The sequence below is a fragment of the Dendrobium catenatum genome, unplaced genomic scaffold, assembly GCF_001605985.2.
Source record: "Dendrobium catenatum unplaced genomic scaffold, ASM160598v2 fragScaff_scaffold_830, whole genome shotgun sequence".
Lineage (NCBI taxonomy): Eukaryota > Viridiplantae > Streptophyta > Magnoliopsida > Asparagales > Orchidaceae > Dendrobium > Dendrobium catenatum.
Genome location: NW_021319292.1, coordinates 63,598 through 135,686, shown reverse-complemented (window position 1 = coordinate 135,686; position 72,089 = coordinate 63,598). Strand labels below are relative to the sequence as shown.

General features: G+C 34.5%; 2 protein-coding genes and 1 long non-coding RNA gene across 4 annotated transcripts in view; 1 reads left to right on the top strand and 2 right to left on the bottom strand.

Moving 5' to 3' along the window:
• LOC110111630 (kinesin-like protein KIN-14F) overlaps positions 1 to 2,330 on the bottom strand; it is a 56,334-nt gene extending 54,004 nt beyond the window's left edge. The window contains exons 1-4 of the mRNA XM_020843583.2: positions 2,018 to 2,330; positions 1,745 to 1,908; positions 1,360 to 1,503; positions 38 to 394 (exon numbers count right to left, since the gene is read on the bottom strand). Of these exons, the coding sequence (XP_020699242.1) occupies positions 38 to 394; positions 1,360 to 1,503; positions 1,745 to 1,908; positions 2,018 to 2,138 (786 nt within the window). The 5' untranslated portion in view covers positions 2,139 to 2,330. The remainder of the gene's footprint in view (positions 1 to 37; positions 395 to 1,359; positions 1,504 to 1,744; positions 1,909 to 2,017) is intronic.
• A 16,903-nt stretch (positions 2,331 to 19,233) lies between these two features.
• On the top strand, positions 19,234 to 48,466 carry LOC110111637 (uncharacterized membrane protein At3g27390). 2 transcript variants are annotated; one of them, XM_020843592.2, is made up of 10 exons: positions 19,234 to 19,432; positions 30,509 to 30,617; positions 30,704 to 30,896; positions 33,186 to 33,322; positions 34,121 to 34,409; positions 34,501 to 34,607; positions 34,728 to 34,884; positions 34,961 to 35,156; positions 35,289 to 35,526; positions 48,002 to 48,466. In XM_020843592.2, exons 1-10 carry the CDS (start codon positions 19,339 to 19,341, stop codon positions 48,237 to 48,239), a joined length of 1,758 nt encoding a protein of 585 aa, XP_020699251.1. In that variant the 5' UTR covers positions 19,234 to 19,338; the 3' UTR covers positions 48,240 to 48,466. The 2 variants fall into 2 exon arrangements, with proteins under 2 accessions (XP_020699251.1, XP_028552568.1); XM_028696735.1 differs by lacking the exon at positions 48,002 to 48,466 and having other exon boundaries at positions 35,268 to 35,424.
• On the bottom strand, positions 31,899 to 33,172 carry LOC114580147. The gene is made up of 2 exons (XR_003701438.1): positions 32,491 to 33,172; positions 31,899 to 32,420 (listed from the first exon to the last, which is right to left on the bottom strand). It is a non-coding gene; the product is annotated as an uncharacterized LOC114580147 (long non-coding RNA).
• Positions 48,467 to 72,089: the final 23,623 nt, after the last annotated feature.

Below are 72,089 nucleotides of genomic sequence, written 5' to 3'. Positions count from 1 at the left end.
GTACTTCAAAAAAATAAAGTCACAGAATCTTACCCACCGTGTCATTCAAGGAAAATTCCCCAGCATCAGCACATTCTATGAGAAGTGTCTCTAGAAGCCTCACACCAAAATGATCAAAAGAACTGAGGAAGTTGGTTACTTTAAAATCTTTAAGGAACACCTCAGAAAGAAGATGCAGAACATCCAATAGTTGATGGTCATGTATCATATCAGATTTATCAGAGGACTCATCAGCAGTTGCACCATTAAATAAACTGGAAGGAAAGCCTCTATGTGAAGATGAGATCTTCACAATACCACCATACCTCCAAATGCCAATTTCACCAGCAAGTTTCCATTCATGGTACGCTTTGAGACAAAGAATACAATCTACTACCTTAAAAGACGATCCTCCCTGAGAAAAAGAACCAACACTGCATATAAATTATTCCTTAACAAGATAAATTAACTAATCATCAAATCATAGTTTTCTTTATCCTGAAAAGGCTTTAGAAGCATTTCATGAGCTAAAGAATTGGTGTACTCAAATGAACCATTTCATTGGATTTGCCTTATAAATTCTTTTTTTAATCAACATTAATGGATTCAGTTACTCTCCACATATCATAAGCACACATAACATTGCTTTTTAGGGCTTGTTTGTCATGTAGATAGAAAACATTTTTTAAAAAATGATTCTATTTTCAATCATTCTAAAAATTGGTGTACTCAAGTGAATCATTGAATTTGCCTTATAAATTCTTTTGTTAATCAATATTGATGTATTCAGTTAGTCTCTATATATTATAAGCTCACATTGCTTAAGGGAGTATTTGGCTTGTAGCTAAAAAACATGTTTTTTTAAAAAACGATTCCATTTTCAATCATTTTGAGTGAAAATTAAATCATTACGACTGAGATAATTTTGAGAAGGTATGTGAAATTTGATGTCAATATTAATTTTTAATTTCATCCAACGAATAAATCGATTTAACAAATTTCACAAAATTTTGAAATTTTTTTCTTAAACATCAACCAAATGGTTCCTTAGATTAAATGAAGAAGTATCATTTAAAGTATATACATACCCTAACTAGTATGAACCTTCTTACAGGGACACCGGATTTCATATAATGCGATTTCTTAAAAGGAAATTTATCACCATAACAGAAGCCTAAAAACGTTCTTTCACTTTCGATTGATAGCAAATTGTCATGCTTATCGTTCTCGAATACGCAATAATTTCTGTTATAGCATTTTAAAATGCATGACACAAGCAAAGAAGGCCAATAAGCATTTCTCTCTAGAAAAACACAGGGTTTTCTAACTTTCATAACTAAAATTTTTGTTTAAAGCTAGTCTTGAATAGAAGATAACTACCTTTTCTATATCGGATGCTTCAAATGTAAGAAGTTTCATTTCATTGACAGCAACAAGGAAGTTCCTCATGTTTTCAAAATACTGAATCGCTGATTGAGCTGTTCCATCAGCCAACTGAACGGCGACAACAGGGTTCTCTACAACCTACTCGGTGATATCCCATTGCGAGATCCATCGACGTTATCATAAACAATTTGAATCATAATTTGCAGTCAAACAAAATAAATACACCAAATAAGAGAAGTTGGCCAAATTTTCGATGAACAAAAAAATAAATAAATAAAAAAATTCAAACCTTTAAAATAGGTAATGAGTAAATTCAAAGTAGTGGCCACAGAGCAAAAAAAAGGTTAGCTCGATTATCACACTGAACGCGCTTAAATACCTTGGGAATAGCTCCAGGATTAACCTTATTCAAAACATTACACAGGATCAACCCATTACGCAACGCAAGGCAAAACTCTTCCTCGGACGGCTCTCCCAACGGGATATCCACTGCTCCACGATCCATTTTCCTTAACCACTCCACCGCCTCGAACCTCCTCGAAGCTTAACAGATTCAAATATAATAATAATTAAAAAAAACAGAACGTCCAGCTGATATTCAAAGAATATCATCATCTAAAAATACGATCGCCAGCTTCCAATGAATCCGTACCTGCTTCTTCAGCCTTCCTCATGGCCATTTCTTCGCCAATCGCTTCTTCGGCTGTGAGCTTTGTGGCCTTAGGCCCTCCAACACCCCCATTTCTCAAGGCAATGCGTAAGGTTGACGCCATTGTGAGGTAGAGTAACAGGTCCGATTACTTCTCAGTTCCTATTCCATCCTAAACCGCCGCCGACCGTCAAGCTCTTGCTCACTGTTTGACTCTCGGAATCTACAGAAGATAGCAAGCGAGCGAGCGAGAGAGAGAAAGTTAGAAAATCAGCGGAGTTCTCGTGGCGAGTGCGGGAGAGGATTTGAAAAGAGATCGGTGGGATTATTAATGCAGAGCAGGAGCCAAGGAGTAGTTGAATTCTTAAATTTAATCCAAGGTAAGAAGAATCGTAAAGTGAATCAGGTGCAATGATCTTTGTTCCAAACAGGAAACCCACCAACGCTTTCTTGCCACGTTTGCTTCTCATTTCTCCATTTTAAAAGAAATCAGAGAATAATTTACTTACTAAATAATTATGTATAATATTTTATCCATTAAAAATTAACAAGTAAATTAATGTGCAAAAAATCAATAATCTAATTTTTGCATATAAAGATTTTTCAAAAAAAATTTAAATGTTTTTTAACATAATGAGTAAAATTTGATTTTAAGCTGATCCAATTTTAGCATAAAATTAATTTAAAATCATTCAATTTGATTTAGAATTAATTTAAATATGATTACAAGTTTGCTCTATTTAATTTTAAAGCAATATTAATAATTAAATCTTATTTTGTAGAGTAAACTAACAAATTCATATAAACTTTATTAATCTAATAAAGTTTAAAAATAAATGGATTATAAAATTATATTAAAATATTTTTAGTTTAATCATATTAAAAGTTGAAATAATTGGGAATTAATCATTTAGCAAAATAATATTTGCTTATATTTATTTTTAATTTTTTTATAATTAGGATAATTTGTTAAATTGAATTTTAGTATAAACTAAGTAAAATCTTTGTTCACAGTAATGTTCTCTCAATGCAAATAATAATATGCATGTAGATTTAAATTTCTTAAATATGTAATACATTATGATTTGGTGTTTATTCTTTATGAGTAAACTAGTTTTATATATTAGTGAATGAGATATTATAAAATCTTTATGATATTATTAACTAATAACTATGTTAAGAAGGGAAACTTGATTTTGTGTATTATAATAGTAAAAATTTGAAAAATATGCTTGTTGTTTATTTTATTGAAAAAATCTACTTGAAAATTCCTTTTGGATGAAGTTACCCTACTTTGATTCACAAATTGTTTGTTGAAGCTCATCCTGAGATAAATTGACTTGAACTTATTTGAATTTAAACTTTAAATCAAACATTAAACCGAATTCAAACCTGGTTCAAAGCAAATTTCTCGATGGGAGCTTGTTGGGGCCTCAACGATGGGGACTAGGAGCATGTGAAAAGAAAATGATTTCATGATGTGAGCTCATGTAGTGCTTGTTGATCCGAACGACAACATGTGAGGAGAAGATATTTCGGATATGTGCATGGATCTCGAATATCACCGTCACCATAATTTTTAATGGTGATCGTCCATCATGTTAAGGAGAGATTATTAAATACAGAGTCCGGACCGGAGAACCTTTCCAGATTTTATGAGGATATACAGTAAACCAATAGCAAATATACAATTTTATTTTTTGTTGTGTATTTGTTAGAAAATATTAGAAATTATATTTCTTTATTAGATTTAAATGAGAATTTGAATTTTAACTGAACACAATTGCAAAAAAGGATTCATGTAGCCGACCCCACATAGTGAGGCAAAGGCTTGAAGTTGTTGTTGTTGTGTATCTGTTATTTATTTGTTGTGTACCCAGACAGAATCCGAACGGCTCTTTCGTCGGGAGTTCGAACGAAATAATTTATCTATGTTAAGGCCTGGTATGTCGTTAATGGCAAAAAAAGTTTTCAAAATTAGCCAATTCCTGGAAGCTATGCGGTGTGATCAAATGTTGGTCGACTGTCGAGGCCATGGGATCCGAGGTGGACATTGGCTGGTGATGTAGCCGTCCAGTGAAGATCAAAAGGGTAATGATGAAGAGTGAAATGGATTTCTTATGGTACAGCTTAAATGGCTAGAAGCCTAAGCACCGTTCACATTTTTTGAAATTATTGCCTTGGGCTAATTTCCAATTCGATCGTTGCAAACAGAGATTGACAGAATTAAAAGAGCACGCCGAGCTTCCTTTTTGTTTCATTAGAACTCGAGTATGTGTTTGAGGATGTCAGCCATTAAGGGAGACAAAATAAAGGAGAATTTTCTTCTATTTTTCTTTCATCAAGCTGGAATGATTTCCTGATAGAAATTTGGGCTAGAAATTCGCAAACTTGCTGCTATGCACTTTTAAATTCCAAGAGATATATGATTGAAAATCTTGAATTGGAAATGTTACACCTCCATTAAGGATTGCTTCGGATAACTATATTGGCACTTTTGGTTTTCTGCTCCTTTGTTTTGTGGCTTCCTACTGCAGGAGTTTATTTGGCTATTTCTAGTTAAATTGGACAATGATGAATAGTTATTCCCTTGCTTTTAGTCATCCCTGGAAGCTCGTTGGAGTGTCCTGGCAACCGGGGTGACCCTGTTTTGTTTGGCAGCTCCTTTGCTGAATTCGGGAATTTTTGTCCTTTTTTGGGTAGTTTTATTATGTTTGTCTATTGGTATTTTGAACTTAATTTGGTTCCATAGTTTTGTTTGAAGCTCTACTTTTTCACTTTTGTTTTACATGAATTGTAATTGAGCTTATCTTTTGTATTTTCGCTATAGTAATGAACGGGCTTCAACCTTAATTCTCCACAAAAAAATGCGGGTATGACAAAGGGTTAATAATTCATGCCTTTAATTAGAATCCTGATTCAATTAATCCCCTCAAATCTCATCTCATATTCATTTTGTTATATTTTTTCTTTTTAATATGAGTTTTTGATTTCAATCAATAAAAATTTTCAGATACATTAGAACTCAGCGTAAGGAGACATTACTTATAACATTGTGGAATTCAAAATTTGGGAAAAGAAGGTCAAGCCCTACTCATAGAACTAGATAATTAGAATTGGCCATGTCTCATAATCTTCGAATTAGATTGTTATGAAGAAGTCGATTTGACTCTTCACAAAGATGGACAAATTGAATAGAGCAAAATATATGAAGTTTGAGCTAAATAAGTACAAGTTTGGTTGGGAATGCCTAATATCTCAATGATTATATGATCCATTCGTTTGATTGAGTTCGGTTCTAACCTAGGTTTATGACTAATTAAGCTTAGGTTTGTCATAAATTTGACGATCAGGGTTTAGGTTGACTCAGGGGCGGATCCAGCTTCTTTTTTCAGGGTGGGCAAAAAAAAAATTTTTGGCGGGGGATGGGCAAAGATGATTAGGATTGATAAAATTAGGACAAAAATTTTTTTTGAGAGGGGGCAAAATACCCAAAATATACAAAATATTTCAAAATCCTCTCTAAAACTTAAAAAAATTAAATTTTGTAGGTGGGCATTTGCCCCCCCCCCCCCCCCCCCTCACTACCATGGGGATCCGCCCATGGGTTGACTAGGGGTTAGCCAATTGGGTACAATGGCTTGGCTTTGGCTAGCTTAATTAACTTAAGATGTGTGTAGAGTTCAATCAATCTATTAATTAAATCTATGTTTGAGTATAAAATCACTTAATGCTTCAAGGTTCATTAGATTGACACGCAGCTAAAGATCAAGGCGAGGGTCCAATTTATAGATTTCGAAAGTTATTGGATTCACATTATAAGGTTTAGTAACACTTAATAATTATAAACTTAGGCTATGACTTTGAAGGCTAGCTAGGGTGTAGGGTGCACTTATTAACCCTATGAGAGTGAATTTGAATTAAATATTTTAATGATCGCAAATATAATATAGTATGAAATAATATCATTAAGTAATATTTGTGCGAGTATAAGAGTACACATTTCAGATGAAGCATGAAAGAAGAAATCATGAATAATATACACCCTGATGCACATATATGACTTAAAGAAGTTGATATTCCAAATAACTCAGGCTAGCATATGAGAATTAAAATCCTATGCCTTAAGATACAAAATATGGTATTTATTTATTTATAAGTCTAGTATTATTATATTTTAGGGGTTGAGATTGGCAACATAACCAAAAAAAAAAACGCAAATAAAAAGCTTTAAAAAATTATAATCTTAATTGATCATACTATATGATCATGAATTATGATGTACAATCATGAATTATTCTGTGCAATCAATTGGAACTAAAATTATCTAGATCTAATCATACTAAATGATTTGAATCGTAATGAATAATCACGTCTTATTTCAAAAATACAATTGTGCCCTTTTTGTTAAGATTAAAGGATATATTAATTAGAAATTTATCTTAATGTCATATTATATAATATACATCAATGGTACTTTGATAAAAAAAAATTAAATTGTCAATTTATATTAATTAACATAATTCAAAATTTAAATTAATTATAATGCACGATGAATATCATACTCTACAATCAGCATGATAATCTAATCAAATTCATAGTTTAAATAGTACTAATTGTGATCTTTTAAAATTTGTACTAATTATATTTTTGTAATTTAGGTTTCATTTGAGACGACTTTATTATTGCTTCTTAAAGTAGCTTTTGAGTACATAAATTTTAATTTTTGTACTAATTTTTTTTTAAAGAAACAATAAGAAAGCCATCCAAAAAGAAGCCTTAATATTAGAGAAAATATGTTGATTTTTCAAAATCATTATTAAAATAATATCGATTCAAACTATTTTTTAGGCCTACCTTAATGCAACTTTTTGGTCTCAAAGTGTACTAGGGCCATCTATTATAAGGTGCAATCAATCAACTTTGAAAGACATTCACTGAGGATTTAGAGCTGAAGACTAGAATATTATGTTTGATATATAACATGTCACAAATGGAGGTCAACATGTCACTATCGGGTTCAGGAAGAAAAGAGCTAATAGGTACCATATTTATCCAAGTTCCAAAAACTTGATTCAACAAATCATAAAGATAATGTTCTAGATGAAAGGACTCCGAACCTAATATTAATTTGAGCTATAGTAGAAAGCATGTAAAACCATAAATATTTAAAAGATTTTAATTGAATGCTAATTGGTATTTTTTTAACATAAAGATGTTAAATAATGTTAGTTCTACGTGAAATTTGATTGTGTTGATCAATCGGGTTGTACTTTTTCCTTCGACCTTCATTCAACTTGTTAAGCTCAATATGGCGTTGAAGGGGTCGTCCCCTTGATTAGGCCTACACTTTGCACTAGAAATTATTTTTTTCCCCATATGGTGTCAGACATTGCATGTCAGACATTGCATAGTTTAGTGGAAAAAGATTGAGAAGCTGAGTGTTGCAGCGCTACAAGCCTCGACGTTGCAGCGCTCATGACCCAAAGCTAAGGCGTTGTCATGTAGGTTGAAATTAAAGAGTGGGAGAGGAGCGGCCTTCCAATTTGGCACTGCAACATTACGATGCTAGTTGTGCAATTTTCTTTTTCATTTTTCATTAATGGTTGTGTCCCTTGGAGGTTTTGATTATATCTCTTTGTATGTTCTATTGTGAGAATTGTGCAAATGTGAAGAGAAGCAAAGAGAGAATGTGAGAGAAGATAGAACTATACTATTTTCTCCCATTTTCATAGTTGATTTCTTGGTGTGGTGTAGCTCATTGGTTTGTTTCGAGTTTCATATTTTTTTTCACATTAAATCATGTTGTTTTTTTTTCCTTTTCTATTGCATCTTTTTTATTTCTTTCGTTGCATGGTTTTACCCTCCCCCCCCCCCCCCACAAGCCCCCCCCCCCCCCCCAACAAGTGATCTTTTGTCGGGGTCGGTGAAAAGATTTCGTAAGGGTTTCTCTGCCTTGCTGTGGGAGCAAAAGAAAAGTCACTAAATGTTTAGTGCAATACTTGAAGATGATGTCTCCAAGGAGTGGACGTAAGTCAAGTTGATCAAACCACTATAAAATCTGATGTGTACTTTCTGATTATTTTTTGCATTATATTTTTACTATGATTAACTGCTTGGGAAAAATCTCTTATTAACCATTTTATATTGATTTAATTTGTTTTCGTTGCAAGATATAAAAAGATTTTTTTTAGTTAAAGAAATTTTTAAATATCCAATTCACCCCCTCTTGGTTAGCTCGGGACTAGTTCTTTAGGGTTTAACTCCCCTCACAAACTTTTAAGTGGTATCATAGCGTGACTCATAAAATCAAGTTTTAGATAACTTTTGAATTTTGATCTATGGCTAACTTTGGTAACTGGAACACAGCTGAAGGGTATTATATTACTCGACCACCCTTATTTGATAACATACTGTTTGATTTTTAGAAAACTCACATGTCCACCTTTTTACAATCAATTGGTTATCGCATGTGGATGCTTATTAAGGATGGATATTCTGCACCATTTAGACTTGTTGATGGGAAAAACTAAACTTTCCTTTACTGATTGGACTTTGAAATATATATTTATTTTATCTTCCTACAAGCATATATCTCATATGAATAGTGTTTCAAATCATTGAATTACGTTCGTGTTTTCTTAATCTGGTGATTGCGTTTATCATATGAGTATGATTCTATTTTGTGATTTAATCTTCCTTATACAAGAAAGTGAGTTTCTTCCTCTATTATATCTAGAAGATAATCTCATAATTGAGAGTTTTTAAAGGTTGTGAAAGGCTGCAAACATGCAAAAGAAATGAAAAGAGGTAAAAAAAATGAGCTCAACACTAAAAAGATATGCAATGTTCGCCAATTAATCATATAGATACATAAAGTATATTAAAAATTAAAAAATGCACAAAGTGCGTCAAGTAACTGCAAAAAAAAGCCACAAAATGAGCCCAGAAAAAGGAGCTTTCTTCCCTTTCAAACCTTTAAAAATCTTAGAAGAATCTATGCACCACTTAATATTTTTAAACACTTGAGATTGAAAATCATGTTTCTTGATTCTTTACTTTGTAATACTATTTTCTCGGATTTTTTTCTGGAAAAAAATTTAAAAGGATCACTTTTCTTAATAAATCTCTTCTTTTTTTTAATTTGATTTTCATTTTAAAGGAACTTAAATCTGTAAGGTGTATGAGTTAGGGTTTACAAGATTGATTTTTCTTAACTTTTATGGATATCAGCATCATCAATTTCTTCTTATTAGCTTTTGAATTTAAAATTAGGAGAAAAAATTCTCATTTACAAGAGTTGATCGTTTCAAAAAAAAAAAAAAAACTTTGCCTCTTTTCATTTTTTTATTTATTTTGTTGTTATTTTTTCTTGATATTTTGATTTGAATTTTTCTATTTTGGAATTGTATGATCATTCCTCTCCATTATTAATTTTTCCAAACTTTGTTCTTATCGTCCTAGATAATATACATCATCCTACATGATATGATCAAATCACCACTCATCACACTTCCAACGGCTGATCTAAACCAATTATTGGTAATCATCTTGGATGATCCACTTGTTCATGCTGGACGATCCACATTAAAAATGTGCTGGATGATTTAAATTATGTTGGTTCAATTTATTAATGTTAATTATCATGGAAGATCCACCTAATTGTCTTGGACGATATTTTTTATCAACGGTCATCCAGAATGACTCCTCGAGACAATAGCTTGTGTCTAATTGTCCTTGATGATATCTAATCATCCTGGATGATATGACTGCCTTTTTGATCAATTGTTTTGGACGATAATAGTTGAGCTGATAATCCTAGACGATCCCACGATCATCCTAGACGATATTCTCAAATCTATTTGAAAAGCCATTTGAAACCTTATTCTTTACCAAACCCTTCAGCCCTTCTCTCACTCGAGCTTTCCACTTCTTGATATGGCTGGCGGCAAAAGATCACGTGCACTTGCAGGCAACTCTTCTAGGAGCGCTGTCGATACTCGATTCACTGAAGCAACATATGCCCACTTCAAATCAATTGGCTTCAACCCCTCAAAAATCATAAATCAATCAACCCTCAATTTTCAAGTATTACACCTTTTCACCAACACAACCTTGGGTTTCATTCTCACTCTGGCTATCCCTTTTAATTATGAACTCCTATTTGAGTTTTTTGCCAATCTCCTCTTCAATTTTGATTTCACCAACCCTTCAGTCATACATTAATCAACATCCTATCGAAATATCGTATTAAGATTTCTATGAATTTTTTCGACTGTCCACCACTGGAGACAAGCTCCATCTTCTAGCTTTTGATCCTAACTTTAACTGGACCCATGTCAATAATACGCTTAGGAATAACAATGCTTACTTTCATGACTCCTTTTTCAATTCCCTAATCAATGATGCATGAATAATCCAGCGCATCATCCACAACTTAGTTATTCCAAAAGCTGGAAACATGATTTACATCACTCCCATCCTTTCACTCACCACCTACTATATCATGACCAACCTCCAATTTAATATTGTTGATCTTTTTATCTAATACATCGAGCACTTAACATGCATCAAGGATCTATAACACAAAAGGAAGCCAAACATAGCCCTTGGACACCTAATTGCATTCATTCTTGAATCAAAATATAACCTTCAATTCTATGCTCCACCTGATCACCTCCCGATCTTCTACTCAAAAAGCTCCTTCCACACCCTCCACAGTACTCGTCGTCCCTGTGCTCACGAGAAGCCTGGGGAGTAGTGTTAGAGTTGTATCGTTTGCTTATTTTAACAAAATTTGCTTTGCTTTGTTTATATTGTTCTTCTTATTTTATGTTTAATTTTTTTGATAAAAAATGTGTGATTTTGATGATATTTGTCATCATAAAAAAGTGTGAGATTGTTACAAATCTAGACCCAAGTACTATGATTTTGATGATAACAAATATTATTATTTTTACTACTATTATTCTTGTATATCTATTTTATTTGCCAAGCTCACTAACCTTTTAGGTCCACAAGTTCACTTGAAATATCAATCAGTTCAAGATCTGGTAGACTAGGATTGAGTCAGTATGTAATTTCTATTTGAATGCATCTTTTTTCTTTTATTGAGTCAAATGCAGGGTTATGGATCTTAAAATTTTCCAACAATAATATTTGTCATCATCAAAAAGTGTGAGATTGTTACAAATCTAGACCCAAGTACTATGATTTTGATGATAACAAATATTATTATTTTTACTACTATTATTCTTGTATATCTATTTTATTTGTCAAGCTCACTAACCTTTTAGGTCCACAAGTTCACTTGAAATATCAATTAGTTCAAGATCTGGTAGACTAGGATTGAATCAGTATGTAATTTCTATTTGAATGCATCTTTTTTCTTTTATTGAGTCAAATGCAGGGTTATGGATCTTAAAGTTAAGTAATCTTGCACACACACACACTTAAGGGGAGAAATTTAGTGAGTTAGAGTTTTTTTTATTTTTGATCATATCATATAAGACAATTTTAAATCATCCTAGATGATGAGTTATAAATAGAAATCATAATTAAGGCATCTGGGTCATGTAAAAATGATTAAGGAGATCTTCGTGATGATACTCCCATCATCTTAGATGATATGTCAAATAAAAAAACTAGTCGCCAAACTCTTTTAAGCAAGAGTTTTAATCCCTCAAAAGTATACTAATCGTATAGGACGATCCTAATTATCCTAGACGATTTGCACCAATCATGACTAAATTAATTAGGTGATTAAAAAAAGTAATTAAGGTCAAATTGATTGATCATATCGTATGAGATTATCATAAAATCATCATGGACGATCTGTGAGAAAAACCTTAGTCTTCTCCTAGATTTCCTAGACGTCCCGACCTATCTGTTGGACTATAGTGTCTGATTTTGAACTAATCGTATAAGAGAATCTCATCATTGTCTTGGATGATCAGTTATATTTCTACTATCTCCTGTACATCCCGAACTATCTACTTGATGATAGTGTTTGATTTTGAACTAATTGTATAGGATGATATGTCGAGCATCCTGGACGATTTTTTACGGCAAGTCAAAAATTAGGGCTATTTTTATGACCTTCTATGTAAACTCTCTCAATTACTGATGATATATCTTTTGATGTTGTCCTCACCAGAGAGAGCTTAAAGAAGGAGAAGGAGAGCTTGGGAGAGAGAGAGAGAGAATCTTGTTAGGGGAAGTGTGTGAGGTATTCACAAAGGTTGCTCTAAGCAAAGATTCATGCCATCTTCTCCAATCACCGTCCTTAGTTCCTTGGTGTTTTTAGGGAGGTCTTCATTAGCATTAGATCAAGATTCTTTGCTTGCTTCAGGAGGAAGTAAAAGGAGTTAGGGTTATCTGCTTATTTCAGGAGGAAGCAAAAGGAGTTTATTCTTTACCTCATCATGGTCGATAAATAGATTTTATAAGGACTTCTCTGTCTTGTTGTGGGAGCAAAAGGAGAATCACTTAAGATTTAGTGCAATAATTAAAGTGGGTGTCTCCAAGGAGTGGACGTAGGTCAAGTTGACCAAACCACTATAAAATTTGGTGCGTTCTTTCTAATTATTTTATGCACTGTATTTTTACTACGATTAACTGCTATGGTGAAATCTCTGATTAATTATTTTATTATTGATTTAATTTGTTTCCACTACAAGATATAAAAATATTTTCTTTTAAAGAAAATTTTAAATATCCAATTCACCCTGCCTTTTAGTTAGCCTGTTGACTAGCTCTTTAGGGTTTAACACCCCTCACAAACTTTCATATCTACTAATTTATAAAGGATCAGGTTTATAGGCTTTATATATTTGTTGATAAATTTATTTTGTCATAGATCTTAAAGGCATTATATGAATGTATAAAATTGATATTCCGGTCGACACCTTGGTTGTATATACGTTTAATAATTTGAGCTGTGTTGATTCCTATCTATCCATACAAAAGAATCGAGCTCAAACTATGGTTCATTTATTGACTCACGCAGTATCCCTATACGACATGTGTGTACTCATACCACATTCACTAGACTCATGCGGGTATATAATTGCACATGCATTTTTATGTATTTATGTATACAAATCATAGTGCATGTTGTGGGGGCATTTTAAAATATTTGCATGCGATGCAGAGGGGTGTTTGACTGTATTAGTGATTATCACTTCCAAGTGTATAGGGACTTTATTTTAAGCCTTGCTGACTACCGATTCCTAGCTTTTGCTTATAGGTCAATCGTATCGTTGTCACCCGAATGCCATAAGATATCTCATTATTTTGACGTAGACTCCCATTTCTCATTCATTAGAATATTTGATCTACGAAATCAACTGACTCTTGTTTGGATTGGAAGAACACATCTATACAACATAAGTAACGGTGTCAATATTAGACCCGGCCCAAACCAGACCCAAAATGGGTCAGGTTTGGGTTCAACAATTTGACCCATTTCAAAAATCAGGTTGGGTTTGGGTTGACTCTTTGACCAAAATTGATCCGTTTTTTACCCGAAAACCCATTTTGACCCGGTAACCCGAGATTGACATGTTTTTTTTACCCTTTTTTGACCCCAAAATGGAGATTAACCCATTTTTAGACCTGAAAACTAGCCATTATTTATTGGCATCAGGTCATTCGGGTCAGGTCGGGTTGACCTAGACTCGAAGCGGGTCGAGTTTGGGTCCATAAAACTGACCCATTTGTAAAAATGGGTCGGGTTCAAGTTGGTCTGAATAGTGCTGGGTCAGTTTCGGGTTCGACCGGAACCCAACCCATGACCCAAAATTGACACCCCTATACATGAGGTTATTTTATGATAGATGATATATCATGAGCTTATAAGACCTAAGGCTCGGTTAGTACACCGTCATATGGCTTTGTCCCCAACTCATCATGAGGATAGGATATTGAGCTGAATGGGCTTGATCTCTGGGTCTTCACTTGAATGACGTGGCATAATTTTGGGAGCCTCGATACTTCTGAATGGTTGATAGAACGAGATACTTTTATTCCCTTCTTTCTTTTCCTTTAAGTGCTCAGTCTTTGACTAATGTTTTGCAGACACTTGTAGTTGTTAGAAGTCTTTGGAATCTCTGTAGAGATAATAAGATGAAATATCTCTTCAATTGATCATTCTTTGACTCTACCGAATCATTCAATTATATATGCTTCCTGCCACAGTCGTGGTCTTTCTTTGATGATGTATCGATTAGTTTTCTCCATGCACTGAGTTGCTTTCATATCCTAGCATTAGGCTCTTTAAAGTCATTACCTAGAGGGCTTTTAATTACACTTGATCAATAAAGCTTTCAGCCTCGATGAGGTAAATGCACTTCTACACTTGTACGGGGCCGATCAGGCTTGCAGCTTCTCAATCACCGCTGTTGTAGATATATGTAAGGGAAATGTTATATGCATTCATCAATGGTAATTAGTTACTTTATTATAGCAAGATTCATATATTCATCCACGTACTGACACCGACTGGTGCATGTTATTGATTACTAGTACAAATCTCTAACAATTGTTGGTAGGTATCGTATGTACTTGTTTCCACATTGGATTCATTGTACTTGCGATATACCCATTGTTGTTATCCAAAAGTATCATATAAACTGTCCTTTCTTGTAGGAGATCAACACACTTATTCGTCCTCTTATCATTGTCAACTACAAAGGTGGCCTGAAACCTCTTGCAAGTTGCTCGTTATTGTTCATAGATATACCACTATAGCTTGACAAACTTTCTATAGTTGCTTGCAGGTGTTCACTTTTACAATAGACTGTTGATACTGGCTTACATATCAATCATTATTTCACAAATTCCCTGATAGATGTATTCAGAGCATTCTGCAACAAGGTGTTGGTGTCATCTAAAAGGCATTATTTTATTCGGTTCTTATTGTCTTGATATGATTTATTGAATGCATGATATGTTTTCATTGTTAATTTTAGGTGCCTCCATTTCAATCTATCGGATGACTTTTGTTTGCATAATAGGTCATTATTTCATCAATTGTTAATGTGGTAATCCCAATCTACATGATGAGTCTTGTATTGTGGATTATATTCGTGTATATGTAAGAAGACGGTGCATTATGCAACCATCTATTATTGCTTGTAAGTGTAGTGCTTTCAGCCTCGTAGGGAATATTATAAGAGTCCACTACATCTATCATTTATCAAACAACATCATTCATTGTGTGACATGCATTCAAACATTGATGGTTAATATTTGTTTTATAATTGTTATGAATTGATTAACATTCATTATCTGTATGCATCGAGGTCTTGTTTGTCAATTGATAGTGTCACCATTTCAATCCATAGGTGGACTGTTTCTTACATAAGTACATGTAGAAAGTAGTTATACATTTCATAGTTCACTGATGTCTAAGTCAATCACATTTGAAAGTCCTCCACCATTAGTCCCATGTTTATTTGCATGTACTCATTTGAATGAATTAAATTTTTATTTTACATTTGTACTTTGATTTTGATTATGCATTTTTGGATTTAGAGTTCAATTTCTTATAGTTCAGTTCAAGTCATAATCCATATTGCTCATGTTCTATGCATTTTAGTTCAAGTGCAGGCCCTTTATTATTTTAATTTGATCTCATGCTCTTTATACAGGTTCTATGTATATTGCCCAGGTTTATTGTACTTGTATTCAAATACAAGTCCTCTGTTTGCTATAAATTTTGGCAGCATCTAGACATATCCCCTATTTGGGGGGAATATAGGAAGCTGGGCCTTCCCACCATGACACTAGAGCATGTATGGAAAGTGTCCTGAGACGCCACGATTGTAGTCTTCAATCCCATCATGCTATATGAGCATGAATGGGGTCTTTGTGCCTATCTATTAAGTTTGAGTCTGGTTTCCTACTTTTCATTCAAGTTTCCTGTGCATTTATTTAAGTTATGCATTTGTGCTCAACTACTGGTCCTCTGTTTATTGTAAAATTCATAAGCATCTTGGCATATCCCTCATTTAGGGGAAATATAGGAAGCTAGGCCTTCCCACCATGCTACAAGAGCTCGTATTTTAGGTGTCCTGATACATCATGGCCATATTCTTCAATTTCATCACATTATAAGAGCGTGTATGGGGTCTCCAATGCATATGTTTAAAATGCATAATTTCCTTTCCCCATAAGCACTTAGGCACGTACGGGTACTTAAGGTTATCCCCACCACGCAAGAAGAGTGTGTATAGGGCCTACCCGCCTCGTCACATGTGTGGCACTGGATTCTCCCCCACCGTGCTACAACAATGTGTATATGGGGTCCACCGGTACATCACACACACCTAGGATGGGATTTGGAACATTATACATGCACAGGAGTCATCAACGATTGTGTCGAATGCACAAGAGTCATCGATGACTATGTTGATAGTGTTGGCTCATGAATCGAGGTAAGTGCAATAGTCTCTTTTTTTTCTTTTCTTTTTTTAAATAAATCATACTTAATAGAAATTAATTATAATTAACATTAACTAATTATTAAAATTATAATTTAAATAAATTAATTATAATTAAAATAATGAATTATGATTAATAATAATTAATTCTTATAAAAATAATTAATCACAATTAATTATAATTAAGATTAACTAATTATTAAATTATATTTAATTATAATTAAAAAATTATTAATTATGATTAAATAATTAATTATAATTAATGATAATTGATCATAATTAATTAATAATAATAGTAGTAATTACTATTAATTGTAAATAATATTAACTAATTATAAAAAATATAATTAAGTATAATTATATTAAGAAAAATAAGATTTGATTCGAATTTAATCAGGATTAAGCTAATTTGAACATAATTTGTGCTAATTTGGTCGTTGGGTTGCAAGATTCAAACAGAATTTTTGGAACCAGTAAATTTTATAGCTAATTAAAGCCTCCATTTCCCTCTATTTATCACAAATCCTAAATTTACTAATCATAGTTGGGTGATAGAGGTTGGAGGGATCATAGTTGGGTGATAGAGGTTGGAGGGACTGTAGTAGGGCAAAGGAGTGGAGGGATCGTAGTCGGGTGAAGGAGATCATTTAATCTCACAATTAATGTTTGAAGATTTGAAATATTCTTTAGGCCCACTAGGTCTCGGATTTGACCAATTCTTCTGTCATTTGATTTGTTTCGTTGAGAGGCTTAGTTTGACTCTAAATTTGTTTAAATCGGAGTTCATATGATCCCAAATATAATTCCAAAAAAGTTCCCAATTCAAATATGCATTAATATTCGTGCTCGATCAAATTGATTTTTGACAACATATCAATTATAAATAATTAAAATCTGATTGCATAAATAAATAAATAAATAAATATATATTCTCTTAAAGATTAGTAGGATTAACATTATTTTATTATGAAAACGTATGTGCATTTTTAATTTGAATAGGTAAATTCAAACAATGAAGCCTTGCACTGTTCTTTAATAGCATATCCAATAAAAACAATAACGCATCCACTTAAAGCAGTGCATACACAATCAATAGCCTCTTTGTAGGTACAAAAGTAGACATTTTGGTATTCAGATGTTGTGTACAAAACTCTCATATTCAACATAATGGTGTTATTGGCCTTAAATGGTTTAAATTACCAAACAATTTTCTCCATCACCTCATGGTTTCTATATGTGACTCGTATATATAGCAAGACAATTCTAATGAGCGTACAAACAGTAAATTCATACATTGTTCAAAGATTTATCAAATAAAAATGAAACATTAGACCATTGTTCAAAACTTGATTGAAACTCCTTTGAATATTGTTTAAAACTTGTTTTCATCTTGATCAAATCATATTCAACAGATGATCAAAGCTTCTTCAGCTATTATTCAATCATGGTTCTAAAATACAAACCTTTTTTGAGTAAGCTTTGAAGCATATTCAATCATGTGTTCAACATGTATTGATCACAATTGAAATAAATTCTGAGTAATGCTCAGCTAATAATCTCATATAAAAAATTCTTCTAAGTTTAGAATTTTTGCTATTAATGTATGACTTTGATTTCTAACCTTCAAAGACAATCTATGAATAGTTAAAAGATGGAGATGGAGATCAATTTGAAAAATATTACAATAGAATTTTGTCTTTAAGAATCATTTGACTATTTGAGACAAATTTCTTATTGTTTTATAAAACAATTTTCTATAATAATTTTTTTTGGAAGTAATAAAAAAGTTACAAGCAAAAGCTGCCTTAAATAAAGCTTGTGAATGAGAATCGAAGACTCTAAGGGGCTGTTTGGTAGTAGGATTTAGGCCGGATTTGTGGTGAATTGAGCGAAATCTAGTCAAACGACCTAAATGCAAAACCAAATCTCACGGCAAATGAAAGCCGCTGTAGACGAAAAATTCCATCTTTTCATGCTAAGTCCTGGATTTTTGTAATCCTGTTTTTTGCCAGATTTACGAAATCCTCTGGCTCTATTGGCGAGGGAAAGAAGAAACTCTGCTCAAAATTTTCAACCTCCTTAAATCCTGAGTAGAATAGCCAAGCAGTCACATATGATTTAACAAGTTTTATCATAAATGTTATCAAATAGTTTTTGGTATTCAACCCCCTTACAATTTCATAAATTCGGATTTAAAAAATTTATAAAATACTAATTAAATGAAATACTGGATGCTACCAAACTGCCCCTAAGAATGGAACTTTTATTATGTCCGGTGTAAGGACGTAGAGGAACGTCGGTTGGAGGCAAAATCCCACCAAAAAACTCGGTATTTGATTGATACAACTACGTATTATTTGATATTAACGAGGAATACCGTTCTTTGAAGACCAATACCGAGTTATACCTAGCTGTATTGAGAAATACCGAGTTGTACAGAGTTTTTTTTTGGTACAACTTTTGTATAACTCGGTATTTCTCAGTTTAGGTCGGTATAACTTGGTATTGGGTCTTCAAATGATGATATTCCTCGTTATTGTTTGGTATTGCTTGGTATTTGTTCGGTACAACTAATTTTTTGACGGGATTTGAAGAATGTCATGTAAGGAAATTTTTTTAACCGATTGCAGTATATAAAATTCGAATGAGCTCACCTAACGGTGCCAACCGAGCCAATGCGCAGACACGTATCAGGCATTTCTGCCACGTGGTGCCTTTCCCTTTATGTTCAAATTTCCGACTCCTCCGTTCGCTCGCCCAGTCTCTTGCATCTTTCTTCCCCACATGACCCATTCGATTTCTCTAATCCGCCGCTGTGTCCTCCTCTTTCTCCTACCTTCTTCTCCTTAAAGAAAGCACGCGGTAGTGTTTGCTTTGGGCATGAAGGCTCCCATTGGCTTCTTAGCCAGGCTATGGAGCTTTATATCATTCCTTCCTTTCTTCTTCCTTCTTCTGCTCCTTGGAATCATCAAAGGTATTTAATTTTGAATCCTCTTTCGAATAATATTCTGCTGCATAACCTAGACAAAGATGCTAAAAATGAGCAACTACACCTGCAGACAAATTTTGGTGAGTATATTTGAGCAGAATTTTTTGAGGATGGTTTTAAAACTTTTGTATTTGCTTTTTGATAAGTGCAATACAAACAATTATTGATTATCCATGTATTACGTTCTTTTCAAAGAAATTCTCAAGAGTTTTAAAATCCATCGTGGCCAATTTGTGATCAGAATATCCTAGCTTAATTTATCTCTACCTGCAATATTGTGGTCTTCTTTTTGAATTTTCATTCTTAACTATGCGTTAAATCTATTTCAAACATTTTTTTTTAAAATAGCTTCTATCCATGTTAATATTGAAGAGATAAAGTCACCGCAAGCTGCAGTAAATGGTTAGGAAGCCAAGCAGTAAAACAGAGCAGGAGATTTAAATACATAATAAGGTTTTCTTAACCTACTTTCTTCTACAGGATACATTATATATATATATATATATATATATATAATAATAAGGGAATAGTCTAACGGTGAGATGAGAGTTAGTTAGATAGCAACAACATTGATTGACTCTGAAAAAGGGATTCTGCAAAACAGAGAATATGCTGGAATGTAGTGTAGCAGGCGGCTAAAGCAGAGCAGTGTTAACAGCTTATCACTTTGGCTTATCATCCCTCCTCAAGATGACACTCTTTGGCTTATCATCCCTCCTCAAGATGACACTCTTGTCCATGAGTGTTAGCTTGTAACAAAGATCTTTGAATCGTTTAATGGGCAACATTTTAGTGAAGACATTAGCCAACTGATCAATAGAATTGATATGATGAATAGAGATCATTTGATTGTGAACACAATCCCGAATAAAGTGAAAATCGATCTCAATATGCTTTGTCCAAGCATGAAAAACGGGATTATTAGTAAGCACAATGGTTGAGATATTGTCACAAAACAAAGTAGTCGGAGAATTAATGTTGATGGAAAATTCTTGAAGTAGTTGTCTCAACCAAAGCCGCAGCAGCTTTAGTAAGTGAACGATATTTGGCCTCCGTGAAAGAACGAGCTATTGTCTTTTGTTTCTTAACGAAGATATGAGATTACTTCCAAGAAAAGCACAATTGCATGTTGTTGATTTCCTATCGGTAGTGTCGCCGGCCAATCAGAATCAGAGAAGGCTCGCAGTTGTAGAGAACTCGGTTGGATGAGCATGTCGAAAGCCAAAGCAGCTTTAATGTATCGAAGTAGTCTTTTAAGCAAGCAAAAGTGAGCATTTAAAGGCTTGTGCATAAATTGACATAATTTATTTATTGTATAGGAAATTGTGGGCTCCGAAAATTCGGCCTCGACCTCCACTCGCTTTTCTTATTCGGCGAGAGAGTTTTAACGAACTAAGTTCCGGGGTAAATTTTGGAAGGCAGATGGGTTTGTAGATAAGACACTACCCAGAGATTTCGCCCTCATTTTGTGAGGACTTTATGATCTGAGTTCTGGTTTCCTATAGGCGCAAGCCCCTATAGTTAATTACCCCTCCCAATAGAGCGGCGCCGTTTGCAGCGGGATTTCGGCAGGATTTCAGGCGAATTTCACGGATCCGCCGGGTGCAAAGTTTGTACGCGAGATTTTTTTGTTTTATTATTCTGAGGTTAACAGAAATGTCAGGCCTTGTGTGAGTCAAATACTGTAAGGATCCTACAATATGTTTGTAAAAATCTGGATTGGCATTGAGCTCATTACTTTCAGCAGATGGAATAAGTTTGAGAGCCATAGGGGAAGCAAGCAGCTTGCAGTCCTGCATACCTGATCAGATCAATAAATTGGTAGCATATAATTCTTGACTTAAATGTAAAACCATTGGAAGTGTTTGTAACAGTGATGCCAAGAAAATGATAAATTGATCCAGGATTTTTTAACTGGAATCGCTTGTGAAGATCAGCTAATAAATGATGAATGGGTTGATCATCATTGCCAGCTAACAAAATGTCATCCACATAAATTAAAATATAAAGAACCTTAAGATCTTCTGATAAACTAACATGGATGGATCAGCAGTGCTTGTCTTAAAAACAAAATTCTATAGATGAGCAGAAAAAGTGGCAAATCATTGCTGAGGTGATTGTTTGAGTCCATAGATAGACTTTTTGAGGAGACAAACATAATCTAAATGAATGGGATCTACAAACCCAGTTGGTTGTGCCATATAAACCGTATCCTTGAGATCATCATGTAAGAAATTATTTGATACATCTAATTGAAGTACTTTCCATATGTGGGTGATGGGAACGGTGAGAAGAATCCTTATGATAGGAAACTTAGCAACTGGGTTGAAAGTCTCAAAGTAATCTAAACCATATTCTTGTTTAAATCCTTGAGCAACCAATCTAGCCTTATGTCTAACAATTGAACCATTGACATTATATTTGGTTTTGAAAATCCACTTACAACCAAGTACATTTTGTGAAGAAGATGGAGAACTAGGATCCAAGTACCTGCTCTGATACCATGAAGAGCTAAAGCCAGCGCAAGCTACAGTAAATGGTTAGGAGGCCAAGCAATAAAAAGATTAGGAGATGTAAATGCAGAATAAGGTTTTCTCATTAACCTACTTTCTTCTACAGGATATATATATATATATAAGACAATGGAATAGTCTAACGGTGAGATGAGAGTTAGTTAGACAGCAACGACACTGATTTACTCTGAAAAAGGGATTCTATAAAACAGAGAATATGCTGGAATGTCGTGTAGCTGGCGGCTAAGCAGAGCAGTGTTAACCGCTTATCACTTCGGCTTATCAAATATTGACCTACTACATTTTCTTAGCTTATCTTCGACTTGAAGGGTGTCTGCAAATAGTTCAATACTCATTGATTTGAAGTTCATTTAGGTTCAATTAATAAGGCAATCAAATAAATTTGAATAAAATTTTAAAATAAAAAAGTAACAAAGGTCCATTTGATAAACAATTAATTTTTTGATAAATAGCTCATTTAATTAGAATTCAATAAAATGCTCACTAAAAGTTTACTAGATGATAAAAAGGTAAGCAAGCTTAAACAATATTATTAAGTTAGAATCATATTCAATTTTGGATTCAAAGAAGATAAATTAATGAGCTTGAGTAGGATAATACCCAGCCTGGCTCGACTTCATCTCATATACACCCATAAATATATCTAGAAAAATCACATCATAGCATTGCACAAATTTGAATCACGTTAATTGAGCTTGATGATCACCCAATTATGTGGCATACTTGTTCAAAAAGAGGACAAATTTAGTAATAATAATAATATCATCTTTTATCACCTCAATCCGATAATTGAATCAAGCCATTTCTAAATTAGGTAATTTTTCAAACTCGTTTTACTTGAATCAATTTCTTCAAGATGAGATGCAATGTTATTATCCTAGCTTCGACTAGTGGTTCTAATGAAGCAACGCATCTAAAAAGTATACAATATTTAGAAAATACTTTACACATTTAATAGATGAAAGATTAATGGCTACAAGTCATTTTATTAAAGAATTATTCATTGGGCAACTCACCCATAAGCCAAGCGAGTTGATTCTTGTATTAAAAATTAAATAATTTTGATAACAGCTACGAGCCAAATGAAAAAAAAAAATAGCAGACAACTTGCTTAGTCTCTGAGAGAGTTACCCATTAAATATGAAAAGAAATCCCTCATAATAGAGTGGCTCGCTATCTCTATAAGCAAGAAGCATCTATTTTTATTTTTGAATAATTATGGTCATTCTAACAAAATTGTAAGACTTGTTACTCCTTTTTAAAATTTGATTGTTTATTAGGTAAAGAGTTGATGTCCACTCCACCTATTAACCTTCTATTTTTCATCTATTTAAATGTACCATTTAGATACACAATTATATGTACAAATATATACATGAAATGATCAAAGATGTGATACATTAAAGTGTAATCAGTTAAGTTCGTATAGTAGTATTGATATATTATTAAACTATAACTACACAACTTTATACTCAATTAAACTAATATACACTATAAGATATATATATGATATTGAGTGAATGATTAAACCAACAAAAGTGTCTCAATAGAAAATACAATTATATAGGATTATTCTTTCTCAAATGCCAAAACATAAGCATCCAAAATAAAATATGATGGTGATGTAAAGAGAGCTATGAACAATAGAATAATATAGGAGTTAAATGTTGGGGATGGAAGTAAAACACCGAAGAGAAACAAACAAGAAAATTAGAAATGTAGTGGAAAGTAAATGACACCAGGATTTAACGTGAAAAAATCCGAAATCGAGAAAAACCACGGAGTCACACCACACTAAGAAATCCACTATTCAAAGTGGGAGAAATAAGTATATATATCTCTCTCCTTGCTTCTCTTCTCACATGCACTATTCTCATACTTAAAATATAAGAGAAAGACAAGTTAATACCGCCAAGGGATGCAACCCTTGAGAAAAATGAGAAAGAAAATTGTTCAGTCCACCACGCAGCACTGCATCGCCACTTTGGAGCACTGTGATGTCCGTTTGGAGGGCTGTGGCGCTTGAAACTCTGCTCTTGATCACTGTGGTGCTCAAACCCGTAGCACTGCGACACTATATAGTGCTGCGACGCTGAATCTAGAGCACTGCGACGCTCCACTCTCTATTTTCCAGCGGTGGGCGCTCGGTTACACAGCGTCGGGCACTCGGGTACATAGCATCGAGGCATTGTAAAAAAAAAACTTTTTGGTGAATGCTCCTGAACCAAATAGAGGGAGGACCCCCTGCACCCCCCAATGAGCATGATAATTTTTTAGGCCCGATGTAACATAACAACATGATTGATTGACAAAATCTGATTCCACATAGACTAACAATCTCTCACTCGGAACTGATTGCAATCAATCATTCTCTGGATTTGTAACACCAATCATAGTACATGTAGTGTTGCTCACCCTTGCTCTCATCTTCCATGAAGACCAATTGAAGCTACACATAGCTTCAATTTATCAACTATCATTATCTTTGTCAGTATGTCTATAAGATTCTGGGTTATGTGTATCTTCTCCAAATATAATTAACCATCTTCCAGAAGCATCCTGATGAAATAATACCAAAGCTAGACATGCTTCGTCCTAGCATGGAATGCAACATTCTTGGCTAAATGAATAGCACTCATGCTGTCACTATACAACTTCCAATTCCTTTGCCCCTTGCTAAGTTCTGTCAGGAAACTTTGCAAATAAATTATTTACTTACTAACCTCAATAATAGCAATGTACTCAGCTTCTTTGGTTGAGAGCGAACAATCTTCTATAATTTGAAAACCCAACTCACTTCAGTCTTTCCCAAAGTGAAGTTATAACTTCTTGGGATCCTCCTATCATCAAGATCTCCAGCAAGATCAGAATCTACATAGCCCTATAGATCAATCCCTACACTTCCAAATTTAAAGAGCTTTATCAACTGATCATCTCAAATATCTGAGAATCCACTTAACCTCCTCCTAATGAAATTTTTCTGGGTCACTCATAATTCCGTTGACTACTCCCATTGCATATATTATATCAGATCTTGTACAGATCATATCATACATCAAACTTCTAACTGTTGAAGCATATTGAGTTCTCTCCATCAGTTCTTGTGCTGCTTCAAATATAGGTGATTGTTCCTTAGATAGTTGTAAATAACTACCCAATGGAGTGCAAACTAGCTCTGGCGCCTTTTTAGTGTTGAATCTTTGTTATACCTTTTCAACATATTCAGCCTGAGGCAATTTAGCATACATGGACTTCTATCCCTGATAATTCTCATACCGAGAATTTTACTTGATGTACCTAGATCTTTTATTTCAAACTCCTTTGATAACTATTCCTTTAGACATTTTATCTTTTCCATATCTGACCCTACAAACACCATGTCATCCACATATAAAAGCAGAATAATATAAAAGTCATCAAAATATTTGAAAAAGCAATAATGATATGTCTGGCATTTCATGTACTTATTATCTGACATAAACCTATCAAAGCCTATGCACCATTGTCTTGGTGCCTGCTTCAGTTCATACATATAATATCTTCATTGTTTGTAACCACATATTTCTAAGATTGCACCATATACAACTATTCATCAAGATCACCATGAATAAATATTGTCTTTACATCCATCTGCTCTTGATGTAAATCCTCCACTACTATCATGCTATAGTCATCTTCACTATTGGAGAGAAAATTTTAGTGAATTCTACTACTTGCTCAAAACCCTTAACTATAAGCTTGGCTCTGTGGTGCTTGCTACTATCAAAATTTTCTTTCAGCCTGTAAACCCACTTATTTTGCAGTGCATAAACCTATCAAAGCTCATGTACCATTGTCTTGGTGTCTGCTTTAGTCCATATAAGCTCCTCTTGAGCCTACATATCATATCTTTTTATTTTTTTATTTTTTTTATTTTCTTTTTTTTTTTTTAATTTTCTTTTTATTTTTTAGCCTACATATCATATCTTCGTTATTTGTGATCACATATTCCTAAGGTTGCACCATATACAACTATTCATCAAGATCACCATGAATAAATATTGTCTTTACATCCATCTGCTCTAGATGTAAATCCTCCACTACTATCATGCTATAGTCATCTTCACTATTGGAGAGAAAATTTCAGTGAATTCTACTAATTGCTCAAAACCCTTAACTATAAGCTTGGATTTGTGGTGCTTGCTACTATCAAAATTTTCTTTCAGCCTGTAAATTCATTTATTTTGCAGTGCTCTCTTGTCATCTGGTAGCTGTGTCAAATCCCAAGTCTGATTCAACTCAAGTGAATGTATCTCATTATTCATGGCTTGCTCCCACTTTCTTGAATCATCAGCTTGAATAGCCTCATCATAACACTCTTGTTCACCATTATTTATCAGCAATAGATAGTATAAGAAAGAAGAATATCTTTGTTTGTACTGGTCTTAAGATTCTGCTGGATCTCCTAGCTTAGCAGTAGGTGTTTGAGATACTCTCTGTGCTTCATCATCTTTGCCTTCTTGATCATCAATTCATCATCATCCTCTATCTTAACATATTTGAAAGAATCTTTAGGAGTCCTATTTCTTTGTATTTTTTATTTTCATTGAATTTGAATTCTGATAAACCTAGAATTTATAACCAAATTCATCTATGTCATATCTAATGAATGTACACTTGATATATTTTGGATCAAGTTTACTATTAAATTTTACATAATTATGAACATAGGATGAATAGTCAAAATTTTTGAGATGAGATAAACTAATCTTCTTTTTACTCTAGGTTTCCTCACGCAACCCCTCATTCAAAGGAACTAAAGGATCATGATTGATCAGATAAACTGCAAAATACACTACATCTGCCCAAAATGGTTTGGGTAGACCTACATGCAACCTAATGCTCTTGGCACGCTCAGTGATAATTCTATTTACGCACTCTGCAATATTATGCTGTTGTGTTCTTAGAATAATAAACTAATGTCTGATTATATTCAAAGTACAATACTTCATAAACTTCTTATCACGATTCTCACCATTGTTATCTGATATGAGACATTTGAGCTTCAAATTTGTTTCATTCTCAATTGTAGTCTTCCATTTCTTGAAAACATTAAACATATTTGACTTGTGTTTTAAGAAGTATAATCATACATTTCTATTGTGATATCAATAAAAATAATAAAATACAAAGATCCTCCCATAGATAACTAGAGTAGGATCCCATATATCAGTATGGACTAACTCTAATTTCTTTGACTTGACCTTTGAACCAGTATTTGAAAAACTCACACTATGTTGCTTTCGTATACTCAATCTTCACAAAAATTTAAATTTAGAGATTTTTAACCATGAAGCTTTCCACTAGTAAGAAGTGAATGCATACCTTTCTTACTCATATGATCAAACCTTCTATGCCAAAGACATCTATCAACATTTGAATCTGCTACTCGAATAGCATCTGATCTTTTGTTGATAACATACATGGTGTCTTTAATATTGCCATGAGCTATAATTATAACCCCTTTTGCTACTTTTCATGTATCTCCTATGAATGATGTCACATGGCCTAAGTTTGCAAGATGACTAACAGAAATTAAACTCAGCTTCAGAAAAGGAATGCGCCTAATATTCTTAAGTCTCCAAATTGATTCATCCGACATTCGGATATCAACATCTCTATGTCCGACAATACTGCAGGGCTTATTGTCTCCTATATACACTTTACTCAAATCACTTTGAGTATATTTTTGTAATGCCTCCTTATTAGGACTTTCATGAAAATAAGCACCTGAATCTATAACATAAGATTCAAAATTATCCATAGATAAAATCAGAGAATTTGATTGAAACTCTTTTGCAAATATATTTGTAGAATGATTTTTATTTTGCCCTCCAGCACTGTCTTTCTTTAGAACTATACAGTCCTTCTTCAAGTGACCCTTTTTTTCATAGCTCTAGCACACAACGTTTCCTCTACTTAAAGTAAAATTTCCTCTCCTTGATTTAGATCTCCCTCTACTAGAATTTCTCTCTAACCCCCATCCTCTTGCTTCAACATTTAGAGTAGAATTTAAAGATTCATCGTTTGCCCTTTTGCGAACCTCTTCATTAAGCACTAATTCTACAATATCCTCAAAGATGAACTTTGAACTTCTTGAAGAGTTACTCACAACAATAACAAGCCCATCCCAGCTTTTTGGCAATGAAGATAACATAACAATGCCGTCACCTCATCATCAAACTTGATGCTAACTGAACTCAATTGACTCATCACAGTGTTCAGATTATTCAGGTGCTCTACCATTAAAGTATTGTTCAACATCTTTATGTTGAATAACTTCTTCATCAAGAACACTTTGTTTGAGGCTAAGACTTCTCATATATCTTAGTCAGTGAGACTATGAGATCGACTGTAATCTTCTCATTTATAATGTTAAATGCAACAAACGAGGAAAGTGAAAGTCATATCAAACCAAGTGTTGTCTGGTTAAGAACCTCCCACTCTTCTATAGTCATAAAATCAGACTTCTTCGTGATTCTGTCCAACAATAAATAAAACTTCTTCTGATACCAAAAATCTTCAATTTGCATCATTCAAAATGCGATGTTTGAACCGTTAAATTTCTCAATCTTGTATCTTGCTTTATCCACAATTACTTCCGCTAGAATTGAACAACCTTACTCCGATACCAATTGGTGGGGATGGAAGTAAAACACCATAGAGAAACAAACAAGAAATATAGAAACGCGACGAAAAGTAAAGGACACCAAAAGTTAATGTGGAAAATCCTGAAATCACAAAAATCCATAGAGCCACACCATACCCAAAAATTCACGATGAAAATTGGGAGAAATAAATACAGATATTTCTTCTCTCACTCTTTCCTTGCTTCTTTTCTCACATGCACCATTCTCATACTTAAAATATAAGAGAAAAGACAAGTTAATACCACCAAGAGACTGTTGAACCCTATAACTCAAGTTACGCACAAAAAGGATGAAAATGACGAATCAAATAACGCGCGGGTTGGCGCGACGCACCACTTAAATGGTCAAATGACCTCCGAATGCCAAATGGACAACGACATTGCGATCAGAACATCGAATTAGGCTAGGTTGAGGCCCCTCGTAGTCGAATCAGATGAGGTTGGTCGAAAGGGGTAACCAACACCCGAAATTAAAGCACAACGATGATCAAACGACGTCGAATCGATGAACAGACTTTGTCGTTGCATCCAGAACATTGTCAACCTCTTAAAATTACATTTTGTTTATTCAATTTGAAGCATTAGGATTTGTGGCACGGATCCCGAAGCAACAACACAAATTTGGAGGAGAATCGACCTCAACACTGTCCAAATGATGTCCGTTCGTAAAATGGATTTCGCCATTGTGACCGAAATATCGTGAATACTCGAGAACTATATTTTTTATGTTCAAATTGGATCATCCGGATTGGTGGCACGAATTTTGAGAGAAAACATACATATCAAGGGGAATAGGCCTCGGTACTATCCAAATGAAGTTCAACTGCGAAACGAATTTCGCCATTGCGTTCAAAACATTCTAAATATCTAGGAATTATAGCAAATTTGTTCAAATTAAAACATGCGAGGATGTCGACATGCATCCCGAGGCTAGCTTGAATTTCAAGGAAAAGGTCGCTCGGTGCTACCCAAATGACGTCCGATTGACAAACGGACTTCATCGTTATGTCCGGAACATCTACAATAATCGAAATGCACTACCAATTTGTTCAATTGAGGTTGTGCACGTAAATCGAGGCGGTTTGTCTACTATTTTATTGTTATTTTGCATATTTTTTCGACTATTTTATTGTTGCATATTTTATCTACTATTTTATCATTTGTTTGTTCAAAAATGAAAATTATGTTTTGGAAATGTTGATTTTGTTTTCCGTCTTTTGGAGAATGAAAAAAATCATCTTTTTGAGGGATTTTAAAGGTGATTGTAGACTTAACAATTCATATTGATTCTAACTACATTTAACCAAAAGATGGAATCTGGTTAACTTATTATTTATTGAAATATATATTCTAATTACAAGCAACAAAATGAGCTCCCACTAAAAAATTTCAGCATTTCAATTGATCCCATGATTCCTTCAATATAATTATATCTTACTATCATATTTCCATCTTTGCCAAACATTCATTTTTAACATTTCTATTTTTCTCAAGCCTTATTTGGCCTGTCTGTGATTCTCTTAGTCTCCCTTGCGGAATCTACACCTATTGCTTAAAAATGGTCATCCAATTTTTCAGACGTGACAATTATATTTGAATTGTTTTCACTCAATTTCACTTAAGAAGTGCTTTGACTGTAATAGAATTTAGGTTGCAGTTTGGGATATTTTTTATTGCCTGCATCTTGGAATGCTAAATAGCAATTGTAGATGTTTTTAAGCCCAAGTTAACATAAACTACATTAGTAGAAAAAGCTCCAATTGGTTTGCTGTTTGATGCTATCTATGCCTAGAACTTGGTATTTGGTTCTCTAATGTTGGCTACTACTACATCTTGCAGCTGCAATAATTGGTCCAGTTGTGGCAATTCTGGTTATTGTTGGAAACTCTGCTGTCATTATTGGTTTATGGCCTGTACATTTCTTCTGGACTAGTTACTGTGTGGCAAAGTATGTGATACAGTACTAAAATTTCAGATTTTAATTAATGCTATAGTATGCAAGAGTCTAAACTTTGTGATTCCTTTATGTGGCAGGACCAAGAGACTTGGGCTGGTTTTGAAGCTATTGTTTCTGCTTTGCTTGCCTGTGCCTCTGTTGCTGTGGCCAGTGATTGGGATTTTTGGATGCATATTGATTGGGGTTGGTTATGGGTATTTTGCTCCATTGATTGACACTTTTGAGGCTGTTGGAGAGGATGTTATTGACAAACTGTATCATTGCTTTATGGTTAGGCACGCAAATTTGATTTATAGAGTGCAATTAATTCATTAACAATAATAGTTTGGTTGGGAGTGGGTTACTTTAAGTATAATTGAGATAATTCTGTTCTAATTGTTTTAATCTAGTCAATGTTAAAGGATGGGCCTGCAGCACTGGTTGGATATCCTTTATTTTGATTAGAAGTTATAAAGTTTCAAGTTATGGAAATCATCTCTCTGTAAATTTGTGTACATCAACGCTTCTATGGGAGGGGTTTAGATAACTAGGGTTACTGTTTAACCCTGTAAGAGCTCAAGCACCTGGATTATCATTACTAAAGTTGCTCCTTACCAACTTAAGCACATTCACACATGTAAAGTGTTTTGGGATAATGAGGTTTACATCAGCTCAGGATAAGCTTCTAATTAGGCTTTTTATTGAAATTATATACAAGTTACTTCTCATAACATCATTATTATTACTAAACTCTACTTCAACATGTGATACTGATCATGTGTCACGACCCGGCCCGGATGTTCGATCTAACGAGGCGGGTACAAAAGTCGGACGATAAAATTTCTTAAACAATACTACTTCATTTGTACTAAAGAGCCACTAAACACAAAAGAAAAATTACCTGTTATCATTTGCACATCGCCTTCTGTAAACATGTTCTTCTCTTTCAGCCATTACTTCTTTAGGAACTTACCTGAAACGTTTAAACTCGTGGGTTGAGTTTACTAAGTAAACTCAGTGGGAAATATATAAATTAATCATTATAATTAGTTAATTAAGATGTCTTCTATCCTTTCTTAACCTTATTTCTTTTCTTTCACTTCATTAATTTATACTTCTTTGGATATTTTCATTTATATCATTTTGAAATAATTGTTATCTGTAATTTTTTCATCTACATTTCCTTTTCCCATTTGATTTGCACAGGAGCACCGTCTCAAAATACCCAAAGGCACAACCTTTTCCATTTGATTTCCTTTTCTCATTTTCATAGAAATTTCCTTTTCCTTTTTCGTGCACGAGTACGGCGTCCCCAGCCAGTACCATAAGGTGGTGACTCCTGTCGTTTTCAATACCCTTTTCCTTTATTCTCTTTTCTTTTCTTTTCTCATTTTCATCATTATTGATACAATTGCATACAACATATTTTACTTGTATATCTATAAATATTACTTATCATTTGCATATACGAATCATATACATGTGTATGTTTTCTTTCTAAACTTTATTTTCTATTTCTTTGATATACTCATTACATATCATTTTTCTTTTCCATAATTGTACTCATACATGTCGTTGCTTATTTTAGTTAATCATTTCTCCAAAAGTAGGAGCAATCATAAATCTAAACAATTTCACATATACTTCTTTCTAAATGAAAATAGAATTGAAATAAAGAAATTTAAACTATTATAAATACCCACTTTGAACTTTTCAGGTCGTCGATGCTTGATATAACCTTGAATCAATTTCCCTTCTTCCAGTTGAATTCTCACGGGATCAATGCATACAACTTGATCTTTCACTTTCTAAAACCTAAATTCATACAATGATTTTCATATAAATAAAATTGTGATTCGATAACAAATATTAATAATTCACTTACAATTGAGAACTTCTCAAACTCCCAAAATCCCTTCTCTCCCAATTCCCTTTTTCTTCGCTACAATCTCTTCCCTATCCTTCAAGAAATATATCGCTCACTTTAAACGAAGTAGGAAAAGAAATTTATAGGAAAATCCGAAAGAAATTCAACAAACATTTTTCCTTATTTTTTTCTCGATCGTTTCTTCCCTCTCGATGTAAATTCTCCCAAAATAGTACTTCTTTAACCGTGAGAAAGAAAAGGAATGATCGATTCTTATCATCGAAGAAGATTATTCGCTAAAATTGGAAAACGAAACTTACCTCGCTCTCCCACGAAGCCCTCGGTCGTCCGCCCTTTTCTTTGTTCGTGCGAACGGCTCTGTTCCGCGACTCTTCTGTTTGTGGGTATTAAAAGGGTGAGCCGGAACCGGCCGGAAGAATCGGTTGTCACATCATGACCATCAGACAAGCATTATCTTTCATTTCTAGAAATTTTGTCTTTACTCCATTTCACGCTCCAAGAACATAAAAAATTCAAGAATTTCATTTTAGTTTCCTCATTCTATATAATATTATATTACTAACAGATTGCTTCCTTTCAATTTGTAATCACAATTTAGTCCCCTTAGCCCATATTATATTTGTTGCTAAAAAAATGTGCTGATAAGTTTTTCTGAATTTAAAGAAGCTTCTTGATTAATTTATACATGGCAGGATGGATGCGAGAGCACCATCAAGGGAGCTTGTACATTGGTGCGAGACTTCACAGATATTTGTTTCCATTCTTACTTCTCACTAATGGATGGACTCAGTGAGAAAGTAGCTGATTATGAGATACCACTTGATATTAAGTATGAATGCTTTAAACGTATTTTACATTTTTACAAAGTCAATGTTTTCCAATACATAGGTATTTGTCAAATGTTAACTTTCTTAAGTAACACATTCATTTTTGTTGATTATATTGACAGTATCAATTACAGAGAATTGTGACTCATTCTTTGTTTGGCATCCCGTAGAAGATATGTACCTTCCAATACTGTTTTCTTTGAGACGAACTGTTTGTATAATTCACGTTCATGAAACTAAAGAAGCAAGCTTTTGTTTGTTTTCTCATTTTTGTTGCACTTAAAAGTAAAATATCATGGAAGCCTCTCTTTACTTTTGGAGCCCTAGTTGTTCAAAATCTTTGATAACATGCTGTTAATTTTACTGAAATTTCCTATGTAATCTTCTGTTATTAACATATGACAATTATTTGTTTTAGTGGCATATGTGAATAAAAAATTATAGATGACATTTAAATCCTAATTTGATGACATAAATGCTGCTAAATCTATTGACATCGAGGTATCAAGTTATTTGATGGCAAAAATAAATGATAAATAAATAATATTATAATCATAGTTGATCATTTGGAATAACATTGCATTCTAAAGTAAGATAATTAAATCAAACACAGTATATCTGATATATATATCATAATCATTTGAAAACATCGTCATCTTGATATCATTGCTATCTTGATAACATTAAAAATAATACCACCTAAAAGCTTAGGCCATCAAACTGTTAAAAAACACCAGCATAACATCAAACATCTGGGAAGTTGCATGACGTATTGTAACCATGGTGCTTTTTTTTGGAAGGATAACAAGACTGCCTTCTTGTCTTCTGGTTTCGGTTCTTGGAGTGCCCATTGATGTACTTGCAATTACCATTGTGGCATTGGCGAAGAGTCCATATATGCTATTAAGAGGATGGCATAGATTGTTGTATGACTTGATAGGGAGGGAAGGGCCATTCCTGGAGACTGTTTGCGTTCCCTTTGCTGGTCTTGCAATCCTTTTATGGCCACTAGCTGTTACTGGCGCAGTGATTGCTGCAGTCATTTGTAGCTTCTTTCTGGGGCTATATGGTATAGTCATTGTTTACGAGGTATCAGATATTACTAAACTTGCTGGATAAGTAATTGTAGCTTTATATGTGCTATTTATTTATAAATTATTGTCTTTGTTGCTGCTGTTAGGAAAATTCTGTGAAGATGGGATTTGCTTATATTGTTTCTGTGATATCTTTATTTGATGAGTATACAAATGACCTGCTTTATCTGAGGGAAGGATCCTGTCTCCCAAGGTATCAACTTAGTCAAAGAGGATTTGATAATATTAGTTTTAATGCTGAGAACATAGTCATTTTAATTATATTCACGTAGTTAATAAAATATTTTAAAGTTCTGAGAAAATTACCAGACAGGCCCAAATATCGAAAACATCTTGTTACACATGATCAGAAAAGTTTGAGTCAAGAAAAAGAGATTGAGAGTACGATCTCAAGCCCCAAAACTACGAAGTTGGAATTCAATCAATCTAGGACATTGAGGAAGGCTATCCAGCAACTAAAACCAATACAGGTGAGCAGTACGTTTACTAATCCATGATTTATCTTTCTCTATATAAGTAGACTAATAACAAGTATAAAAGTTACAGATCTGGGATTGGCTCTTCAGATCTTGCAAGCTTAATGGAAGGATTTTACTAAGTGAGGGTCTCATCAGCATTGTGGACATAGAAGAATCTGTTGTTAAAGGAAATTCTAGGAAACTGAGCATAAGACTACCAGCTTGGTGTATTTTACAGTGCTTGGTTATGTCTGCTAGGATTGATGCAAATGGTTTGCTTATATGTAACAACTTTTTCTTTCCTCTTATGTTTCTTTTTTCTTATTTTCTTTTCATTAAAAATCTATTTTGTTGCTAAGTGTCAATTAAATCTGAGCTGATTTGAATTTTACTAGTATTCTGATTGGATTCATCAGCTGACGGGGTAGAACTGACAAACTTTAGCTGGCCGAAGGACAAAGTATTGGAATGGCTGTTTGGGCCTCTTCTTATTATGAAAGAACAAATCAAGGGATTGCACTTGGAGGAAAATGAAGAGTCCTGCTTGAGAAATTTGATCATGACCAATAAGAATGAGAGACCAGAAGATTGGGAAAACAAATTTCCGTCAGATGACATGGTGCGGCGAGCTCAAGTTCAAGCAATACTTCGAAGGTAAACTTTAAGCTTCTGAATGCAACCCAAAGAATATCTATATGTTTAACGACTTTTTTCATTATTATTTTGGCTAATATATCTCAGGTTTGAAAGCACTTGCTATCTGGTTTTAGTAAACGGACTGAAATCATAGATATGTTTCCCTTAACCATTTCATCCTTAACACCAGCTTACTAGAACACAATATTATATTTTGAGAACTACACCGCCTATTTCAAAATAGTGAAATGTTATGAAAGGGTAAAAGTTTTTATTACATATCACAATCTGAACATTCTTATGCTTACACCAGCACTTTGGGGTTGGCTTGATGAATTATAACTTTTGATTTGCACCTGCCAAGTGTTGCATGATGTGTTTAATCTATTTCGTACAAATCTTTTTGCCCACTTCTCATTTAAGTTATCTTTTTCCCCATCCTTTTCCAACAAATTCATTGGGCTATTACCTATTTGATTAAAATTTTCAGATAATACAAAAAACAGTTTCATGCATTAAAATGCCTTATGAAATTTGAGAGATGTTGGGGATGGAAGTAAACCACGCGATGAAACAAACAAGAAAATAAAAATAGTAGAAAGTAAAGGACACCAAGATTTAACGTGGAAAAACTTGAAATCGAGAAAAAACACAGCGCCACACCACACCAAGAAATCTATTATGAAAATAGAAAGAAATAAGTATAAATCTTGCTTCTTTCTCTCTTTGTCCTCTTGCTTCTCTTCTATCTTATACTATTCTCACACACAAAATATAATAAAAAATTAAGTAAATAACACTAGGGATGCCACCTTTTGGAAAAACAAGAAAGAAAACTGCCCAGTTCGCCTCGCACGCCAATTAAGAGCGCTGAGGCACTCAAGTCTCTGTCAACATGATGCTACGGCGTTCAAAACCGTAGTATTGCGCCGCTAAATCTAGAGTATTGCGGCGCTCCGGTTTACAGCGCCGAAGCATTGTTCTGGAACCCAAGCAGGGGGAGGAACCCCCTCCCATTAGATTCCTCACAGACTAACAATCTCCCACTTGGAACTGATTGCGAACAATCCTTCTCCAGATATGTTACACCAATCATAGCACCTATAGTGTGGCTCACCCCTGCTCTTATCCTCCATGAAGAGCAACTGAAGCTACACATTGCTTCAATTTATCAATTGTCACCGTCTTTGTTAGCATGTTTGCAGGATTCTTAATCATGTATATCTTCTCCAATGATAACTGACCATCTGCCAGAAGTGGCTTGATGAAATGATAACGAAGCTAGATGTGCTTCGTTCTGGCATGAAATGCAACATTATTGGTTAGATGAATAACACTCATAGTGTTATCATACAACTTCCCATTCATTTGCCTCTTAACAAGTTCTATAAAGAAACTTTGCAACCAAATCATCTCTTTGTTAGCCTCAGTGATAGCAATGTACTTAGCTTCTAGAGTTGAGAGTAAAACAATCTTCTGTGACATGAAAACCTAACTCGCTGCATTCTCTTCCAAAGTGAAGATATAACCTATTGTGCTCCTCATACCATTAAGATTTTCAGTAAGATTAGAATATATATTGCCCTGTAGATCGATTCCTGCACCACCAAAGCAAAGAGCTTTGCCAACTGATCCTCTCAAGTACCTAAGAATCCACTTAATCGTCTTCCAATGAAATTTTCATGGGTTACTCATAAATCTGCTCACTACTCCCACTGCATATACTATATCAGATTTCATGCAGATCATAACATATATCAAACTTCCAACTGTTGAAGTATACAGAGTCCTCTTCATCTGTTCTTTCTCTGCTTCAAATTTTGGCGATTGCTCCTTGGATAACTGAAAGTGATTATCCAAGGGAGTGCAAACTGACTTTGCCTCTCTTATGTTGAATCTTTGAAGCATCTTTTCAACGTATTCAACCTGAGATAATTTCATTATACCTGCACGTCTATCTTTGTTTATTCTCATATCGAGAATTTTCTTTCATGGATCTAGATCTTTTATTTCAAACTCCTTTGATAACTGTTCTTGCAGACATTTTATCTTTATATATGATCTTATAACTAGCAGGTCATCCATATGCAAACGCAAAATAATATAACAGTTATCAAAATATTTGGAAAAATAATAGTGATCTTCTTGGCACTTCGTATACATTATGTAACATAAACATGTCAAATCTTATGTACGACTATCTTGATGCCTACTTTTGCCCATATAAGCTTCTCATGTGCCTACACACCAGATCTTTATTACCTGTGACAACATATCCCTAAGGTTGAATCATGTATAACTCATCATCAAGATCATCATAAAGAAATGTTGTCTTTTTATCCATTTTCCCTAGATGTAAATCCTCCATTGCTACCATGTTAGTACAACTCTTATTGTAGTCATCTTCACCATCAGAGAGAAAATTTCAGTGAAGTCCACTCTTTCCTTTTGCTAAAAACCTTTAACTATAAGCTTGACCTTGTAGTGCTTACTACCATTAGATTCTTCTTTCAGCCTATAAACCCACTTGTTTTGTAGTGCTTTCTTTCCACTTGGTAGCTTCGTTAACTCCCAAGTTTGATTCAACTCAAGTGAATGCATCTCATCCTCCATGGCTTACTCCCATTTTTTTTATTCATCAAGTTGAATGGCATCATCATAACACTCTGGTTCACTACTATTTGTCAATAATAGATAGTATTAGGAAGTAGAATAGCTTTATATTGGTCTTGAGATTCTGGTGGATCTCTTAGTTTCAGTAGCAGGTGTCTGAGGTACTCTCTGTGCTTCATCAGCTTTGCCTTCTTGATTCTCATTAGCATCCTCTATCTCAACTTATTTGGAAGAATCTTTAAGAGTCCCATTTCTATTTTTCTATATTTCATTTTCATTGAATTTGAGATCTCTGCTCTTGATGAATTTCTGATTATGATAGTTCTGAGCTTTATCCAATAAATATACATTTAATAGATTTTTTATCAAGCTTACTCATAGATCTTACATCTGCATGAACATAGGATGAACAACAAAAAACTTTGAGGTGAGATAAACTTATCTCCTTTCGACTCCAGGATTCTCAGGTAACCTCTCATTCAGAGGAACTGAAAGACCTCGATTGATCAAATAAACTGCAATATTCACTGCCTTTACCCAGAATTGCTTGGGTAAACCAGCATATAACCTCATACTTCTGGCACGCTCAGTGATAGTTCTGCGCTCTGCATTGCCATTCTGCAGCGACGTTCTTTAAACAGTGACTCATGCCTGATCCCATTAAAAGCACAATACTCCTTGTACTCCTTATCATGATACTCGCCACCATTATTTGATTTGAGACACTTGAGCTTCAAATCTATCTTTTTCTCAACCATAGTCTTTCAGTTCTTGAAACATCAAACACATTTGATTTGTGTTTTAAGAAGTACACCCATACCTATCTATTGTGATCATCAATAAAAGTAACAAAATATAAATATCCTTCTATAGAAGTAATTAGAGCAGGGCCTCATACATCAATTTGCACTAACTCCAACTTCTTTGACTTGTTCTTTGAACCAGTATTTGAAAAACTCATCCTATGTTGCTTGTCATATATATAGTCTTCACAACAATCTAAATTTATAAATTTTAAACCAAGAAGCATTTCTCTTGCAAGAAGTGAATGCATACATTGTTTACTCATATGGAAAAGCCTTTAATGCCAAAGACTTCCATCAAGATTTGAATGAGCTACTTCAATAGAATTTAATCTTTTGTTAATAACATACAGTGTGCCTTCAATACTACCACGAGCTATAACCATAGCCCCTTTTGTCACCTTCCACGAATCTCTTGTGAATGATGTCACATTGACTGAGTTAGCAAGATGACTCACAGAAACTAAACTCCTCTCAAACAGGGAATGTGCCTAACATTCTTGATTCTACATGTTGACCCATCTAACATTCTGATATCAAAATCTTCCTGTCCAACAATACTGCAGGGCTTATTATCTCCCATATGCACTTTACCCAAATCATCTTTAGTATAGTTCTTGAATGCCTCCTTATTAGAACTTGCATGAAAAGAAGCACCTGAATCTATAACCCAAGATTCAGATTTATCCAAAGATAAAATTAGAGAATCTGACTGATACTTTTCTGCAGATACATTTGCAAAGTGATTTTTGTCTTGACCTTCACCACTGCCCTTCTTTGGATATGCACAATCCTTCTTCAGGTGACTCTTCTTTCTATAAATCCAACACAACTTTTTCTCTACCTGAACTAGGCTTTCTTCTCCTTGATTTTGATCTTCCTCTAATTGGATTTGTCTCTAACCCCCTTCCTCTTGCTTCAATATTCAGAGTAGAATTTGAAGATTCATCATTCTCCCTCTTATGAACCTCTTCATTAAGCACTAACCCCACAATGTCCTCATAGTTAAGCTTTAAACTTTCTAAAGAGTTACTCACAGCAGTAACAAGCCCATCCCGGCTTTCTGGCAATGAAGTTAACAACACCAATGCTCTCACCTCATCATCAAACTTGATACCAACTAAACACAATTGACTCATCATAGTATTCAGATTATTCAGGTGCTCTTCCATTGAAGTGCTATCTACCATCTTCATGTTGCATAACTTTTTCATCAAGAACACTTTATTTGAGGCTGATGGCTTCTCATACATCTTAGTTAGTGCAGCCATGAGATCAATTATAGTCTTCTCATTCACAATGTTGAATGCAACAGATGAGGAAAGTGAAAGTTGAATCAAACATAGTGCAGTTCGGTCAAAAACCTCCCACTCCTCCTTAGCCATAGAATCTAGCTTTATGGCAATCCCTTCCTATGATAAATAAAATTTTTGATATAATAAATTTTCAATTTGCATCATCCAGAATGGAAGTTCGAACCATTGAACTTTTCAATCTTATACCTTTCTTTGTCAGCCATTACTCCCACTCGAACTGAACAATCTCGCTCTAATACTAGTCGTTGGGGATGGAAATAAACCACACGATGAAACACACAAGAAAGTAAAAACAATAGAAAGTAAATGACACTAGGATTTAACGTGGAAAAATCTTAAGTTGGGAAAAAACCACGGAGCCATACCACACCAAAAAATCCACCATGAAAATGAGAAGAAATAAATACAAATCTATCTTCTCTCTCGCTCTCTCCTTGCTTCTTTTCTATCTTACACCGTTCTCACTCACAAAACACAAGAAAAAGTTAAGTAAATAACACCAAGGGACGTCACTCTTAAAAAAAATGAGAAAGAAAAATGTCCAGTCCGCCTCGCAGCATTGTGACACCAATTTGGAGCGCTGTGGCGCTTAAGCCTCTATCAACATGATGTTGCAGCGCTCAAACCTACAGTGCAGCGCCGAATTTAGAGCGCTGCGACACTCCGCTTTATGTTGTTTCTCCCAACAAACTCTGCAGTGCCGGAGCGCTTCGGTACACAGTGTCGAGGCGTTGTACAGGAAAACAAATCTAGTAGCAAAGCAACCAAACCCAAGCAAGGGGAGACCCCCCTGGCGAGCACGACATATTGAGCTGAGGTTTGAGACAACAATACAACATGATTGATCTACACGGTTAAATTAGACACAGACTAACAAGAGAGAAGCAATAGGGCTGTTGACCCGTAAGGATGAAACAAAAAAAAAGAAGAAAAAAATTTTCAAATCTTACCTACTCTGCCATCCCACGACCAGTGCACGTCGCACGACCGCTGTCGCTCGAAGTCGCATCTCCCCACATTCTCGGCACGACTTCGAGTCATTAAATTGCCGAAGGAATGAGGCCTTCGGCCTCTGGTTCGCAGCCCCGCTCCCTTCCTCTCCAAATCTCTCTCTCGCTGGACGTCCAGCTCCGCTCCTTCCCCGATCTAAAATAGTACAAAAGTTTCATTGAATTCTATAAAAGTTTTTAAAATTTATTTATCTTAATGTGAGAAAATTACCTTTTTTCCAGAATATATATATATATCTATGCAAAAATTATATACAATATATTAAGCTATATTTCTAATGTTTAAAGTCATGACAGAAAAGACAAGTTAAGTATATATAATATAAATTTTAATCAAATCTAATTAAATTTAGTAATGCATTGTTTCTATGAAACTTTAATAAATTCTTTTTGATGGTTTGACATAAGAGATCATATACATTCAAGTTCACATGAATCAACTCTCTTGTACAATCCTAGGTTACTTTTTGTTCTATTTACAATAATTTCAAATAATATAGTTATTGTGTGCTTATTTTTTATGTAGTAATTCTATAATTTTAGTGCAGTTGATTAATTCAAAAGATAATTTTCAAGCTTAGAATTAAATGTTAAAAAAAAAATGCTTACTCACTTCAGTTAGAGAATGTTAATAAATTTTTTTTCAATTTTGTTTAATATTTTAATTTGATATTGTGCTTGCTGTGATAACTATTATCTACTTAATTAGAAGTTGCAACTTAGCATTTTCTAAATTTAAACGTATATTAAGAATATTTTATTTGTTCATCTTTTTTAGTGGTACGTACGAGTTGAATAATGAGTGAACGTGGTGCAACCTTCATGCTTCTGTATGGAGGCGAGTTACAAGTTGATGATAAATTTGCACCAAGTTATTCTGGGGGTAGGAATCGTCACTTACATGTGCCAAGAAATATAAACTCAGAGCAACTTAAGTTAAGGATACTCAGAGCACTTAAGTATGATCCTACAAAGTTTTCTGTGAACTTAGTCTGTTGAGTGCCTGTGGGAAATGAGTTTGTCGCTTCACATGTTGAAGATGACGATGTTTGTGAAGTTTTATTATGTCAGGCTGAAACAGAATTTCTCATCATGTATGTTGATATTGAAGAAAAAAATGTGAGTGAAGATAACATTGAGCCTCCAAATTCACAAAGATATGCAACTTCAACCCAAGTTGAAAGGGTTGATGTGGTTACTAGTCCTTCAAGGGTAGAACCAATAGAAGAAGCCCTTCATTAGTGAGTTTCCTATATCATGTTTCACAAATATATCTCTATAAATATGTATTATTGATTAATAAATGATAAATAATTTTTTCAATGTAGTGATACTGAGAATCAACAGACGCAGGAACCTCCATTAGCGTCTACACAATCAGTCCCTTCATATCATTGCGATTATGAGACTATGAGTAGTGGCTCTAGTGAGCAGTGCTCTGATGATGATGGTGCTGATCTTTTACTAGTGCCTAACGATGGAGATGCAATTGATAATAAGGAGATTAGAAATATTATCCAAGATTATTGTTCTAGATCAGTCGGCAGTAAGGATACAATGGTGGCAAATAATGACTACGCCGAGACTTGTAGGACAACACAACAATGGGATCAGGAAGTTGACTTTGATGATGATTATGATGCGGTGATAATAGAGGATGAATTCTCGATTCCGAACGACTTAATTGAAGGAATGTGCTTCACAAGAAAGACTGATATGCAATTTGCGTTGCAAGGCTGGGCAATTAAAAATAATGCGCAATATATTGTGATCGCATCAAATACAATGAAATTTATAATTGTTTGTGCAAAGCATGATTGTCCGGTATATCCTTGCTTCTGGAGACTTCATTCTGCTCAGAGTAAACGCTTAGGCGGTATATGGAAAATCTCATCCATAAAGAACCAGCATACATGTGTGTCTCCAATTCTTGAAAGTGGCCACCGTCAATGCAACTCACAGTTTATAAGTTTCTATATTCTACCCACAATTAGAAAGTAGATGGACTTGAAGCCAAGGGAGATAATTGGTCATATGGAATTGAAGTTCAATATTAAAGTGTCATACATGAAGGCTTGGGATGCTCGGAGGAAGGCAATTAAAGTTGTTTTTGGTAATTGGGAGGAGTCTTATCGTACTCTTAATTTGTTCATGGATGCTGTTGCCTTTGCAATGCCTGGAACGGTATATAGAATTCAAAGCACACAGACAAATAGGTTTCAAAGACTATTCTGGGCATTTGGTCCTTCTATTACTGGGTGGAATTATTGTCGGCCAGTTCTTTGTCTTGATGGCACATTCCTACTCGGTAAATATCGGGGGACATTATTAACTGCGATTGGAATGGATGCTAATAATAGTCTATATCCACTTGCATTTGCTATAGTTGAGTCAGAGTGTAATGAATCATGGATATGATTTTGAGACAAGTGAATGAGCTACTCCTCGTAGTTACGAATAGGCACAATCTCTGTATCATATCAGACAGGCATGCTGGTTTGGTTAGAGGTTGTAGGGAAATCTTTCCTAATGTTGTTCATCGGTATTGCTTAAGACATCTACGTGAAAATTTCAAGAAAGCAATACGACAGATGGGGTTAGGTGACATAGAGTTTTTGTGCCAAAAAATATACGCAGCAGGCAATACAGATGATAAAGGCTTTTTTAATAGATGTATGGAAGATATGAAGAGGATCAAAGTAGACATCCACCAATGGCTCGTGGACCGAGATGTGAGCCGTTAGTCTTTAACAAATGATGGTGGATTTAGATATGGGGTAATGACAACTAATGCAGCTGAGTCTTTTAATGGAGTTTTGAAGCGAGCACGAGGATTTCCAATTCAAGCCTTGATTATGGCCATCTACTATAACATTATTTCAATATTTATGAGGCGGTTGGAGTTTATTACAACTAAGGAGCAACAAAACAATAACTTCTTTGCTCCACGTGTATAGACATCACTAAAAGGTAGGGCATGTTGTTGTTGGAGCTGGGAGACGTTGGCTTAGTTGGCCAGACTGCTGTGATGACCTTCTTGGGAGCCATCCACTACCATATTTTGTATACCGGGACCCATTCGATCATCGCATCACATCACGGTTTCGTATGGGACAGGCACATGCACAAACTTGTATTCCACTCAGATGGCTGCGATGGACATTTTGGCGTTACTCCTACTTGGACCTAAACGATATGGATTTTTGGAGGCATGTTCGGGCTTACATATTGTTCATATTAGGCTGTCACCTTCTCCCGGATACTTCAGGTTCAGAGATACATTTACAATACCTTGCTATTATGGAGGATTTGACAGTATTCAGTACATACTCTCTTGGAGGAGCAATTTTAGCTCATTTGTATAGAGAGTTGGGAGAAGCAACACGGCCTAGTAGGGCCAACATAGCTGGATGCATTCATTTGTTACAAATCTGGGCTTGAGAGCATCTGCATGTAGGACGACCATTGCTTCGTGTTCCCTTTCCAGTGGAACTTCATGGTCTTAGTGTTGGGTTCAGGTATTTGATAATTCTATTTAATTAATTTTTTTATACTACATGCAATAAAATCTTATTTATTTACAATATTAATGTAATAGGTGGAATGAGGATCGGCTAAGAGAGTTGCCTGTTGAAAATATCATTAACTATAGAGATGAGTTCGATGGTTTACTTGATAGTCAGGTATCTTCTTAAAGTTTTGAAATAAAAAATTAACTTGTTATTTCAAACTTATAGAACTTATTATTGAAAAAGCAGGTAATTTGGCAGCCATACACGCCTGATATTCAAGCTCAGGTCACACATATTTGTCTGTCAGGGGAGGACATTTGGACTGCACGAGTGCCTTTGATCAGTTGGAAGAGGTTTGAGTGGCACTTCCCAAATAGAGTACTACGACAATTTGGATTATGCCCAACTACTAACATCGAACCAATGGATCCTAGATGGTCGCGGGAAACCAGACATGGACTGGATGTTGTACCACCAAGCACACATTGTCATATGGGAGAGTAGGCATGGATACATAGTTACAGGGGACCTCCTTGACCAGCATAATAACTACTCGATTCATCACTACATACAGTGGTACAAGTCATGGGCAACACTATACATGCTGAAGGCACCTGTTGAGCCTCCCACAACGGCATATCTTAGAGCTCCCTCTGAGCGCCTTCTGGTAGATTTAAATTAAATATGCTATAATTTTTTTAAATAATTTCTTTTTTTTTAAATAATAACAAACTTCTTTTGTTAATTCAGAGGGATTTTTTCCTTGGTACTGAACATGCTTTGCAACAACACTTCAATGATACAAATGATACACAACAACAGAGGGACATAAACACAGTGGCAGAGCTTTGTCGTGGATTGCGTACACAGTTGTATATTCAAGATCAAGGATATTTTGAGGATAGAAGTGAGCATGATATACCATTTTCCATGACCCAGGAATCTCCTCAGCATTACAGTGGATATGCTGTACCCTCCTCTTATCCTGATCAAGGGCCCTCTGCGGACCTCTTGAGTAACCAGGTGCCAGCGGATTTGGATGCATACCTGACCCCAGATTTTGTACCGAGCTCCCTTCATAGAGATGACATAGCTGAGGAGGAACATCACATGCTACGTCAAAGGCCATGGCAACCTCCACAATATTACACTCCAGGCACTGATGCATTGACACAGAGGTCACGTAGGTGACGCTAATTCATCCTTTTATGTATTTCAATATGCTTATGTTATGGATTATTTAATTTCAGTATGCTTATGTTATGGATTATTTAATTTCAGTATGCTTATATTATGGATCATAAAATGAATCTCATTTATTGACTCATACTGATTAACATTAGCATTCAAAAATGAAAAACATTCCTTGCACAATCTACATGATTTGTCAAAATTGTTCAAACATTCATTCATTCATAATAACACTAAGTGCAAAGACATGCAAAAAAATTGAGCAACATATAATTTCTTCCATAGTACTAATATTTTGGGGGCTAAATAGTGTAAGCAGCTACAAAAAAATTTATTAATTTAAGTTTTGATTAATTAACCCATCTTTTAATGATATCCCTTTATGGGCACATATAAAAATATGATTATTAAATATATATCAAGATTGTTCAAAATCACATAGCTTCCAAATATTCATCAAAGATCATATCATTATCATCCCGTTATCATTAACATAAAATCCCTTAATTCTATTTACATATCATTCTTTAACAGTTCTCCTACCTTGTAGAAATTTTTTTTAATTAAATGTTTTTTTAAATTATAGGATAAGTCGCTCGTTTAACAGGCGACTTATGAGTCGTCTGTTATCCGGGTGACTTATTAATAGAAACATTTCTTTGCCAACTCAGCATAATGGCTATAATTCTAGTCATCATAAGTCGCCGTTTAAACAAGCGATTTTGCCTAATTTTTTTTTTTTTTAAACATGCTTAAATTGTTAATACAATTTTTAATCATGCTTATTCTTAAAATTTTCCCAAATGATAATGCAATGATCGATTAAATATGAGGAGACTAATAAAAAATATGAATCACATAAGATCTACAAATTCTTAAAAATTCTCCATCATAATTAAAATTTCAGTTAATATCACATTTGAACCACATTAAGAACTCCAACAAGCAATATATATATATATATTAGAGAAGATAATAACAATAATATTAAGCCTTTATCCCATTACGTGGGATCGGCAACATGAATCTTTTTTCTCTATTGTGTTTTGTTAAGAGTCAAATTCACATTCAAATCTAATAAACAAAGGTCATTTCTAATACATTCTAACAAAGTATTTTTAGGTCATCTTCTATCTTTCTTAGCATAGGCCAAATCTAATCCATCTACATTCCTAACTGGGTCATCGAAAGACCGATGATTTATATGACCAAACCATCTAAGGTGACTCTCTCTAATCTTATCTGTCACTGGAGCTACTCCAACCTTATCACATATATACTCATTTCGTATTGTCTCTAAGTGTAAAGCTAATCATCCACTTGAGCATCATCATCTTTGCAACACTTAAGTTAATTTGCTTCTCTTTTAATGACGAATATTCTACACCATAAAGTATTGCAGGTCTCACCATTATCTTGTAGAATTTTCCGTTAAGTTTGAGGGGTACTTTTTTTTCTATCACATAACTTGCCTAATGTATTCCTTCACTTTAACCATCCAACTTAAATTCTACTGATAATATCCTCATCTATTTCACCATTACTTTGAATAATAGACCCAAGATATTTAAAACGTGTACTCTTTTTAATGACTTGATTGTCCAACATCATAATCCCTTAACTAGATCTATTACTACTAACTCAATGAATTTGGTTTTAGATCTACTCAAATGAAAACCCTTGGACTCTAACGTTAACCTCAAAAAAAGAGAAAAGAAAAAATTCATCAAAATCAAGAAAATTCAAGCCTCACACCACTGTAAGGAGATGATTAAGTAGTTACACATGGTATTGTAGCCTTGAATGTTATTGAAATTTTTTTCAAATCATATTTCTTTTAGGAATAATTTAGAGAAGTTTATTCCGAGATTTCTTATAAATAACATCTACGGATCAGCTAGATTGTTCTTCAAGAAAATTGGATCTCTGCATGTTGAAGATGCTGAATGTTTTTTTTTTTTTTGGTTGTGCAGTAAAATAGAAATTCTGCTGCTTCTATAGTTAAGAGTTTACACTTCCTTACAGAGAAAAGTGATTTTGTGCCACAGGCTGCAAGGCATAGTTGCTTCATTGTCCCGAATGCCGACTTTTCGACGGAGATTCAACAATTTGGTGAAGGATTTATATGTGTACGCCATAGAAACAGGTAAATTGAGCTGGAATGATATCGAATCCAAAACTAGAAGCAAGATAGGTAGGGATCTTGAGGAAAGGAAAAAGAACAACATAAACCTAGAAAGAGCAAGCAAATCACTTCCACCACCTGATAATGCTGAGTTTGTCTAACCAGTTTTATTATTGCTGGCATCTATCTCTTGTGTAGCAACTCGCTGTGCTCTTTGTTTTTATTTTCTTATGATGTCAGGATTATGCCACTATTAAACAGCAGAAGGTAGGTCTTTTAGCAAGAAGATAAGAGATGAGATGGGAGAAAAGTATAGAAAGCAAATGCGTGATAATTTCTATCACACTATCTATTATTTAATTCTTCTTTTACATGTTTGAGATGCCTAATGAATATTTAGGTTTTGTTTGGGACAACTATTTTATGCTTTACGACGCAGTTTCTTAGTATAATTTTTTTTTATTTTAAAATTTTGGTACTATAAAGTTGCTTCATAAATATTACATGCTCGGGTTTATAGGAGTGTAAGTGAGTCAAGTCGACTCATGAGTTGGCTTGTGAGCTCGATGAGCTAATGAGTCAAACTTGAGCCAGTCGTAACTTGACTCCTTAGCTTGTGAGCCAGCTTGTTTAAAAAATATTAATATAAAATATGCTTAAAATATATTATGATTTATAATTTTAAGTATAAAATTATTGAAAAAATGTTTGAAAATATTATTCATTTATTTGTATTAAGTGATTTATTATTATTATTATTAAATAATTCTTCATTCTTTTTATCATTTTATTATAATAATTATTTAAATCATAATATTTTTCTCTCTTTCATAATAAATGAGTTGGCTTGTGAGTTGGCTCTAACTCGTTGGATAAAACTCGAGTTTGAACTAGATTAATTAATTAAGCTCAAGTTAGGAGTGACTTGAGCTTGACTCAATTCATTGCACCCCTAGTCTTGTATAATAAAATAGTTAGTCATTAACGATATAACTAACTAAATAAAGTGTTTGTCGATTATTAATAGGGTATTATTATTGACAAATTTGAACTATTTGTCAATATTTAAAAGTTATTAGGATAAATTTTAATATAGTCACTAGATTATTCATATATGATGTTGTGGAGACGAGGAATAAACACCACAATGATGAAGTTGAAAGTTCGTGAGGGTTGTGAAATGTTAAAGAATTAGTTCATTGGCTTACCAAGAGAGGGTGAATTTGACATTTTAAAAACTTATTTATACAAAAGAAAAAAAAAAATTATAACTTGATGTAGAAGTGAATTATATTCACAATAAATAAATAGATCAGAGTTTTTCACTCACGTAGTTATCACAAAAATAAATGGGGAAAATAAAGTGCAAAAAAATAAAACCAAGAACAAACACATCATATTTTATTGTGGTTTGGTCCAACCTGACTTGCATCAACTTCCTAGAACCTCCCGTTCCAAATATTGCACTAAACCTTTAATGACTCTCCTTTAGCCCCCACAGCTAGGCGAAGAAACCCTTATAAAATCTCTTACACCAACCCGATGCGGTAGAGGACTGAAACTCCTTTCACAGGTAGAGAACCTTGACTCTTTTTTCTCTCTCCAGGAGATGGTAGAGAACCACAAATCCCTTTCGCTTCCCCAGATACGGCAGAGTAGCCAGGTCTTTTGACACCAAAGAGAATCTTCATTTTCCAAAAACTTCCATTAAGATAAACCTTGAATCCGATAGTATTAAAATGCAAGCTTGTCAGAACAATCATGTGAAACTCCCTCTACACTCCCTTGAACCCCACATGAATATTTTATCTCTCAAGCTCCACCATTTCCTCTCTCCCTTTCAAGGCTCTATCTTCAAGTTTTCTCTAGAAGAACGGAGACTCAATGTATGCCAAAGACACATACAATGTCTTTGGGGAAAGCTTAAATAGAGGGCTTCAAGAACCCTAAAAAAATAATTACTTATATCGTCAAAGATCGTATAATACGATCATGAGATCATCTTGTACGATCAATACAAAATAGCACTTACAACCACTACGATTAGCATTGCCCTAGACTATATGTTCAAGTATTTATACAGATCGTCCATTATGATTATGCGATCATCCAGGATGATTAGTTCAACCAAAATGCAGTTCGTTCATGATGAAACATGAGATGACCAAATTCATATACGGGTAATCATATAGTACAAACTATATTGTACAACAAAATTAGAATATTCAAAATTAAGCAGATTCGATTGACCAATTATATGATCAATTTAGGCATGATTGCCATAGATCATCCAGGACGATGTATATCATTTTGGATATTTAGAATAAAATATGAAATTCAAAATCTTGCCTAAATTATAATTGAATGTTTTTTTTTTCATGATCATAACGGATCGTCCTGGACGATCTTAAGTGTCAAATACGATTAGTTACATGAGTTGATTATACAGTACGATATAAATCGTACAGTACGATTATGTCAAAAATTAAACATTTGGTTTTGACTCAATCTCACTCCCCATAAGTGTGGGTGTGTGCATGATCACCAAGCAAGCATACACCCTTACATGACTTGATTCAAGAAATAAAAAATTCATCAATGAATATTATAAAAATCTTTATAGTATAATCTATTCTATCCAATCTTGAGCCTTGAATATTCGTTGAATAGTGCATGATGCTCTTGAAATATTAGAATACACACAAATAAATATACATTATAAATACAAGTAGACATAAGGATATGAGCCACAATATTTGTTATAATAAAAAACATAAACTCATGAACTCGAATTGCAATAATCTCCAACTTTTTTATGATGACAAATATTATTGGTTGAATTTATAAATTTAAAAATATTTTCTCCTAATCTCTCATTCACTATGATAATTATATTAAAAAAAGGGATATAAAAAATATATATTTTTTATTTTTTATTTAAGACAAATGAAATTAAGAAACTAAACAACAAAAAAAAAAACTGAAAAAATAGATAAACAAATGTAAATAAAATATGAACAAATGCAATGAGACAAATATGTTCTCCCCTTTTAATATTATTAAAAAGAAGAGAAGGATAGAAAAAGAAGAAAATAAGAAAATATTACTCCCTTTTGACATCACAAAAAGAGGATAAATATAAGGAAATAAAAAAAAGAAAACATTACATTTTAAAAAATTATTAAATTTTATATTCAACATTCTATTTATTCCATTACACATAAATTTATGATTATCTTATTTCTTAAAAAAAAAAAAAGATTAGAGTAGCTCTAATGGCAGATAAGATTAGAGAGTACAACAATAACATCAAGTCTTTGTCCCACTACGTGGGATCGGTTAAAGTTATGTTAAAAATCAAAATCTCGTTTAGATAAGATTAGAGAGTATTGTCATAAAATGTTAGCCTTTTGATAATCCGGTTAGGAGAGTAGATGTATTAGATTTGACCTATGTTAAAAAATGTAGAGGTTGACCTAAAAAGATTTGATTAGAAAATATTAAAAATGAATTTTTTTATTAGATTTAAATGGGCATTTAATTCTTAACATGACATAATGGAGAAAAATGATTCAGATAACCGGCACGATAAAGGGTTGGATGTTGTTTTTATTTCTTTTTAAATATTTAGGTGTTAGTTATATTAAAAAAATTATTATTATATATTTGATTTTTAGTGATTTAAACTTCACATCAAAATAAAAAATGAGTTGACTTTTGTCAGATTTAAATAAACTATAGTAAATCTCAAGCATTATTTAACTCGGTGGCCTGGTGGATAAAGTGAATGTTGTGAACTTAGAAATTCTTGCTTCAATCCTCAACATTATCAACTTTTCCTCTAGTAATAAAAGATATAACTTTTAAAATAAAGTAAAAATTTTAAGACTAAGCATGATTATAAATTGTATTAAGAGCTTAAGCATGTTAAAAAAAATATAGAAATAGGCAAAATCGCCTGTCAAACGAGCGACTTAAGCTTGACTAGAATAGGCAAGATCCAACATGGCGATGATGTGGCAAGTTTTGAGATTAAGTCGCCCGTTTAACAAGCGGTTTATAAGTCGCCCATTAAATGGACGACTTAGAGCTAATATTTTAATTCCCAAAATCCTTCCCAATCTCATTTACTTCGCTTTCATCTTTCGTAACCGTCGCCGATCTCGCCGCCAAGTGTTTAGGTAAGGTTTTTTTTTTAATATTTACGGTTTATTATGTTTAGTATTTGAGGTGTTGTACATATTTGGTTAAAAATAATCCTATTTGAGTCTTTTTAATTTATTTCTCGACTTGATAGAAGGAGATGCAAGTGCACTTGTGGGAAATCTTTGTTGTTTCACATAACGTGTGCACATGTGATGTGCTGTACAAAAATATTAAGACAAACACATTTAGATTGGTCATAGAAACTAGTATTTCATTTGTTTGTCGTAGTATAAGTGATTGTATGTGCATTTGATCTATTATATGGTTAATTTAAATATAAAATTAAGTTTAACCACTACACTGATCAGAAATAATTTTTTTTTTAAATGAGAGGGATAAGTCATCACCACCTTACCATCTCGCTCAGCATAACGGACAACTGACTCAGCTAATCCTAGTCAACTTAAGTCGCCTGTTTGACGGATGATCTTGCCTATTTTTTAATTTTTTAAAAACATATTTAATCTCTTAATATAATTTATAATCATGTTTAGTCTTAAATAAATTGCAGTATATTGTAGGCCTTTATTGCTGCATGTTGTGAGTAGGGGTGTCAATTTCAGGTCACGGGTCACGGGTCGGGTTTGGGTCGAACCCGAAACTGACCCGGCACTATTCAGGTCAACCCGAACCAGACCCGTTTTTAAAAACGGGTCAGTTTTCCTGACCCCGAACCCGACCAGCTTCGGGTCCGGGTCAACCCGACACGACCCGAATGACCCGTTTCCAACCAGAAAATGGCTAATTTTTGGGTAAAAACGGGTCAATTTCCTCTTTTCGGGTAAAAAACGGGTCAATCTCGGATTTTCGGGTCAAAATCGGGTCACTTTAGGGTCAATTTCGGGTCAAAGGGTTAACCCGAACCCGACCCGATTTTTGATACGGGTCGAAATGCTGAACCCGAACCCGAAACGGGTCGGGTTCGGGTTGACCCTAACCCGAAATTTTCGGGTCGAGTTCGGATCGAATTTTCGGGTCGTGTCAAATATTGACACCCCTAGTTGTGAGCTTCTATTGGCCATTAGGCGCTTATGCCCCAAGGTGTAAGTACTGGCATCCCACGTAATTTAATAATATATGTACATATAGTTATGACAATTTCTCAATAAAATATGTTTACTGTATGAAAAGAAAATGTACAATTTTTGTTAATCGATCAATTATTTATTAAATCAAATAATTTTTAAAATTTTACACAAAATTTAATAAATTCAAATTTATCAGATTTATTAAATCAGTTAAATCACACTTGCAGCCTAAAAAACTCTTATTATCGTACCATCTCTAATGTCACTTCCATCAAATAAAATATACACTCAAATTATTTTTTTATTAATAGTATCTCATTTTCAATGCAAATTTAAGATTGAGAAATTATTGAAAAATTAAGGGTTTGTTGGAAAACGCAATGTATTCACTGAAAATGTAAATTACTTTTAAGTCTTTAGTAAAAACTAAAAACACATTAATTTGTATTTTCACTAAAAATGGAAAATAATTTTACATTTAGTTCCTTTTATATTATATTTTGATTATATTTTTTCTTTAATTACATGTTAAAAGTGCTCCTTTTGAAATTTAGTTGAGGAAATTTTAAGTGATAAGCACATAAACGCACCTAATTTTTTTTTTACTATAGTAATTATCAATCTAGGAAACTAGAGTACTTATGTGAGAGGCATTTTTTGAAATTTAGATATGCGGCTCATCTTGGTATGTTAGTTGAGATTTTGACTATCAATTAATAGATTTTGAGTTCAAAGTTTGTGTATGTGCAGGAAATCTTGACATACGTCCACTCCTTGGAGTCCTCTCCTTGTATTGCACTATCACTATAGTGTCTCTCCTTTAGCCCCAACAGCTACAAAATATTTCAAAATCATGTCTAAAACTTTTAAAAAAAATTTTTTGAGGGTGGGCATTTGCCCCTCCTCACCACCATGGGGATCCGCCCATGTGTATGTGTATTGTATGCATGAGTTCGCCTTAATTGGCCTAAATGTCTCAAAAAAAGTGTGAATCAATTTTGTTGGGGCTAGGATATACGCGACAGTAGAGTTAGATTTTCATGTCTTAGCGTTGTAGAAACTCAGCATACAAACATAAGAAAAAGGAAACACAAAAATTTTTATGTAGAAACTCCGAAAAAGGGAAAAAGCACTAGTCAATGCCCAGTTGAAATGATTCCACTAGTATTTGAGTAAATTACAAGTGTTTGATTCATCCTTAGAATTGAAGAAGATCAGATTACTATTGTCAACAGTTGGATTGAAATATGAAGGTCGAATGGATGTCTAGAGTCAGTCCATGACCATGCAGAAATCCGGCGTCAGTTGGAGATCAGGCAGAAGTCCGTTGTCCGTTGGTGGATGGGCAGAAATCTGGCGTTAATTGGCAGTCTGGCAAAAGTCTAACGTCTGTCGGTAGCCGGGCGGAAGTCCGATAGCAGTTAATAGCTGGGTTGAAGTCTGGCGGTGGTCGAGGAATGTGGTGGAAAGATAACTATGTTCCTTCTCTTCTTGCTTGGGTCCCCTTCCACGAGAAATGAGGGGTTTATTTATAATTTTCTGACAGTGGCATGACCAGTAAATAGCAAGAAGATCAAGGGTAAATCAGGAGTGGTTTGAATGGACAACCGATATTGATTCCCTTGATTATAGACCATTTATTTGGTATCTAAATGTCTTAATGATATTATAATTTTGTGATCTTAGGCTCGTTGTATTCATCTTGTTGAGCCGCTCGATCCGAATATAAGCATGTCACGTTTGAAAACTATTTGATAATACAAATTATGGTTTGAACCTTCCAAATGTGCTTCAAGTCTTTGATTTGCACTTATTTGGGCTCAGATTGAGTAGAATTTGGGGTGTTGGATTTGTATTTCCGAGAGTTTAGTTCAACTATAAGTTTGATGAAATCAAAGTTTAGATGGTCTTGGATTTAATTTTTGAAGTTTCCAACTTGATTTTGCTCAAATTGAGTCGACTGCAGTTATAATTTTTTTTATTTTTTTATTTCTTATTTTTATTCAGACCTATTAATTTGTTTTTAAGAGGAGGCGGTGGCTATTGCCGCCCCTCTTAGTTTTTTATATTTATTGCCGCCCCTTATCTCTTTAATTTTACCATCACACTAGAAGAAGTGTGATGGTAAAATTAAAGAGATAAGGGCAGCGGAGTAGCTAGCGGAGAGTAGATCAAAATTGACTACTATGACAACTTTATCCTCTTTAAAGAATCAACAGATGGATCACCTTCATATTGAGTTGGTGGATGCCCAAGTAGTGATCAATAAGCATATGAAAGATCATTAGATCCTTGAGGAGAATATTATAGCCATTAAGAATGAGAACAAGAGGCTCTAGAGTTTATTGTTTGAGAATAAAGCCAAGTCAAAATAAGAATAGTCACCTTCCAAAGTCATAGAGGAATTCAATAAGTTTACTGCCCTCAAGTGATAATTATCCAGGATCAGATTCAAGAAGCTCGTGATCACATATATGATGTGGAGGTGAAGGTCTTGAAGCTGGAGTGTATAAATGAAGGCTTCATAAGAGGTTTTTTAAAAGGTGTCCATTTAGTACAGCGCAATATTGGAGTTGAAGACGAGGGATTGACACCTAGCTAGACTTCTGGTAATTCTTATTCAGATTTAGATGGTGAAGAGATTAAAAGTGAGTTGTAGAAGTTCTTTTCCCTTGAGGAGGATAATGATATTGAGATTCTATTGTGTTTCTCTGCTATTGGTTATATAACTTTATATGTTTTTGTGATTATTATTACATGTATTTGGTGTTAATATTTTCATATGATTTATATGATATGCTCAGTGATATATCAAGAAGTTGATTTTTTTACATGGATATGAATTATGATGAGAAATATTTTTGTAGGCTTATTTTGGCTTGAGCATATATGAGAGACATCCTTCTTAAGTGTTTGATGTATCTGAGGTGGTTAGTCAAATCCTTTGCTTGATTATATTAACATACATGGAAGATGTTAGATCAAATTCCCATGAGATTGATCATCTAGTGATTTGATATTCAAGACATCCTCCTAGAAAGTTTGACTTATCTGAGGTTGTTAGTCAAAGCATTTGCTTGATGACATTAACATGTATGGAAGAGGTCAGATCAAACTTCCATGGGATTGATAATCAGTGATTGAGATACTAGACAAATTATGTAATTCTCAATTCATAGATAAAGATGTTTGGTTCTCTATTATTTTTTTTATTGTCATTTTTTAATCCTTTTACAAGAGGAGACAATATCCAAAAGTAATGAACAATACATTACAGTATTATGTAAGACAATAAAACAGTTCCATAGTATAAGAGTTACACAATACTTAACACATAAAGGATACATACGAGGACAACACAATAACTTGTGAGAGAATACATAAAACAAGATAAGTAGTACTATCAACACCTAATGATAATACTTGCGAAGGTTTCCAATACAAAATTTGTGGGAGCATCTTTTCATTGCTATCTTTAGTTTGAAGGTGTTAGGCTTAACCATAGCTGACACCAAATAAGGACCCTCCCATAGGGAAGAGAATTTATTATGCTGGGGGCCCTTTCCACCTGCCTCATTGCTACTTATAACTAGATCCCCGATTAAGATACATTGAGGTTTCACCCTTCGGTTGAAGTGACATGCAACTCTTTGGTGATATACAACAGTCCTAATTGAGGCTACATCTCTTGCTTCTAGGAGGATATCCAAGTTATTTCTGAGCTTCTCCCATTTTTATTGAAGTCAAAAGTTTGAATTCTATGACTTTGGACTCCAATATCTGAAAGTTCGAGGAGGTTGCGAGACTTGAAAAAACCATCCCGAGGTTAATCAACAGGGGGGTGAATTTGTTATTTAAAAATTCTTTAATAAAAAAATCTTCATATAACTTTTTAATATTTAAAAAGAGGCAATTTTATCACCTAATACAAAAGCGAATTAATTTCATAATAATAAAAAGATCAGAGTTTTTAACCATATAGGTAATAAAAAAATAAAGTGCAAAAATTATAAGAACAAACACACAAGAATTTATAGTTGTTCGATCTAACCTGATCCACATCCACTCCCCGAAAACATCATTTACAGGTAATGCACTAAAATTAATGTCTCTCTTTTTGCCCCCAAAACAAGGCGGAGAAGCCCTTACAAAATCTCTTCCACAGACCTAGTGCAGTAAAGGACCTTACTCTTTTTCACAGTCATGGTGAAGGTAGAGAAACTAGAATCTTTTTTATCCCTCCTAGTAAAGGGAGAGAACTAAGAATCGTGCTTCTCCCTCCTATAGATGGTAGAGAACCAAGAATCCATTTTCTTTCTCCTGGAGATAGCAAAGAACTATGGCTTAGTGCTGTAAAATATTTCCCTGGAGCCACCAAAGAATCAAGGTAGAAACTTGAAGTAGATAGGCAAGAATCTTGCTTGGAGTAACCTTGTGAATCCCTCATAACTCTCTCTCATAAGAAGCTCTCCCTCTCTTCTCTCCCAAAGCTCTACTAAACTCCTTCTCTATGCTCGCTCACAATAAACTTAGCAGTAAAAGCTATAAAATAAGTCTAAGTGAGAGTTTAAATAGAGAACCTCTAAAAAATCCCTAAATTTTAATCTACCGACTATAATCGTTTAGTATGATCCAAGATCGTATTTTACAATTAGTTCAAAATACTCTTATTAGTAATATACGAAGAGATAGACCATGTACAATCAGTTTAAAGAGATGAACTGATCATCTAGAACGATTGAGAATCATTCTGTACGATTAATACAAATAATATGGATAATCGTCAAGTATGATAGGTGATGATTAATTTATCATCCCATACATCACTCGGGTCATCAGGTCATACAATACGATCATCACAAATCTTTTTATAGGATTTAATTAAATAAATTAACTATAATTATTCCCATAATCACATTATCAATTTAGACATAAATATCATATATTGTACAGTACAATGTTTATCGTACGGTATAATTAGAACAAAATTTAAATATTAAAATATTGCCTAAATTATTATTGGCTGCTAAATACTATGATGATAACAGATCATCTTGTACGATTAGGATCTTCCAGTATGATTAGTTTAATAAAACTCAGTTATTAAAAGCGCCATAACTAATGTTTTTATGGTTAATTGATCATTTAGTATGATGTAAATAGTATAATATGATTAATTCAGAAAACTCATCTTCTTCTTATCTCACTAACTCACCCTCTTGAGTGTGTGTGTGCAAGGTTACTCAGCTTTAGGATCCACCAAAATATATGATTGACTAAAAAAAAGATAAAAAGTATATAAAAATTAAAAATACAAACATTAATCTTAGTCTACCCAATCTTGAGCTAATCAAAGTTGCAAGTGAAAGTGGACCTGAAATATTAGTGAGCAGGACAAAAAAAAAAACTATTCTCAAGAGACATCATAATAAGAAATCAATAAGGTTTGTTATCATCAAAATCACAAGCCTTATGTCTAGATTTATAACAATATCAATCGGTATGACTGCTTTCGTTCCAAAACATAGGTTGTACGTGGTTTCTTCAACAGGAGGTCAAGTGCTGGTTTGATAAGCCCATAGGACATTTGAGAGTTCTTTAACCTATAGCCCCCCAACATTCCCTATAATATACGTAGTGGTAGAGTTAGATTTTCTTATCTTAGCATTGTACATATATTCAACACATAAACAGAAGAAAAAGGAAAAACTTGATTTTTTACATGAAAACATAGGAAAAGGGAAAAATCATAGGGCTACGCCAAGTTGATATGATTCCAATACTGTTTGAGTAAATTATAAGTGTCTGATTCATCCTGAAATTGAAGATGATCATATTACAATAGTTAATAGTTGGATTTAAATCTGAAGGTCGGACGAAAGTCCAGAGTAAGTCCATGACCCGATAGAAATTCGACGTTAGTTGGTGGTTAAGAGGAAGTGCGACGTCCGTCGGTGGCCGGGGAGAAATCCGATGTCAATTGGCTGTTGGGTGGAAGTCTGGCTTCCGTCGGTAGCCGAGGGGAAGTCCGATGGTGGTCGATGAGGGATGTGGTTGCAAGAAAGCTCTCTTCCTTCTATTTTGGCTTCTCTTCTTGCTTTGATCTCATTCCATGTGAAATAAGGGGTATATTTAAGAGTAAACAATTGAGACAACCCAAAAACTCGACTTAAATTTGGCCCAAAAATTCATAGTTAGGTCAACCGGAACCCGCTAGTTTGGGTTCAATAATTTGACCCGTTTCAAAAATCGGGCCGGGTTCAAGTTAACCCTTTTACCTTAAAGTGACCTAAAAATGTCCCATTTTTTACCTGAAAACCTTATATTGATCCTTTTTCGACCCGTTTTTGACCCGAAAAGTGGACTTTGACTTATTTCTTAATTAAAAAACTAGCAATTTTTTCATGGTCACGGGTCATTCAGGTCTTGTTTGGTTGACCCAGACTCAAAGAGAGTCTGGCTCGGGTATGAAAAACTGACCAGTTTGCAAAAATAAATTAGGTTCGGGTTGACCCGAATAGTGCCGGGTAAAATTTAGGGTTCGACACGAACTAGACCCGTGACCAAAAATTGAAACCCCTCGGTATATTTATAGTTTTTTGAAGGTGACATGACTAGTAAATAGGAGGAAAATCAATGGCAAATCTAGAGTGATTTGAATGGACGGCTGATGTTGATTCTCTTGGTCGTGAACCATTTATTTGGTATTTGAATGTTTTAGTGATATGCGAATTTGTCGATCTTGGGCTTGTTGGATTCTTCTCGTCGATCCGCTTGATTAAAATATAAGCTTGCCGCGTTTGAAAATCGTTTGGTAATCCAAATTATGATTTGAACTTTCTATATGTGTTTCAGGTCTTTGATTTGAACTTATTTGGGCTCGAATTTAGTCGAGTTTGATGTCGTTGGATTCATATTTCCGAGACGTTCAGTTTGACTATAAGTTTAATGAAATTGGAGTTCAGATTGTCCGAGATTTAATTTTTGAAATTTTTAACTTGATTTTGCTTTGAAATTTGTGCCCAGTCTAGATAATTTTTTGATGATATATCAAGTGTCACTTTCAAAATAAAATAAAAATTAAATCATAATATAATAGTACTAACACGTACTTTTTGGAAAATTTTGAGGCAAACTCATGTATTAAATTAAAAGGGAGTTACAAGTAAAAGCAAAAGAAAACATGTAGAAAATCAAAATATTTAAAAATGTAATCATGATCATTCTTCTAGGTGCTTCTCGTTGAACTATTTAAAAGTATTTTATCCAATTTTTTATATATAAACTAATTAACTGTAGTGCTTCTAGCAGCTGCCCATTAATTATTTTTTAGCGCTATTCATTTTTTCAAGAATCCAGGGGAGGTCTTGGTATTGCCTCCCTAAATGCTCTTAGATTTGCTTCTAACTGTGGTACCATTTTAAGGTTTTACAACCTCGATTCCCCTCTTTCCAGATGGCTAAAAATTAGATACTCTTCCCCTTAGAAACCTTGCCCCTCGTTATAGTTCAGCCTTTTGGAAGAGCATTCTGACCACTGCTGAGCAATTTAAGAGCAATTTCAGATTTCATGTTTTATCTAATAGCACTATTGCTATCTTTTGAGACTATTGGTGTTTGAATGATACTCTATTAGAGCGGTGCCCAAACTTTGACCTCTTCTCTGTCAATGTTGATTCTGATCTTGCCATATGGATTCCTGGGCTCTACCTGATTCTCTAACCCAACAGGTTAAAGACTTTATTCACTCTATCCCTCTTGCTGTCAGTTGCTCCTCTCACATCACTTGGGATAATTATGAGAATGCTTCTTTTAAGGACTTCTATCATGAGTTCTTCATTTCAGATGCTGAAGTTGATTGGTAACATCTGGTTTGGCATAAAAAACACTCACTTAGATATTCTGTTTTTACCTGGATGGCTCTTTCCGGTGGCCTTAACGGCGGAGGCTTTAGGTTCTATAAACATTGATATTGGGGACATGTCCTGCCCCCTTTGCCACTGTCATGTTGAGAATAGGACACATTTAATATTTGAGTGTGATTACTCCTTCCAAGTTATTACTAGGTTGATTCCCCAATTTTAATTTTTTTTTTGCGACCCAATATTGCTCAGGCATTACAGTTCTTGGAGGGATTGTTTATACACCGGGAAATTAAGAATGGTATCCTGCTCGTTTTTCATGTTGCTATCTATTTTTTGTGGACTGAACACAACAATAAGAAATTCAATGGGAAAGTTGTTTGTGCTGTCACCTTAGCCAATAAAGTTTCTAGAGTTGCTTACCTGGAAATGAATAATTGGAAATGGGGCAAATTGATAAAAGAAAAACTTATGCTATCTTACAATTAGCTGGTTGGAGTTCTTTTCTGTTTTTTGTTTACCTGGATGCTATTCTCCTTTTTGGTTATCTATTGTGGGTTTTTTGGCTGGCCAGAAATTATCTGGTTGTTAGTTTTTGGCACATTTGGGTATGGTACATCATTTCTGAGTTGCTGGCACCTTGATTTATTGATGCTTTGTTTTTCTCGAGGTGGAGGTGGATGAATTTGATGTCCACATTTAATCTTTTGATCGACCTGGTATCTTGAGGTTGTTGGCGACATTTTTTTGTTGCTCAACCTTACTCGGTGGCTGGAGATTTATATGGTTGCAGTTGTTGTTGCTAGAGGCGTGTCGCAATTTGGCATGTTTATTTTTGGGCCTTGGACTGATGACACCTGCCTTCTCCTTTTGGAGGGTCCTCGGGCAACCAAAGGAGAGTTTTATTGACTTCATTCATGAGCGATTCTATTAGTTATGAGTCCAAGTCAGACAGGATTTCTGTCTATTTTTTGGTTTTTATTTTGCTGAGGTGTATATAACTCACTTTTTGTGCCTTAGTCAATTTTTTACTCTTGGCTAAGGTTTTTTTGGTATACCTGTAACCATTTTTTAAATAGAAAGGGATAAGCCCTCAATTTTACCCAAATTTTTTTTTCAAGAAAATTTAAAATTTTGGTGCATATGACATTCACGAAGACATACTAATTTCAGAAAAATAAGATTAATTTGTAATTTTTTTTGGGAAAATTTTGGGCTTAGCTCGTATATTAAACCAAACCTGTAAAAATTACATTAGCAAGAAAAAGAAGGCCATCATCAGACCTTGCAATAGGCTAAAAAAAACTAATTCAGCAGGAATACAAAAATGCTGAATCAAAATTACAACAATAACATATATCAAATTCAATTCAGAAAATGCTCCATTGCCCGTGAGCCAGGACTCAGAATAATCAAAATTGAATCAAGAAGGGTCTCTATTCCCTGGTTGCCCGAAGACCGTCCAAGGGAGCTGCAGGATGGAGCTTCATCATTGACCAAGCAGGACAAAAAATGCAGACTTAACAAAATTGTACAGCAAACTCTCGAAAAAATAGGGACCCGGAGCATGAGATCCAACCAGATTAAAGCAGTTCCAGCAGTTTGATATGTTCCTTCCATTGAGATACTTTTTCAAACATCACTCTTTTAATGGCATAGACAATCGTAGAGGAGCTTTTCACTATGCTCCCATATCTCTTAGAGTTTATCTCTTTCCATAAGTAGTAGATAGTGCAGCAAGTAAGGAGTTTGTAAAAGTTTTTTACCAAAGAGAAACCTTTGTAGTGATCATTAATCCATACAAAGAGATGCAGCATTGAAGGTCTGAGTAGCAGACCTTTAGTATCCGGTATTAGAGCATTCAAAACAGAAAACGAATATGAACATTCGAAAAAAAGATGAGAAACCGACTCATCTAAAATGTGGCATAAGCTGCACCTAGAAGGAATATAAATTTGTCTTGCCCGTAATGCATCGGCAGTTTTTAGGCCCCCCACAATAGCCAGCCACACAAACACATTATGTTTCAAACTGTACCGTTTATGCCAAATAGATTTGAACCAGGTGCATATGGGAATTTCAACATAATACTCATCAATATAGTTCTTAAATTTGTAGACCTTCTTGTTCTTCCAGAGTAAACAGGGATCAACATCAAGAGATGCATTAACAAAAAGACATCTCAGGTGCAAAGGTATAAAATCAAGAACATTCCATTGTGAATTATTATATAAATCCCTCAGAAGAATATCAGGAATGGAATCCGCACCCCTCAAGTAATTCCCAAGAGTGACATTATGGCACCAATGATCCCATTTCAAAGAGACGAGGGCCTTGCTAGTGATGTTGAAATTAAAACAGATTTTGGCATGTAAAGCAGTTCGACATACAGATTTCCAAAATTTAGATGCATTACTGGGAGAGGGCGCCAAGGAGAAATGTATTTACTGATAAACCAGTTAGATAGAGGAGTAGGACAGTTGTACATCCGAAAAATAACAGAACAGTTATTAGCAAATTGTAATGCATTAACAGATGGTATACCCAACCCGCCTCTATGCTTTGGACGGCAGATCACATCCCAAGAAACCATGTGCAGCTTCCTAGAGGAAGAGCAGTCCCCAAAAAATAAGAATCTGGAACTAGACTTTTTAAGAAACTTGTGAACAGTTTTTGGTACAATAGAACCCCGAATCCAGTACCCGATTGAATTTTGGATGGTAAACTTTAAGTACTGAAGTCTACCCCCAAAAGACAACAGGTTAGTTTTCCAACCATTCATCTTTTTGTTAATGCTATCCATAAAAGGAAGATAATCTTCAATCTTAAGCCTTTGAAACGACAGTGGTATGCCAAGGTAAGAGATCTTAGAAGTAATATTGTGAATGGAAAGAATTTGACAAATCTCTTGCTGAAATCTAAAATGCTTGGGAAACATGATAGCACTTTTGTCAAAACATGATATCACTTTTATTAATTTGTAATTTGATAAAAGATGTTTTGTATGGGCAGTTTGAGGAATTTCGATGTGAGAATCTTAATCATGAAGAGGAAGTTGTTAGCATAGGTGTATATGTGGCAGCAGGTCCTAATCTGTGGTCTAAGACTTTAGTATGTTACGGTTCTTGATGTATGGTTATACTTCCTGTAGTCTATATATATATAGCCTGGCCTAGTCTTGTAAAGGTATGCAAAATAAATCAATTCTACTTTTCTTCTTTCTTCTGGATTATTTTCTGTCCGATGCATCTTGTCAACATGGTATCAGAGCGTATTGCCCAGCGGCTTACGTTCTTGCGTTCTTCTCAGTGACCTTCGTCTTCTTCGTTCACACTTCCGTCTCATTGGGCTTGCCCTCTCCGCCATCCATGGCCGATCAGGGATCGTCGGCATCCGCGCAAAGAGAATCAAACATCACCACAACACTGGAGGAATTTGTGGTTCTGGCACCTCTCAAATTTTTGATCTCAAACCTCAAGAATCTTGTTCCCACTCTCCTCACCAACGAGAACTACTCTATATGGCGACATCAAATGCATCAGCATTTCGCTGCAAACGGTTTCAGCAGCCATCTCACGGGGTCGAGCTCGTGCCCTCCTGCCTCCTCCGTCAATGATCATCGACTATGGAAACTCATTGATAGAAACCTCATCTCCGCGCTTCTGTCCACAATCTCAGCTTCTGTGCTTCCCTACGTGATCACGCTGTCAACAACAAACGAGATCTGGTCGATTCTTGAATCCAGACTTCAACCCACCAATCGTTCGAGAGTAATTCAGCTCAAGAACGAATTACACCAAGTCCAAATGAAAGATCGATCAATGCAGCAATTCTTGACTCAAATCAAGAATCTCGTAGACAATATTGCAGCTGCTGGATCCAAGATCGACAATGAAGACATCATACTCTATACCCTGAATGGTCTCCCGACCATATACAATTCTTTCAAGATAGCGATTCGGACCTCTCTGACACCTATTTCTTTGGAAGATTTCTACTCTCTTCTCTGCAGTGAAGAGATAAACCTTCAGCAAGATCATTCCAAAGAACTCAGTTCCCCGTCCGATAACACAGCTCTTCTCTCGGTTCGGAACAAGCCCAATCGTGGTCGCTTCACAAGATCCCAATACAAGAATCAAAGTGCGCGACCCAACTCCAGCAACGAAGCTCGTCCACAGCGAAATCAATCCTCTGTTCCGCGCCCAGTTTGTCAAATATGCGGCAAAACAAGGCATATCGCGATAGATTGCTGGCATCGTTGCAACCTTCAGTATGCTCCATCTTCCTCGACGTGAGCTCACTACGCGTAGCACCAAGCCTCACCGAACACCACGGAGTGGATTCTTGACTCTGGAGCCACCTCCCACATGACTCAAGATCTTTCCAACCTAAGCAATGCGTCCTCCTACAATGGACTCGAATCTGTCTCGATGGCTAACGGAAACACTGTTCCAATACAGCACACTGGCAACGGATTACTTCCTCTCCTGGAGACCGCTCGTAAGATTCGTCTCCAAAACATTTTACACGTTCCTTCCATATCTCATAATCTAGTATCCATCTCAAAACTAACCACAGGCAACAACATTTCAATTATTTTCGATGCTAACGGTTTTGTGATTAAGGATTCCCAGGACAACCGGCAGCTTCTTCGTGGTCACAAACGTAACGGTTTATACCAAATTCGATCCTCCTCTGCCTCTGTTCATCCAGTTCTTCACGTTCGGAACAGCAACATTCGGCTGTGGCATGCCCGTCTGGGGCACCCAAACTCACAGATCCTCTCATCTTTATCGAACTTTATTCCTGATTTACACAATTCTTCTATGTCTGTAGATATCTGTATTTCTTGCAAATTGTCAAAATGTCATAAACTACCTTTTACTAGTAGCATTTCCGTTAGTACAAAACCTTTTAAGCTTATTCATGCCGATGTCTGGGGACCGTCCCCATGCCAGTCTATAAATGGTTTTAGCTATTATGTGATCTTCATTGATGATTTTACGCGGTATTCGTGGCTTTATTTGATGACAGCAAAGTCTGAGACTTTCTCAAAATTTAAAATATTATGCAATTTAATTCACAACAAATTTAATGCTACTATTCAATATTTTCGCTCCGATGGCGGCAGTGAGTTCCTCAGCAATCAATTCATCAACTATCTTCTTGAACACGGGATCACTCGTCAGTTCAGCAGTCCACACACTCCTGAGCAAAACGGCATAGCCGAAAGGAAACATAGACATCTCCTTGACATCACAAGAACTCTGCTACATGCCGCCAGTCTACCTCAAAAATTCTGGGCCGAATCCTTGATAACAGCGCATTACCTGATCAATCGCATACCGAGCAAAGCCACACATCCTCATAGCCCTCACTATCTTCTTCACGGGCAACATCCTTCCTACTTACATCTCCAGACGTTCGGGTGTCTCTACTTCCCATGGCTCAAGCCATACGCCTCAAGCAAGCTGGACTCCCGCTCCCGCGAATGCGTCTTCCTCGGCTATTCCACAATGCACAAAGCATATCGCTGTCTCAACATTCAATCTAACAAAGTGTACATATCTCGACATGTCACATTTCAAGAGGACATTTTTCCTTCTAAAATCACGAACCAGATCACCATGCCAAATTCTCCCTCGTTGCATCAATCACCACTCCTTCTCACTCCAGCATCCACAATACCATCCTCCCTAATCAAACACCCATCCGTCTCACAGACAATCACTACCCAAACACCACAGCCTCAATCCCCACTCTCATCCACGCCGCACAGCCCAACCACGACATCTCCACTGCCTATTCCTCTGGTAAGAATTCATCACATGCACACGCGGCTCATGTCCGGCATCACCAAACCGCGGCAGATTCTGGATCTTTCGGCTATCTCCACTATTGAGGACACTCCAACTTCCTTCGCTCAGGCTAATAACTATGAACATTGGCGCTCGGCTATGACCACTGAGTATGAGGCACTTCAAAACCAAACCACCTGGTCGTTAGTTCCCCCTCCTCACAACAAACCGATCATAGGGTGCAAATGGACATTCAAAATCAAACGGGACTCCTCCGGCAAAGTATCGCAATACAAAGCACGTCTTGTTGCTCTCGGATGCTCTCAAGAACTCGGTATCAACTACACAGACACGTTTAGCCCTGTCGCCAAGATGACTACGATCCGAGTCTTGATAATGTTAGCTCTCCACAACAACTGGTCCATTCTTCAACTAGACATCTCGAACGCCTTTCTGCACAGCGACCTTCAAGAAGATGTTTATATGAAACAACCTCCAGGATTCAAAGATACTACTCATCCGGAATTTTTGTGCAAGCTTCATAAATCCATCTACGGTCTCAAACAGTCACCAAGACAATGGTTCAACAAAATTACAAGTTCCCTTCGAACCTTCGGCTTCATTTTTAGCAAAGCCGACCCTTCACTGCTCATTTACACGAAAGATCGGAAATATGTGTTCGTGTTGATCTACGTCGACGACATCTTGGTCACCGGCAATGATAAGTCCACAATCGCCCTACTCTTAAAACAATTGCATTCCAGTTTTAAACTCAAACAACTTGGTGATATATCACTGTTCTTAGGCATACAAGTAGACAAAACATCAACGGGATACTTCTTGCATCAACAACTATGCAAAACAACTTCTTCACACAGCAGGATTTACAAACAACTAAGCTGCCCTCACCCCCATGTAGCTCAAACAATCAACCGCTATCACCAACAAGACACCTTTATCCGACCCCAAGCTGTACCAAAAACTTGCAGGTTTGCTTCAATACCTCTCTATTACTTGTCCCGATATAGCTTTCACTACTAATTACATATGTCAACACATGCATGAACCTTCCAACGATAACTTTCAAACACTCAAATGGCTGTTGCGATACATACAAGGCACCATCGAACTCGGCATACCTATAGATTACGGCGATCTTAAGCTCAGAGCATTCGCCGATGCCGACTGGGTTGCAGATCACTCAGATAGGCGGTCCATCACCGGGTTCTGCACATTTTTGGGCAACACGATCATCTCGTGGTCAGCAAAAAAACAAGTGACTGTAGCAAAATCTTCAACCGAAGCTGAGTATCGGGCTATCTCCTCGGCCACGTCAGAAGTAATTTGGCTTCGCAGCCGAACTCCGCATACAGCAGAACGGACCTACCCCTCTATATTGCGATAACACATCAGCTATAGCTCTCGCCAACAATCCGGTCTTTCTCGATAACACATCAACCTGTATAGCTCCTAAGTTAAATAAATATTAAGCAAAAGTGATTCAACTAAGCACTTGTTCATACATTTGTGCGTGACTATATGATGTTGCACTCTCTTGCTCATTAATTTTTTTTATTATAAATATTTAATAGAGCATTATGCTTATGTGACTATTCATATGATTTATAAATATAAGAAAAGAAATGCATGTATTAATATGATCCACATAAATTATGAAAATTTATTATATATATTTGAGTATAACTTATCATAATTTATTATATATATTTGAGTATAACTTTATATATTGAGAATTCATAAAGTGAATATGCATTACATGGGGTTGTATATTATTAATTATACATTTGGAATTCATAAAGTGAATATACACTTTCAAAAATGTAATGCTATACAATTAGAATCTCCTTATTCGTATAAGTTTGATAACTCACAATTAAAAAATATATATACCATTAGTCCAAGTTACATTGTTGAAATTGACTTTGCTTCATATGACATGATATCATTTTAGAAAAAAAAAAGTATAAAATATTTTGTCAAAAATTTTTATTAGCATAGAAAGATAAAATAATTAAATTTAATTAAAAATGGATCATTTTGTTTTATCTAATTAGTAAAAGGTAGCTTTTAACTTTTATATTTATTATTTCTATTTTATTCTTATGCAAAATTCATGATTTATTTACTATATATGAGTTGTATTGGGTATGGGCATAACACAAAAGTTGAGTACTTTATTATTATTGAGGCTAGCAAGAAGATGATATAGTTGTAACGTTCCATAACCAAATTTAACAAATAACAAAGGAAATGGAAGTTACATAATGACAACATAAGTGTTATTTATCTAGCCAAAAATGATGCATTTCATGCCAAGATGAAACATATGTAGCTTCGGTATCATTTCATCATATCTTTTTTGTAAGATGACCAATTATGTTTGGAGAAGACACACACTGCCATTAATCTTGTAAACATGCTGACAAAGTCGATCACAGTTAAAAAATTTAACCTATGGGTAGCTTCAGTTGGTTTTTATGAAGGATAAAAGTGGGGATGAGCTACACTATAGGTAAGATGATTGATGCTACATATTAGGAAAAAAATTGATTGTAATCAATTTTCAAATGAGTAATTATTAGTTTCATGTGGAATTTGATTGTGTTGATCAATCAGGTTATATTGTTGCATATGACATCAATTATGTTTGTTGAGCAAATCCAATTGTTCATGAGCATTCAGACGCTATAACAACTTAAAAGTTTAAAATAAATTTAATTAAAAAATATGAAAATTCAGAAGTGGAGCGCTAAGGCACTGAGATTGGAAGTGCTAAGATGCTCAGTATGTAGCACAATGTGCCAGAAGTTGACACTGCAGCATTTAAAGCATTGTTCTACAGTAATTTTAGGTTCAGCATGTGGTGTTGAGACATTAGACCACTAACAATGTTTATATATATTATTTTTATAAATATCCATGCCATTTCTCCTCACCCTTCCTCACTCTCTTTGCTTGGTCGGGAAGGAATGAATGGAGAAGAAGAGAAGGGGGAAGATCATGAGAAAAGAAAGAGAGAGAAAGTTGAGTTTTGATTATTTTTGTTTGTTATTTCTGTCAAAGATTTTATTCTATTTGAAGTAAGCAATATTTTCTTTTCTATTTTCAATTTTTTTGATTTCTATGAAATTTATCATTGATAAATATGTAAAGAAAGCATTGTATCTTGATTACATAAACTTTTATCGTATAAGTGTTGATATATTATAGATTTTTCCATTCTAAACAGCCTTATATGATAATATTGCATTTTCATCAATTAAAAAAGTGTATATAAAATTTTATGTAAAATGAGTAGAAAAAATATATACTAAAAAAGGAATGTACTGACATGATTGATATTCATTGGAGTGTATTATTAATATTGGTGAAATAATGTATTGTTTGATATCATATATATATAATATGATAATTCTATATGATACTTTAATGAATCACGTGATTCATTTATTTAGATTCATAAGGAGTTGAAGATTGATTGAGAGTTATAAGGAGTCAGGACGTTTGATCCTTTTGATTACTAATTAAGAGTCATAAGGGGTGTCTGATTGAGAGTCATAAGGGCAACAATGTTGATTCACTGATATAATTGATTTCACATGATACTCTTAAGATCAAAACACCCTTATATGAATATCTAATATTTAATGATCTCATATTTGCTTCTACTACTATTAATAATATCATACTAGTGCTTTGAAAGGTTCCTGCTCCCAATGGTGAAATTATTGCTAAAAGCATAACTACGTGCTAGGACTTAGGTCAAGTAGTAGCGTTGTCACACAACTCGTCTCCTCCGCTCACTTTGGCCTCGTTCTCCCATGGGTGGAATTGATCACCACCCAGAAGCTACAACATGGTATCGATACTGAATGGACTATCTATACACCAACAAGCCACATATTTATCATTGGGAAATGAACGCCCTAATCAATATTACTAATACTATGTTGAAATTAATATTAATATTATTATTGATAATATTTTCATACTTATATTAATATTGTTATTGTTATTGTTCCAATACTCACATCAATATTATTAAGACTTTGATACTTGTGGACAAATTTAACGTCTAAACTATGACTAGAATGTGTGTGTGAGTTTGCCTTAATTGGCCTAAATGTCCCAAAAAAAAAAAAAAAAAAAGATATTAATAGACTAAAAAATATAATGCTACCAACTCTCCAAGACTAGGGTATAGTTATATCATAAAGTCTTCCATTTTGATTATATGTTTTGATCCTTAGAGCTTCCCAAGTAAATCCAACTTTTCCCTCCTAAAAGGAAGCCAACACAAGAGTATAGAAGCTATAATATCTAAGTGTTTTATTAATGATTTTTAATTAATTTAATTTATTTGATTTATTAATTTAAATTTTTAATGTTTATATTATATTAAATTTATTCATGGTGTTATCACAATGGATATGAGTGTCAGGAAAGACGTCGGGAGATGACTTCAAGTGTATAAAAATATTTTGATGATTTTCATATATTTTTAAATATATATTTTAATTAATTAGTGAATTTCTTAATTTATAAAATTAGTTTTAATTTTGGATGAATCTAATTGGGCTTTTATTTTTCTTCTATTTTGCTTTATATTATGAGTAATTTGATGTATTATTTTTAGCTTTTAGACTTAATTTGAATTTATTATGAATTTTCAAAGATCCTTCATCAATTATGTGCATGAATATTAACTTTATTAAATGCAAACCAAATGACCTTCAAATGTAGGGGTGTCAATATTTGACACGGCCTAAAAATCTTGCTCAAACCATACCTGAAATTTTTGGGTTAGGGTCAACCCATTTGGTAAATGAGTATGGTAAGGTTGCTAATTTCTACTAGTTTAAAAAATTGGGTAGTGTCTGAGTCAGCCTATTAATTCGAAAGTGACCTGGCTCTGACCCAAACAAAACACCTAAGCACAATCCACTCCGGTTTGCGTGTTATAGCTAGCGATAATGACTGATTTAACAATTTTGGTGATTTGTGTACGCCCGCAAGCCGCAAGGCTTCTCTCGGTTCCCGTAAGGTTGAAAGTGGAATTTCTGAATGCAACACCGATAAGTGCTACAATGTAGCAAC

Bases quoted from the DNA above. Each gene is read 5' to 3' on its own strand.
- LOC110111637 (XM_020843592.2), top strand. From the start codon at position 19,339: ATGAAGGCTCCCATTGGCTTCTTAGCCAGGCTATGGAGCTTTATATCA. The intron at 30,897-33,185 runs GTTAGGCACGCA...TATACATGGCAG, and splicing joins AACTGTATCATTGCTTTATG to GATGGATGCGAGAGCACCAT. The intron at 33,323-34,120 runs GTATGAATGCTT...TTTTTTTGGAAG, and splicing joins GAGATACCACTTGATATTAA to GATAACAAGACTGCCTTCTT.